This window comes from Xenopus laevis, chromosome 6L, assembly GCF_017654675.1.
Source record: "Xenopus laevis strain J_2021 chromosome 6L, Xenopus_laevis_v10.1, whole genome shotgun sequence".
Lineage (NCBI taxonomy): Eukaryota > Metazoa > Chordata > Amphibia > Anura > Pipidae > Xenopus > Xenopus laevis.
In genome coordinates this window covers 106,270,101-106,342,189 of record NC_054381.1, presented here as the reverse complement: position 1 = coordinate 106,342,189, position 72,089 = coordinate 106,270,101, and the positions used below count along the sequence as shown (strand labels likewise).

The window sequence follows — 72,089 nt, the reverse complement described above, 5'->3', positions numbered from 1 at the left end:
TGAAATTCACTGTTTAAGGGCATAAAATCTTATTTTTCAGAGCAAGTGGTGGTACATATAATGAAGAAAGGAAGACCTGGAAGGTACTTTATTTTAAAGGTGACTGTCACAGTTATAAACCTGTACCAAAAATAATTCACACCTTATGATTATTTGATTACTGTATTAAAAATATTCATTAAATTATGTGCATATTTTCAGATTTATTAGTGTACTCTCTCACCTTAAGGGTAATGGCACACAGGGAGTTTTTGGGTGATTTCAACATCATATTTTTTTTTCATATATTTTAGTAAACATAGTACTTGAAACCCTATGCAATGTTTCTAAATAGAATTCTATTGTATGAGCAAGTCGCACAACGTAAGTTGGCCATACGCAGGCCAATAAAAGCTGCCGACCTGGACAAACGAGCAGATCTTTACATGTACATCCAGCTTTCTAAAGTGCAAAGCAAATTAGCATTATATGTTCTAAAATAGTGTGCAAGTGGCGTTAATCAGAGCGTTACCATGTGGTTCAGTGGGTGCAATTTAGTTATGTGAGGGCCAAACATGCTACTGTGGCATTAGTCTCAAGGCAGGTAATAATTCCAGGGTTAATTCCCCGGCATCTGTGTACCTTTGTAACTTGAACTCAATTCTTTAGAGCATTGGTGTAATATGTCATTACACTTGTGAATAGTGCTCAAAGGGGTTGTTCACCTTTGAGTTAACTTTTAGTATGATGTAGAAAGCAATATTCTGAGACAATTTGCAATTGGTTTTGATTTTTTGTTATTTGTGGTTTTTCAGTTATTTATCTTTTTATTCAGCAGCTCTCCAGTTTGCAATTTCAACAGTCAGGTTGCTAGGGCCCAATTACTCTAGCAACCAGGCACAGATTGGAATAAGAGACTGGAATAAGACAGGCCTGAAGAAAAGATAAGTAATTAAAAGCAATAACAATACATTTGTAGCCTTAGAGAGCATTTGTTTTTAAGATCAGTGACTCCCTTTTAAAAACTGGAAAGAGTCAGAGGAAGAAGGCAAATAATCCAAAAACTATAAAAAAAACAAAAATGAAGGCCAATTGAAGTTGCTTAGAATTAACCATTCTATAGCATACTAAAAATTAACAAAGGTGAACCACCCCTTTAAGCCACTAACAGGCCTATGTACTGTAAGTCTTTGGATAAAAAAGCAGAAAGAAAGTAGTTAACCAATTAAGTAATAACCTTTTCTATAAGGCATGCTCCCACAGGCAAATATGATTTTGAGACCAAGTAGTCAAAAGAGCCAAGTGGCTAAATGTCTGCCAGGAACTGAGGACTTCCTAACAAATGATCAGTGACACTAGTAGTAATTGCATTTAAATGCAGCACTTCTGCTGTGTGTGGCTGATAAAAATGGACTGGGAAGCTCACGGGCAGCGCTGCTGAAATGCCAGTGTCAATGAAACATGAATCTTTGCTGTGTATTTGGATTACTACATCATCCCTTTGCTATTCAACTGATAAAGTCAGCTCTGAAGCTTATAAAACACAAACTCCGAGAACCCTCTAACTGAAGGAGAAAAACACATTTTAAAGCATCAAAGATAATCTTTTTATTAAGTAAATATGTAAAATATCATTTGAAGCCAATAATGTATCATGAGGTTTTTTGAATGCAGTGTTGTGTGGTCTTTATTCTCTGCATCCAGCACTGGTGAACACACTGAAATACTTGTTCTTGTCTCTCAGCTCCATTGGCAGTTTGGAAAAAATGTAGGTTCTTGCTGACTAGAATTGTTTCAGCTATTTGATGCCTTACTAACATCCTGTATATGTGGCCAATGCATTTCACAGTGCATTACAGACTGTTAATCAGTTCATCCCCCAGTTAAAGTAGGGATGCACCGAATACCAGATTTGGTTCGGGATTCGGCATGATTCGAGGTTCGATATTCGGCCGAATCTTTCGCACAGGATTCGGGGTTTCGACCAAATCCAAAATAGTGGATTTGGTGCATCCCTAAGTTAAAGGAATACCATTTTACACTTGGGGGTGCCAAACGTTAGGCACCCCTAAGTGATTACTTTTACTTACCTGACACCCGGGCCGGTGCTCCTATCAGCAGAAAACTGCACTGGCCCAGGGTTCTTCCAGTGAGCACCACGGAACCATCCTCTTCCTGCTTCTTCAGTTTTCAAATTTCCCAGGGCAGACACATGTGCAGTAGAACAAAATAGCTGGCTTTTTCTCTACTGTGCATGTGCAGCCGCGAGGAGACTCGAAGAAGCAGGAAGAGGATCAGTCTGTGAAGAACCCCGGGTCGGTGCAGTTTTCTGCTGATAGGAGCACTTGCCTGGGGTGTCAGGTAAGTAAAAGTAATCACTTGGGGGTGCCTAACTTTTGGCACCCCCAAGTGTAAAATGGTATTCCTTCTCCTTTAAGATGCCTACCCTATACACACAAACTAGGGTCACTTTCATCAGAAGCCAAGCAACCTGCCAGGAAAGCTGCATTAAATGGCATTTACCATCAGCCCTGCCCTGCACCATTCCCACTCTACTATGTAGTTAGAAGTTGCAAAAGTTTAGACAGGTGGGCTACAAATAACATAAATGGATTCAAGAATGTGTGTCATTTGACTATTGAGGTATTTGTGCCTACATGCGTGTCTTAACACCTTTACTCTTTGCACTTGCTTTGTACAACCCCAAAGTTGGGACACTATACAATGTAAATAAAGAGAATATGGGATGAAAACTGTTTTTAATGGCAAATAAAAGGTTATTATTTTCTGAAAAATATATACTCATTTTGAATTTGATGCCAGCAACATGTTCCAAAAACAGTTGGGACAGGGGCAGGTTTTCCATTGTGTTGCATTACATCTTTTAACACTCATTTGGGAACAGAGGAGACCAAATGCTCCGCCAAATGTTTTCAATGCGAAACAGGTCAGGGCTGCAGACAGGCCAGTTTAACTTTTGGATTCTTTTACTACAGAGCCATGAAGTTGTTATTTGTGTAGAATGTGGTTTGTTATTGTCTTGCTAAAATAACTAAGGCCACCCCTGAAAAGGTTGTCTGTATGGCAGCGTATGTTGCTCCAAACCCTGTATATGTTGTATATACAACACTGTGAAATATGTTGGCGCTATATAAATACATGTTAATAATAATATATTGTACACTACATTAACTGTGACTAATCATGAACTACCTCAAGCCAAGTGCACTAATGTCATAACATCACAGATGCAGGCTTTTGAACTGCGCTCTTATAACAAACCGGATGGTCCTTCTACTCTTCAGCCCAGAGGACCAGGCATCCAAGACTTCCAAAAAGAATTCCACATTTTGATTGGTCAGACCACAGGACAGTTTTCTTATTCGCTTCAGTCCATCTTAAATGAGCTTAAGTCTAGAAAAGGTGGCAGTGTTTCTGGATCATGTTTATATATGGTTTCTTCTTTGTGTGGTAACGTTTTAACTTGCATTCATGGATGCAGCAATAAAATTGCAGAGACAATGGTTTTCAAAAACAATCCTGAGCCCATGCAGTCATTTGCATTACAAAATTGTGTTTGTTTTTAATGCAGTGTGGCCTGAGGGCCCGAAGATCACAGCCATCCAATATTGGCTTTCCACCTTGTCCCTTCCATACAGAGATTTCTCTGGATTCTTTGAACCTTTTAATGACATCATACTGTAAACTATGAAATCCCAAATTTACTGAAATTTTACAAGAATGGTACTGTTAAATTGTTGCAATACTTGGCCCCCTCGCAGTATTTCAGAGTGCTGTCCTCTTCCCCACATTAACGTCTGAGAAAACCAGCCTCTCTGTGGATGTGCTTGTTTTATAACCAATCATGTTACTGTCCTGTTGCCAATTGGGGAGATGTTCCACCTAGGGATGCACCGAATCCAGGATTCGGTTTGGTATTCGGCCAGGATTTGGCCATTTTCGGCCGAATCCTTGTGCCTGGCCGAGCTGAATGCAAATCATTAAAATCATCTGACTTTTTTCACAAATCAAGGAAGTAAAACATTTTTTTTATCCCCGCACAAAGGATTCGGGGGTTTGGCCAAATCTGAAAAAGTGCATCCCTAGTTCGACCAGATGTTTTTTTCCAGTCTTTTTTTGCCCCTGGCTTTTTTGAAATGTGTTGCTGGCATCAAATTCAAAATGCGCATATTTCTCAGTTTGAACATTTGATATTTTCTCTTTGTACTATTTACAATTATAAATATATGGTTTACATCCTTGAAAAAAATTTATGGTTTATATAATTTGCAAATCATCCCATTCTCTTTTATCCATATTTTACTGTGTCCTACCATTTTTGCAAATGGGGCTGTGAATAAGCCTTAAGGGCTATGTAACAAAAGATAGGCTTTCCCAGCTGTACTAACCTAGGGCAACCAATCAGCAGCATTTACTAGTTTATAAGCAGAGATCTAATAAATTGTGATCGGTTACTGCACCTGAACAAGTGTAGTCCCTTTTATTACATATGGGGGTTTGAGTCTGCTATTTTCAAAATGTGGGAAAGGTTAAAAAAAAAAAAAAAAAAGGAACAAAGAAAGATCTGGGAATATGACTGCACCACAACATTAAACTAAACTCAGTTGTGTTTTAGAAGAACTAAACCCTAAAAATGAATATGGCTAAAAATGCCATATTTTATATACTGAACCAGCATAATCTTTCATCTTCTCAATAACAGCAATGTTCCAGGACTTCAAACTTGTCACAGGGTATTGGCATTTTGGAAAGTGCTCAATGGGCTCTGAGCAGCTGTTGAGAAGCTAAGCTTAGGGGTCGTCACAAATTCAAAAGTATAAAATGAGGTTGGCCTGTAATATAAGATGATGCTACAAGGCTGATTATTAAATTCTGATGCTAATTGCACTGGTTTCTGAGCTGTCATGTAGTAATTATCTGTATTAATTACTAATCAGCCTTATATTGTAACATTTTATTCTATGTGTACTGTATATTTGAGTCAATCCGTTAACTCAGTAAGTGACAGCAGCACAGAGCATGTGTAGTGAATCAGCAGAAAAGAAGATGGGGAGCTACTGGGGCATCTTTGGGGGAATTTTATTATAATACACAAGTTTCAGTGAGTTCATGTGACAGAAATTACATCATTAAGCTCCAATTATAACAAACAACATCACTTAACACCTTTTATAATGATATAATTTACAGGATATTCATGGCTCATGTATTATAAAGATATTATAAGGATATTAAACTAGGTCAGCAATGCACCCTATGCTTCCAGCTCACCTTAGTAAAATAACTTCCCTCACACCCAAAATGCTTTCTATACTCTACTACATATGCTTTACATATGCTCTATCTATAAGGCAGAAGAAACAGAGCTGTTTAAGGCTGAATAAACACTGGTAATATTCTACCCAACAAGCACCAAAGCTTTTCTTGTTAAGAGGATTTTGTTATTCCAAACGAAATAATTTTGAAAAATGCACTAAATATAAAAAACACGTATTCTTATTATTATTATGAAAGGCAGAGGAGGAATATGTGGAGTGTTAAAAGCAGATGACACAATAGGGGATCATTATAATAATTATATTACATGATTCATTTATTTTCACAATAAAAAGAAGCCATGATTCAGTTACTCACAGTCATTAGAACAGAAGTTTCTTCCTACAGCAAAACCATAGAACATTATTGATGCCTTAGCCTCATTTTTTTTTCCTTTTCAGTTTCCTTTCTCTAGTTTCATTGTTGTTAAAAATTGCAAAAATAAAAACTTGAAAAAACAAAACAAAACCATAGAACATTCTGGGAAACCGTATGGTTGTAAAGCACCTTTTATACAGAGACACAGCAGCATCAAACAAAGTTTTTTTTCTTAACGTTGCTATCTGTTATCTTCTATGATGATTGTTCGTCGTGGGTAAGTATCAATTTCAACAAAGATGTATTGAAATTCATATTTTCCACTTGCTGGGTTCTAAAGGAACAAAGGAAAGCATATTTTAGGTGCATGATATAATTGACAAGTAACAAGCCAACAGCTGTTACCGCCTACCTCTTTCACCTCTATGTGCACTGTTCCTTGCTTTCTTGGTTCAGAGCCTTCTATGTAAAACTTCAGCCTCATGCACTTTATGCCATCTTTTACAAACTCCATATGACTAAAGAAAACAACACAAAACTTTAAATCAGCAATAAAAAAGGTGCAGATCACCTTAAAATTAGCTTGATACGTGACAATTTATTATAGGGTTTTTTTTGTGCTTTTACATACATATTTGGATATGTCAGCTAGCATGAACTGCTGGAGCACTACTACCAGGACCCTATTTACAAGAGGTTTTAAGGTTCCCCCACATGTGCAAAACTTTACTCCAGGCACTTTGTTTTCCTCATAAAATCCAAAACCTGAATGATAAACAATAGCTGTGCTATATGTTGACAGTGTTAAAGCACCTAATAAAAAGACGGGAAAGAGACTTAACTGAATGGGTGTACTTCATTAAAAAGAGTCAAATTCCCGATGCTAGATTAACATTCAGGTTTTCTTTCTAAAATCTGTATTTTAAAAACCATGTACATTAAAACAGTATGGCTTTAATCTTTCATTTTTTTAGTTTTGACAAAGCATAAAACTTACCTGACATGCTGTCTTCTACCACGTCTTGTGGTCTCTCCATAACCTTTGATGGGCTCACCAAATGCACCAATAACCTTTAAAAAGTTAAGGAGATGAAGGAGATAAATATCAGCTTGGTTAGTTAATCAACTTTTGCAAGTACCTAACCTGCATAGTCTTGCTTTTGTAGAAAGAATGAGCACAAATGTCATTGCTTCTCAAACACTGCCATAGTGAATGGTGACAAGATCCTGCCATAAGGTCACAAGGTGGTCATAGACGTAACAATTATGATATTTCCTTTAAAAGATCTTTCAGGAAAGACGTGTAGAACTGAATGGTCAGATATACAGGTAGAAACAAAATTCTACTTGTATCTGACAATTCAGCACTAACAATGGGCGATGTTCAGGTGTCTTCAAAAAATTTCCAGCCAGCCCAATTAATGAGCCGTGTGATATCAAAAGCATAAAGGGGGAGAGGGAGAAAGGAGCAAACTTAGAATGCTCAAGCCCTAGCCCTGGAGGTTTATGCTGAAAACAGGAGGTCTGATACAGAAGCCCATTTACACAATAGAAGGAAAAATGTGGACAGAGGACTCAGAGTAGCAGTTACTTTGAGGGTTTACTGGTGTATTTATATAGACCTTTCTGCTAAAGCTTCCTTAATTTTAGCCTTTCTTTCTCCTTTAAGAACAGAACATGTTGCAACCAAGGAGAATTACATGAAAGATATAAAGTGGCTCAACAGAACTGTCAACAGTGATTTATTACAAAATAAAATTTCCAACGTTTCAGTCACTAACGGTGATCTTCTTCAGTGAGAAGCAAAAGGCTTTTGTTTGAAATAAATCACTTTTGACAGCTCCAGTTGATTTCTGTAAATGTAGTTTTCCCTGCACCCCGGCAAGTTGATACACTTATATTGTCTCATAGTATAGAATCCTACAAAAGCAAATACGACTGAACTCTGTCTCATTGACTTGACAGGACATATTTATTGTGTATAGGAATGAAAGAGAATTTTATAGGGAATTGGCTCATTCACTTGTAGATAAATTATATAAAGAATTTCTAAAGTTATGAATCAGGGTTTTGCAGAAAGCAGATACTTCCTAAAGTCCACGTCAATTAAAATAAGTTGTGAGAAGGCTGCCTCTCACAACTGTGTCTAAAAACCTGTGTCATTCTTTTTATCATTGGTGTTCTGTATAAGATGTGAATAATGTCTATCCTGTTCTGCTATGCTGGGAGGTATTTCTGACATTCACATGCTGCATCAGGAATTAGCAATTACTTTAGATGCAGTCTGTATGCCTTTGTGACATATTTAGCAATCAGTAAATACTGATCAGATAAAAAAAGGAGTATTGTGCATACCGGTAAATATTTTCTGTGTGTCAGAACAGCATAAAATACATGACCACACAAGCACCTGCCAAATAGCATTCAGTTTGGCTCCACACACAGAAGGGCACATTGCACAAAAGCATACTACATGAATGGAATCCCTTATCTGGAAACCGGTTATCCAGAAGGCCATCTCCCATAGAGTCTATTTTAAGCAAATAATTCTAATTTTTAAAAATGATTTCCCCTTTCTCTGTACTTGATGGTAACTATGCTTCATGAATTCATATCGGAGGCAATCCTATTGGGTTTATGTGACTTAAAGTATGGAGATGCAAATTACAGAAAGATCCCTTATCCAGAAAACCCCAAGTCCCAAGCATTCTAGATAACAGATCCTATACCTGTACTGGATAATAGGGAAAATACTGGGTTTTCTAACACAGGCTAACTCGTGAATTGTAGGTAGACTAGTGCTTATCTTCTGTCTGGCTTTTTATTTGTACAGGTATGGGACCTGTTACCCTGAATGCTCGGGACTTGGGGTTTTCCAAATAACAGATCTTTCTGTAATTTAAGTCTACTAGAAAATCATTCAAACATTAAATAAACCCAATAGGCTGGTTTTGCTTCCAGTAAGGATTAATTATATCTTAGTTTGGATCAAGTACAAGATACTATTTTATTATTGCAGAGAAAAAGGAAATCATTTTTCAAATGCAGATAGCTATTATAAACAAGAAACACTGAAAACAATAGTTTTTTTGTCATGTACTCTACCTCTGGATGAGATCTGCACTTTTCAAGAGCCTCTCCATATATCTTACTTGGACTTGAAGAAGAAAAAAGTTCTTCAAACACAACATAGAAAAGTCCACCTAGACATACAAAACATAATTGTTCTCTTGTTTCCAAAGAATTTCAGCAGATATTTTAATACAACTCAAAGAAGTAGTTCACTTTTACATAATTTGATAATAGTATGGCAGAAATTATGTTTTTTTAATGGCTTTGAGTTTTTACTGTTTTGTAAAATTAAGGATAAAACAAATTAGTTCTAATTATCTCCCTTTCATATAACTCTCTATGCTAGGTTGGAAATGTTAAAACTTGATACTTCGTTGAGTTACTTTATCTGAAAAAGATTAATTAGGTTTGATTTAAAGGCAAACTACTCCTTTAAGTTTTGGGACCATAATTAGTAGGGACTGAGATATGTATCAACTAATGTATCATATTGTAAAAAGTATAGAAAGTATGCACTGAATCCACTAGTTTAGGATTTGGCCAAATATGTGAAAATTTGTCTGAATACTGAACTGAACCCTCATTTGCATATGCAAATTAGGGAAGTAAGGGTCAAACAGAATCTTGTACACAGCATTTGGTTAAAAATGTTTTCACTACATTGTAATTTTTTTTTTGGATTTGGTTCGGCCAGGCACTTGGATTCGGCCGAATCTAAATCCTGAACCGAATCCTGGATTCGGTGCATCCCTAATAGAAAGTCACTGAGCTGCTACTGAGAAACCTGAGAAAACAAAACCAATTAATTTTTGACACTTTAGTCTCAGGAAAACTGGTAAAAAAATAAAGAAATTATTTGTGTCGACTGAAGAAAGTTTTCGAAAGGTGAACCTTACATTTTTTTTTTGCATATTACATATATGCATTGCAAATTAAAATGTGCACACAAATGTACTACAAGGCAATGCAAAAAATCATTATTAACATATTATTATTAACCTGTAACTCCGATTCCAATCAGTACCACAATAAAATAGGTGAAGTCTCTGCCGGCTTCTTTTACTGAAATTTAAAAGAAAAAGTTATAATTAAGGGATGTCATGTAAACTGAATTTCATCAAACCATATTAAAATAAATAACATAACGGAGTGTTACTTGGCAATCAATAGGTCTGCATGGCTACTATGTATAAAAGTCTTTAAAAGAAAATCACAAATAAAACACACTTCGAACATTAAGAGCTAACCTACTAAACTAGTTACATGGGTTAAAAAATAATGGGACAGAGAAAAATCTCAAGTGTAAACTACATAGAAGCTTTCTCATCTGATGTGACATGTCTGTTGGAAGGGAACTCTGCATCTAACCTACAAAAACTGATCTGATCAAAATATCTTGTGTAGTTGAACTCTAAGAATCGATGCACAAAATCTATAATATTAGAATAATCCATAATATTATTAAGAATAATCCTAAAGTTGAATCCTGAATATGTGCATCCTATTCTGCATACAGCGAAACCTCAATTTTACATCCCCTGATTTTAAGTTTTCCTGCATTTTATATAGTTATTTTGTGGTCTCACCAATGCATAATTCATTTTGCTGGGTGTTTTTCCCTGACATTACATCATGTTTGGATTTTACAGGTATGGGATCCGTTATCGAGAAGCCCATTATCCAGAAAGCTCTGAATTACAGGAAGGCGGTCTCTCATAGACTCCATTTTATCCAAATAATAAAATCCAAATAGTAAAAATTATTTCCTTTTTCTCTGTAATAATAAAACAGTACATTGTACTTGATCCCAACTAAGATATAATTAATCCTTATTGGAAGCAAAACTAGCCTAATGGGTTTATTTAATGTTGACATGATTTTCTCGTAGACTTAGGGGCAGATTTAATCAAATTCGAGGTTAATTTTCGAATTAAAAAAATTCAAATTTCGAGCTATTTTTTGTAAAAGTAATAAAAAATGAAAGCCAGTTGCAGATTGTCTCAGAATATCACTCTCTACATCATACTCAAAGGTAATTTTAAGGTGAACAGGCCATTTAAAATGGGCACATAAAATACACATAGTGAAAGGATGTTAAACAGTTTAGACACGTTGCAGTCTCACTCAAAATACTAATTAGACAATAAAAATTAAAATCTTGGTGGGGGGGTACATCTAGTTCCATCATAAATAATTGCACTGCAAGTGCAGGCAGTGCAGCCTTCCAATTTTTTTCATTTTTGTTAATTCTATTGGGAACCTGTAGCAAGAATGAGCGTGCACCTGTAAGAAAATACTTCAAACATTTTATCTGAAAAGCATATATTACCAATATTGAACTATTCGAAGAAAGGTTTGATTTCAAGTGCTACATTTCTTTGCAATCAACTTCAGAATACTGTAGACTACAGCAATCAGTCCAGGACTTGATTCAAGGCTTCTGACAACAAAAACAATTCACAACAAGGCACCTGAAAGCAACTCTATTAATCATTCTTTTCGTGACGTGCCTACAGTTGAAAAAATGAGCTCTCTAAGGGAATTGTATGGCAAAATGTAAGATTTCTTCCAACAACTAATTCTGAGCAACTCATTTTCTGGATGTGGTTCAAAACAGTGCCCATGGCCCGTGGCACAGCATCTATGGAAATAAAGTAATTCAGCACGCACTCTCTACTTGGAGAATGTCCTACCTAAGAACTTAGCTCTTGAGCCATTCATATCTTTTGCAATGGTGTGTTGGAAATAATGAAAGATACCAAAAGTTTTTATAAATTCACAAAACAGCAGATACAGTAATATTTTTTTTTTTATATATGAGCTTCCCAAAAGGTTTTGCTGGTCTTGTTTGGGTAGGGTGCAAAGAACTGGTAAGGGCCCATGATTATTTGTACATCAAAATATTCCTATTAGACTAGTCTGAAAACTATTAGGGGTGGTCCACCTTTAAGTTAACTTTTCATATGTTATAGAATGAATAATTCTAAGCAACTTTTCAATCGACATTTTCATTTTATATATTTTTTTCAATTATTTGCCTTCTTCTTCTGACTCTCCCCAGCTTTCAAATGGGGTCAATGGCCCCATATAAAAAACAAATATTCTGTAAGGCTACAAATGTATTGTTATTGCTACTTTTTATTCCTCCTCTTTCTAGTCAGGCCCTCTCCTACTCATATTTCTAGTCTCTTATTCAAATGAATGCATAGTTGCAAATTGTAACAGATTATTGATCTCTACGTCATACTAAGAGTTAATTTAGAGGTGAACAACACCTTTAAAGGGGGGGTACTTTATTTATTATAATATACAAATTTCAGTGAGTCGTGACAGAAATGACATCAGAACTCACCGTTTATAACTGATAGAATCAGAACTCACCGTTTATAAGGATATAATTTACAAGATATTCATAGCTTTTGTGTATTATATCTACATATCTGTATCTGAGGGGTCCACACGAAGGTAGTTATTTATTAAGGTTCAAGTTGTGTTTTCCATGAAAATTCAAGTTTGAGGTATTTTATTTGGTCAAACGTCACATTTTCTGGTATAAAAATAAGCTAATTTTTTTCAAGATTTATTATACCCCTGAGAAAAAGCTCGAATCTGAAAATACACAATCTAAAACTGGTCGAGGTCATGAAGAAGCCAATGGCAGAGGTCTGTTAAACCATTTTAAGGTGTTAATAGTTGGAGTTTTTTTCAGAGGGGTTTGCCAGAAAACATCATCAATTTGAGTTTAAAATTGCAAACTGGAGAGCTGCTGAATAAAAAGCAAAATAACATAAAAACCATAAATAATAAAAAATCATAACCAATTGCAAATTGTCTCAGAATATCACTCTCTACATTATAGTTAATTTAAAGGTGAATAACCACTTAAATTATGGAGATCCAAGTTACAGAGAGATCAGTTATCAGGAAAACCCCAGTTCCCGAGCTTTCTGGATAACAGGTCCCATAGCTGCATTTCCAATGTGTCAAATACCTTTGTGAGAAGCATTTTGTGGCGGTGCCCCATCACTTGTGCTTTGCACAGACACTCGCTTGTCCTTCACCTGTAGCGAGGTACAGCCCGTGCTTATGGGCCGCTCAGCACAGAACAGGGACCGGCTTGTTGGAGCGGCAAAGGCCCCTTTGTGGAGAAGAGCCAGACATGAGAGGTTTCTATAATAAGATACAGTCAGTGATCGAGAAGGTGACCCCAGCGCCCTATAACTGCACAGGACCGGTCTCCACAGGAAACGAGGCAACATCATTGCACCTCTCGTTCTAACACATACATCACAGTCCGTGCATTATTACTGCTGTGTATATTTATCATCCACTGGCTAAATAACGTTGCCCCTCACTCAAAACCCAGTGTAAATAAGTTGCCACCTATAGCCAGCCCTACTGTGCACATGGAATTGACAGGCCTCGCCACTTCCTTGGTCACGCCCCTTGGCACACAGCTCTCCAATCAATAGAAAGGAAGCCGCGGTTGCTTGTGGGATTCGGAGTTCTACGAGGAGAACTTCCCCATATTTCCTCAAGCGCCTCTAACAGAGGAAGGACTACAAGTCCCTGAATGCATTTCGCCTGAAACAGCCGCGCACACCCGTTGTCCTGTAGCAGGAGCCTAATGAATAAAAAGTACTGCTTTTTATCCATTTCAAAAGTCTACCAATGTATATATATTTTTAACTACAGCAGAAGGCGTAAAACTGTGAATAAAGCTTATTTTGTGACGTAGATCAATGAATTGCCTCATGAGCATCGTTATGATGTTGGTCGGATGCTAAAATTATTTATTCGCTTTATTGCTGACCCCTCCCCCGGCTTTTTCTCTTGTCACGTGACCGACGTTCGGTTTCCAAGAGTAACCAGAAGCCGTAGTAGACAGAGGGACAGACTTTTGCTCTCTTTCCACACGCGCGGGACTATGTTACATAGTTAAAGGGACCGCTACTCTGGTAAATGTCTCATTTCTATTAGGGTGGTCGTGTGAAACTGCAGTTTATTTGGCAAGCCTGTGGAGATGCTGCAAGGATAATCATGCGGATTAGCGCAGATTAAAGGCGAACCAAACCATGTCTGTACCTATAACTAGGAACATGTAGGAGTTTAATGTTTTGTTAAAAGTAAAATGTCAAGAGAAGTAACTAATTGGTGTTGTATTACATTCAGAGACGGGGCAATTCAGGCGGGGCGCCCAACACAGTGGCACGTCGCGTCCCGCGCAAAGGAGGACGCGCGTGCGCAAACGAGGCAACACAAGGACGCACCTGTTCTTATTCTTCCTTGAACTTCCATAAAAATATTGATGTAAAAACATATTTTAATTTCTTATGATTTGATTCTAAAAAAAAAAAATCTTGCTGTCAGTGATCATATCAGTTTTTCTACCATAACCCCTTTCAAATCATGCTGCAACATTAAGATGTCTTATGGACCTGTCAGGAGAGGGCTGCGCCATGAGTTTAGCACTCATTGAACTGGATTTTCTTTTACCTGCCCAATAGATATTTGTACTTATTCTGGCCCAGTATAGGTCTTACAGGCCGCCTGAAACGCTCCATACATGGGCCAAAAGGAAAAGAGCGTGTCAGCTGCTTTTATCTGCCTTAAAGGTGCAACATACTCTTGCTAATAAAATCCCGACCCTACATAGACCCCCCTCCCTGCTCCCCCCCAGCCTACGTGGTACCTTTGCTAAATGCCCCAAAATCTTATTTACCCCTCTGTGCAGATTCTGTCAAGCGGAGTTCATGGGCGCCATCTTCAGCCGCTTCGGTAATCTTCGGGTCTTCTTCCAGTGCTTCAGCAATTTCCATGACTTTTGGCACATGCGTAGTTGTCGTGAAACAGAAAATTGCTCCAACTGCGCATGTGCCCATACGGCACTTACTTCCCAAAGATTACTGAAGAGAAGAAGATGACTGCCCTGAACTCCGCTGGACAGAATCTGCACCGAGGAGTAGCCATGGGGGGGGAGAGTTGTAGGGGGCCCCGAGGGTAAGGGGGGCCTGGCCACGCCACACTTACTTAAATTGCCGGGCCCCCCACCTTTCTGAGAGCTGCTGACTTCGGGAATGCAGGCACGTTTAAGGGGCCCTGGCCACCAATTTTCTTATAATGTGGGGGGGGGGGCCCTGGCCACCAATTTTCTTATAATATGGGGGGGGCCTGGCCACCAATATTGGCCACCAATTTTTTTTTTCTCATGTGGGGTCCTAGCCACCAATATTTTTTAATGAGGGGGCCCGGCCACAAATGTTTTTTTATGGGGGGCCCTGACCACAAATATCTTTTTATTTTTTATTAACATGTGGGAACCCTGGGGACCAATATTTTTTTACTGAGGGGTGGGGAGGGAGGACCTGCGGTGGGCGCAGCCCAGGGGGCCCAGGAAATGTTGTCGTATGGGGCCCTGTGATTTCTGATGTCGGTCCTGAGTTTTCATAAGGATTATTGCAGAGAGTTTACAGAATCTGCTAACAATAGTAATATATATATATATATGTACACACACATATATAAATATATATATATATATTCACTCCCCATGTTCACAGCACTCACGTTTAAAGTTCTTTGTTCGCCTGGGTGCGTGTGTCCAATCCTGTATACAATCCTCCAAAGTAGATACAGCACTCTGAGGTCTTACAAATGTATAAATACTTTATTAAAGAAAAAACTAACGTTTCGGCTGTATTACAACCTTTGTAATACAGCCTTTCATACTTTGACAAAGGCTGTAAAACGTTAAGTTTTTTCTTGAATAAAGTATTTATACATTGTAAGACCTGAGATTGCTGTATCTACTTTGGAGGATTAAAAAAAAAAAAAAAAATATATATATATATATATATATATATATATATATATATCTCAAGCCCGGACTGGCAATCTTTGGGTTCTGGCAAATGCCAGAGGGGCTGCTATAAGGTCCCATAGAAAGTCACTGATGTGGGCTGATGGGGGCTGTTTGGGCCTCTGTGTACCTGAAATGCCAGGGCCTATTTTAATTCTCAGTCCAGACCTGATATATATATATATATATATATATATATATATATATATATATATATATATATATAACATTTTTATTTTTTTATGGATAGGGTTCAATACACCTAAGGGAGTAACCGTAGTTTAAAAGAAAATAATCTGCAAACATTCTAAAGTCATTGTTTAACTTTAAAGGGGTTGTTCGCCTTTGAGTTAAAGGAGAAGGAAAGCTACGGAGGCATTTTATTGCCAATAGATTAGCTGCAATAGTGCAAGCTAGAATGCTATATTTATTCTGTAGAATATTTTACCATACCATACCATACCGAGTAAAAAGCTCTAGAAGCTCTCTATGTTTGTTTAGGATAGCAGCTACAGTATTAGCTTGGTGTGACATCACTTCCTTCCTGAGTCTCTCCCTGCTCACTTATAGCTCTGGGCTCAGATTACAGCAGAGAAGGGGGGGGGAAGAGGAGCAAACTGAGCATGCTCCCGCCCGGGGCAAGGAGTTTTAAGCTGAAGGCAGGAAGTCTGATACAGAAGCCCATATGTACACAATAGAAGGAAAGAAATGCAGTGTTTCTTTTGACAGAGGACTCAGAGCAGTACAACTTTGAGGGTTTACTGGTATATTTAGATGGACCTCTCTGACAAGGCTTACTTAGTTTTAACCTTTCCTTCACCTTTAAATTTTAGTTTGATTGTAGAGATTGATATTCTGAGACAATTTGCTATTGGTTTTCATTTTTATTATCTGTGCAAGACTGGAATAGGAGAAGGCCTGAATAGAAAGAAGAGTAATAAAAAGTAGCAATAACAGTACATTTGTAGCCTCATAAAGCATGTTTTTTAGATAGGGTCAGTGACCCCCATATGAAAACTGGCAATCGTCAGAAGAATAAGGCAATCAAAAAAAACGATAAAAAATAAAATAAAATAATGAAGACCAGTTAAAAAGTTGCCTATAACTGACTATTCTATAACATACAAAAGGTTTATTAAAAGGTGAACCACCTCTTTATCTCAAATGGGGGTCAATGACCCATCTAAAAGGTGCTGTAAGGCTACACCTTTATTGTTATTGCAACTTTTTATTACTCATCTTTTTATTCAGTTCTTCTCTTATTTATATTCCAGTCTCCTATGTAAATCAGTGCATGGTTGCTAGGGTAATTTGCATCCTAGCAACCAGATTGCTTGAACTGCAGACTGAAGAGCTGCTGAAAAAAAGGCTAAAATGTGTAGAACATGGGCACACTCCACATAATGCTTCTGCAGACAATCTTTTGAAGAAAACTTCTTTTATTTATGAGATCCCAGCAAACGTTTCGGGGACGTGCCCCTTCTGCAGAAGCATTATGTGGAGTGTGCCCATGTTCTACACATTTTGGAATTTGAGGAGGCTTTTTGTTTGCAGCAGGGCCTACGTGGAGCACCACCTGTGAGTAATTAAACAGTTTTGCATACGAAACAAGTAATTACAGGGAATGAGTTTACAAGTTTGGATACATTGAAAAAAAGGCTAATAAAACCACAAATAATCAAAAAATAAAACCAATTGCAAATTGTGTCAGAATATCACAGTCTACATCAGAGTAAAAGTTAACAGTTAAGTTAAAGGTGAACAACCCTTTAAAGGAATTGTTCAGTGTAAAAATTATACATATTATCCATATACAGGGAGATCACCAAACGAGCGGATCTCTACCCGATATGCCCACATTGAGGTGGGCGATATCGGGCTAGGCCCACGATTAGATAAGACTGGCTATATGTGTGGTCGGATCGCAGGACTGATACGGCCACGATCCAATGGGATTTTTTACCCTACCCGATCGGCATCTTTCAGCCAGATATCGATCTGGGATGCCCGTCCGCCAATAAGTTGCCGACTCGGTCTGTCTGCAGCTTTTATCAATGTACAAATAAAATAGTCAGCACAGCTTTTCTTTTGGTGTTGTGGTGCACGTTCCCCAGTGGCCACTGTCCACTGGCACATGAAACAGCAGTAGAATAGAACAGCACCACTCAAACTTTTCCAGATAAAAATGCCTTTATTGCAGATCGCTGGGCATCACAGCAACGTTTCAGGCCTTAAATGGCTTGAAAAAGGCCATTTAAGGCCTGAAATGTTGCTATGATGCTCAAAGATCTGAAATAAAGGCATTTTTATCTGGAAAAGTTTGAGTGGTGCTGCAGCTTTTATCCGCACGTATATAGGGGCCTTAAGAGTACTTTTTGCCTATCAAACGTGGTGCATTCTCTTATATTGTTGTAAATTCACCAGCCAAGCAAGAGCCATGTAGGCCATTCTTTGGCATTTGAGATCTGAGAAACTACTTTGCCTGCTAATCTTTTGGATCAGATCAGTTTGGCCAAAAAGTATTATTCAAGAAATGTGTCTTTACTGATTCCAATAGAAGCAATGGCATCCCAATTCCCTTTCGTTTTCTCATTGATCATTCATGATGAAATGCCATGTCTAGACTTTTATGGCGATTAGGCCTGGAATGCGATTTAAAGGAGAAGAAAAGGTTAAAACTAAGTAAGCTTTATTAGAAAGGTCTATGTTAATACATCCATAAACACTCACAGTGCTGCTGCTCTGAGTCCTCTGTTAAAAAAAACACCGCATTCCTTTCCTCCTATTCTTTACACATGGGCTTCGGTATCAGATTTCCTTCTCTCAGCTCAAACCTTGGGCAGAAACCTGCACAGCTTCTTCCTCTCACCCTCCCTTCTCCCTCCCTGTAATCTGAGCGGAGAGGGAATCCAGTAACAAAAGGCACAGGGGGACAGGAAAGACACGGGCAGGGAAGTGATGTCACACCAAACTGATATGACAGCTGCTATCTTAAAGGAACAGTAACATCAAAAAATTAAATTGTTTTAGTAATACAAATATAATGCAGTGTTGCCCTGCATTGGTAAAAAAAGGTAAAAAAAGGAGAAAAAGCTTAGGTTATACAGCAGATAGCAGATTGGTAAAAAAAGGTAAAAAAAGGAGAAAAAGCTTAGGTTATACAGCAGATAGCAGATAAGCTCTGTAGAACATAATGGTATTATCTGTTATCCACTATTTAACCTGTGCCAGATAGCCTTTCTTCAATTTCCGACATTGCTACACAGCAGTCGTGTTTCTGAAGCAAACAAATCAGTTTTACCAGTGCAGCGCAACACTACATGATATTTTCATAACCTTTCCTTGTTTAGATGTGCTGTGTGCAGTAATGTCTGTATCTCATGTTATGTGTCCAGAAGTAAGCTCTAGCAATCAACAATTAATATAAATAAAAATGTACATTTTTGTCTTGTCATTGTAGGTGAATCCTGGTAAGAGAAATAGATTTTGGCGTTATGGCAACAGGAAGTGGGTTGTTTAACAAGCAGCAGCCTGAAGTACCGTATATACCCGAGTATAAGCCGAGTTTTTCAGCATCCAAAATGTGCTGAAAAAGTCTACCTCGGCTTATACTCGGGTCAGCGGTACCTGACCCGAGTAGCTGAGATTGCAGTCACTTTTAATCATTGGTTATATGAAAGAATAACAGTGACTGCAATATCACACAGCACCCTCTGTTGGTTATATGAAAGAATAACAGTGACTGCAATATCACACAGCGCCATCTGTTGGTTATATGGAAGAATAACAGTGACTGCAATATCACACAGCGCCCTCTGTTGGTTATATGAAAGAATAACAGTGACTGTAATATCACACAGCGCCCTCTGTTGTTTATACGAAAGATTAACAGTGATGGCAATATCAAACAGCACCCTCTGCACATGGTAGTGGGACAGTGGGACAATGCACACAGTAATCCGTTTGGCAATTCTCTGTCACCATCAACTTTGCAAAGAAGTCCAGTTGATCGCTGGGGGGGTCGCTTTGGCAGAATGTGCGCTGCTGGGAGACAGGGCTGTAGTTGTGTCTAGGCTTATACTAGAGTCAATAAGTTTTCCCAGTTTTCGTAGGTAAAATTAGGTACCTCGGCTTATACTCGGGTCGGCTTATACTCGAGTATATACGGTAGCTATTCCTGTGTTTCCTTGATTTCCACAAGGTCTGACTCATTCAAAAGCAAAACAACAAAAGAGGTTAGAAACAGATAAAAAATTCCATACTTTTAGACTAATAACAGAAATGCTGATAGTAAAATAAGGCACACGTTATACTTCCATATGTTTGATCAAAGTACAGCAAACACCAGTCAAGTAAAATGTTATATTTGCAAAAACCTCTGAGGATTATAGTAACATGATACATCTATGCTAATATATGCTGCTCTGGTACTGTATGCCATTTTCTGTCAAAATAAATATTGACAGCATTATGATTATTTAGTGTGTGGATTGTGAGTAAAGAAAAAGCCTGTTTCTTTGATTTTTTGTTTATTATCTAGACAAAAATACAGTATTAAAGGAGTGTGCCTTTAAAATAACTTTTAGTATAACGTAAAGAGTGATATTCTGAGACAATTTGCAATTGGTTTTTATTTATTTTTTTATTATTTATGTTTTTTGGGTTATGTAGCTTTTTATTCAACAACTCTCCAGTTTGTAGTTTCAGCAATCTGGTTGCTAGGGTCTAAATTACCCCAGCTACTATGCATTGATTTGAATAAGAAACTAGAATATGTATAGCAGAAGGCCTGAATAGAAGGATGTTTAATAAAAAGTAGCAATAACAAAACTTTGTAGCCTTACACAGCATTTGTTTTTAGATGGGCCCCCATTTGATGGAAAGAGTCAGAAAAAGAGGGTAATTCATATATATATGTTGTGCTGTGAGTTATTGCTTTGAGTTTTCTGAAAATTAGAAAGCAAGAAAAATGCAAAAATTTCATTAACATCACTAATGCAATGCTGCAGAAATTTAGGTTACCAATAAGCAGTGTAGACAGGGAGAGACACCCAGACACAACCAATAATAAACATTTGTTAAATGAACAGTTCAGTGTAAAAATAAAAACTAGGTTTATAGATAGACTGTGCAAAATGTTTCTAATATAGTTAGCCAAAAATGTAATGTATAAATGCTGGAGTGACTAGATGTCTAACATAACAGAACACAACGTCCTGATTTTCAGCTCTCTAACTCTCAGTTAGAGCCACTTGAAGGGGGGCCACATGGGATATAACTATTCAGTGAGTTTTTGATCCTTAGCATGCAGCTCAGATTAAAAAGCAAACAATTATGACCCATGTGCCCCCCTAAAGTCTCTGATTGGTTACTGTCTGTTAACCAATCAGTGGAAACCAAGAGAGAGCTGCAAAGCAGGAATTAGTGTTCTGGCTATTATGTTAGACATCCAGCCACTCCAGCATTTATACATTACAACTATATTATAAATATTTTTTATTTGCACAGCCTATCTATTTAACCAGTTTTTATTTTTACACTGAACTGTTCTTTTAAACAGAGGCCTTCTTATGTACACTGCAAGATTTCACAATACATAGGTAGAAATCCAGTTAATACATAAATATTACATGTGCTACAAACTCCAAGAATTTGTCAAGAAATATATATTATATCAAGGCATTAAATGTTATTTATTTTTTAACTCTTTGAAAGTGGGTAAAAGGTGAAAACAAGGCACTTGTATATTGTAAAGCCATTATATGGTTAATAAGGTACCTCCTATTGTAAAATATAGCTATATTATAACCGAGGAGTAGTATTATCATGTAAAGGCACAAGACTGATGCACAAGAGCTTTTATACTGTTCATAGAATTCTGAGATAAGATCCAAGCCAAGCTTTTGCTTCATGTATATGTATATTACTGCACGTATATTACTGCACATCAACTGAGCAAATGGCATTAAAATATATAATTCAAATATATATGTTAGTCTAGATAGTTAGAAGCTTGTGAAAGCATGCAGGTAGGGTTGCCCGATTTTGACCCAGACAGCCAGTATTTTGAAGGGCTGCCCGGATCAAAACTTCCTGGCCGGTCAAGATTCCCCATGATTGACACTGAGATAAGGCCGATCTACGCGTCGTAGCCCTGCCCCTTGACATAACGCCCCTCCACATCACTGCTCGTCCCTTCCACGTCACAGCCCTGCCCCCTGCTCGGTCTCCACCGGGGGAAAAGGTGGCAACCCTAATGCAGTGTCCCTACAGTATTTTGAAACAATAATTGCCTACACCTGGTGTGTTAGACATTTTTCATTCAAGTGAGTGGCACACTCCAGTAAAGATTTTTTTTTCTTTCTATGGATCTAGAAAGTGTAAATCTTGATACATGAAAGAAATGAGCTTGCTTACTTTGGTTGCCAAATGGAAACTCACTGACCATGACCACTCAAAAGCAAGGTAGAAAATTTAGCAGTTCAAATCTTCCACCCAGAGTTGTTGTCCACATGCATTGTCTGATGCGATGCGAAGTTAAGAGATTTCCTCCATGCCTATTTTGTATCTTAAAGGACCAGTAACATCAAAAATTTTTACAAAAAAATTCGTTACAATACAACGAAAAAAAACATCAAGACCAATTAAAATTTAAAATAGCAAATCCTTTATTAAGATATAACTTACAGAAACTCCACTTCCTGTCTTCTACAGAAACGGCGAAAGGGCGACCATCCATGCTGCTGTGCTTGATTGCTCTTCTCTGGCTCTTCACTGACAGCGTGTCGATCTCCTTCAGCTCTTCAGAAGGCCGCAGCGGTGTTATTATGCCTGTCCCCACTGTAACATAGCAGACCACCAGCATACCAGGGTAACCCAGAACCCCTTGCCCCTGCATTATTTTAACCCTCCTGGCACCGAGAATATTCCTTCTGCATGCTGCTGTGGGCTGTTGGGGAGACGCGCAATCAATGTATGGACCAGTAAAGGGAGCAGCGTTTCTTCAGAGTCGGAAGGTGAACCAGCTGCCCGGCATGTTTGAATGGCAGACCCCTGTCCAATGCTATCCGGCTCTCTCCGCACATCCCCAAGTCGAACTGCTGCCTTTGCGATGGCAATCACCTAGCAGCCTAGTCCCCTCTGCAGCTCCCGCCTCTCGTTTCCGGGTTCCTCCCGAGCGGTTACATCAGTAACAAAACCGGAGTGATTCCGGCACCAAAAGGAGAGCGTTGCACACAATAAGGAAGCCCGAGAGGGGCAAAAGGTTGAGGATCGTATAACCTCCACTCTGGAGGATTCAAGAAACGAGTGGCGGGAGTCTTGGCGCTGCTAGGTGATTGGAGCCATCGTGAAGGCAGCAGTTCGCCTTGGGGATGCGTTCACAAACGCGCCGGCCAGCTGGTTCACTTTCCGAAGGCAGGCTCTGCAGAGATGCAGCTCTTGCGCGTCTCCCCAGCAGCCCACAGCAGCAGGCAGAAGGAATCCTCCCGGTGCCAGGAGGGTTGAAATAATGCAGGGGCAGGGGGTTCTGGGTTACCCTGGTATGCTGGCGGTCTGCCATGTTACAGTGGGGACAGGCATAATAACACCGCTGCGGCCTTCTGAAGAGCTGGAGGAGATCGACACGCTGTCAGTGAAGAGCCAGAGAAGAGCAATCAAGCACAGCAGCATGGATGGTCGCCCTTTCGCCGTTTCTGTAGAAGACAGGAAGTGGAGTTTCTGTAAGTTATATCTTAATAAAGGATTTGCTATTTTAAATTTTAATTGGTCTTGATGTTTTTTTTCGTTGTATTGTAACGAATTTTTTTGTAAAAATTTTTGATGTTACTGGTCCTTTAAGTAAGTAGGGGACCATGTTTGTCCATACTGACGTCAGTAGCTGCTGACTTGTACAAGAGAGGCAGAGTTACTAGCCCAGGTCTGGGAATTTGGATCCTCATTGCCAGCAAAATTTCAATATTTATATATAATTCATACAAAATGCTATAAAATGGTAGCACATTGCAGTAAACTAGTGTCATTCTTGATCATGGCATGGCATGTTCATTACTTTCAATCATACACTGGATTAAATGCTATAAAATATTTGTCTATATTGACACATATTGAACAGTTAACTGCTTTTTGAACTAAATTGTTTACTTTCATTTTGCAGCAAAGATATTTCAACAATTTCTGTTCAAAGAAAAACCATTAAAGAGTTAAATAACACAAAATCTCATCACAGCGATAAATCATATATTGAAATGTAAGTAAACTGTATTGGAAAGTTTTAACAATTCTTTTTAATGAAGTTAGTGTAAATAATCCTTTTTAAAAACTAGCAGATGTAGATCACAATGTTAAATATCAAAAGCCCTAAAATACCGGCATATTTGCTAACTGTCAAATAGCAGATTGTATATGCCGTTATAAAACTCATTTTGGAGTAAACTATGGAGATTTTGAATGCATACTGTTTATAGTTTGTGACTATTAATATATTATGCCTTTCTCCATATGTCTTAATAAATTTTGGATGCTTCTGTTAATAATAATAATATATTAATCTAACATTTGTTTCTAGAAGCACCAAGGAACTAGCCCACATGATATAACTATCTGATCTAAATCAGATTAAAATAGGGTTTATCCATGTCACTAAAGGCTAAATTGCCAATGACCCTAATTTCACACTACCAATACAACCCACATAGTGGGTGCGGTGCTTCTGGGATCCACTACAATTATAAAGCATAAAAATACCCCACAAAGGAAGAAAAAAAACCCCAATTATGGCTCAATTGTGTATGAGAAAATTTTAAACTTTTCACTTCTTTATTAACATCACAAAATAACACTATATCTAAAATGTGAATTGTGGCTTCAGTATACATAAAGTGACATTTGTATAAGCATAATGCTCATGGCTCCCTATGGTAGCACACTCCTCACCTATACTCAGGTACCAAGCTTAACTCCACAAATGTGTGTTCTCAAAAGTGTTAAGGCACTCTATTTTTTTATAAATAATTATGCAACATATAAACATTATTATGAAGCAGATCAAAGGAACAGTTCAGTGTAAAAATAAAAACAGAGTAAATAGGCTGTGCAAAATAAAAACAATTCTAATATAGTTAGTTAGCTAAAAATGTAATCTACAAAGGCTGGAGTGACTGGCTGTATAACAGAACAGAACACAACTTCCTGCTTTTAAGCTCTCTAAATCTGAGTCAGTCAAGGACTTGAAGGGGGTCCACATGGGACATAACTTTTCAGTGAGTTTGCAATTGATCCTTTTCATTCCGCTCAGATTCGAATGCAATAGTTATGGCCCATGTGGCCCCCCACTCAAGTCACTGATTGGTTACTGCTTAGTAACCAGGGTAGTCAGTCAGTGGAAACCAAGAGAGTTGAAAAGCAGATAGTAAGTAGTGTTCTGTTATGTTAGACATCCAGTCACTCCACCCTTTATACATTACATTTTTGACTAACTATATTAGAAACATTTTTTATTTTGCACAGCCTATCTATTAACCCAGTTTTTATTATTTTACTGAACAATTACACATGAACTGTGTGGTCCCTTACACCTGTAAAGAGAGGCCAAGAGAGTAATGGGTAAGATCTTTTTTTATTACTACAGGCTTAGGCAAGACATACTGTAGTCTCACTTCTTTTGAATAGCTTATGCAAATATCTATTGCATGACATTAATTACAGTGACAATTCTTAAAATAATATGCACGTTTTAAAAACTGTAACATGTTATTTATATCTTTTCATCCCCTCTAGCATCCCTCCTGAATTATGGCTCAAGATATTTTCACATTTAGACCCTGTCTCTCTGCTTTCAGTTGGAAGTGTCAATAGATATTTCTACAAGCTGTCCAAGGACAAGTAAGAGCACGCGAAGATGTAAAACATTTATAAAAAATATATTGTATAGTTTATAACATTTTCCCTTGTTATGCAACTTTATGAACAAAAGTGACTTTCTTGAAATTATTTACAAAAGTGTGCATTATATGTCAGATATAAAGATAATAGTGTAACTGCAGTTCCCAGGGTTCCCCTTTGGTTCAGTATTCCTGTTTCTCCTCGGGTAGAAAATCACAATATCACATTCTGTATGAGTCAGCAGTAGATAGCTAGGAGAAATAAGAATGCAGCATAAAAGGAATCTAAGTGTAGTGGGTTGTTGGTAGTTGTAGTTCCACACTCTCTCAAAACCTCATTAGGGGGTTCTAGATTACTTCTTACATCCACCACGTGTTTGCTTAAAGTTGGGTACTTACAAACGTTTAAGACTTTAAATTCATTCAACAGAATAGTCAGGATGAGGTACTCAGTGCTTACTCCATGGTGTCAGAAGATGTAGAGCTGCAAATAATAGTATAAAACCTTTTATTATGTATGCATGTAAAAAAACAAGAATTTCACTCACATTTGAGAAGTTTTAAAAGGCGCATCAAATCTCCACTTTCCCTCTAAAGTCCGTGTTACTATGCAAGTTGGTGTATTGGTTTTGACTACGACCCACCTTGCTTCCACACGCTGTAACACTCCTGGGGCGCTTAGAGATGACGTCACCACCTTTGCCTTATGCGTTTCGTCGCTTTGGGACTTTGTCAGAGGCTTCGTATGGGCATTTTGTGTTCCCCTACCTCTTAAAGGGCTCTGTTGCCATGGGAACACGTTACTCTCGCTTTTGCTAATTCCTGTCTTATTTCAGCTATCGCGCGTCTCTGCACTGAACCGCTGCTTTATATTTACACAAAGAATTCTACATTGTTCGCTACTACATCAAGCTCAAATCATAAATAAAATTATACATTTCGAGTTCCTTTAGGGTGAACTCATACAGACTGTGATATGTCGGACTATGCTGCTTTTGGTATACCTAGTGTTGGCAATATATTTTTTGTTCTTAAAATATTTTTAATCTATAACTTTATATGTTTACAAGCCATTTTCTACTACTTTGCACAAGGTACAGAATTATCAATGATGCCCTTAGAACCCAAAAAGCACCTTACACCACCAGAGGATGCCTGAATAAATTGAAAAAGCAGGTGGTGTTTGGCTTTCACTTGATTATGAAAACGATTGTGCCTCTATGTAATGTTTGGATTAAAATGCTGCCTGGTTGCCAGGGTAGGGAGGTATGTAGAATGTTTTGCTCTTTTCTTTGGAAGGTATGTTGTATGTACATGTGCAGCATCAAAAAAACAAAATGGTACATTACAGTCGTACAGTCTTAAAGTAATTGCATTACATTACGTTGCAGTTTTAAAGTAATTATTTGAAAGTATTAAGCTTGGTGTGGCAGGGTAGGGCTTTTAGTATAATGTAGAGTGTGATATTCTGAGACAATTTGCAATTGGTTTTCACTTTTTATTATTTGTTGTTTTTGAGCAATTTAGCTTTTTATTCAGGAGCTCTCCAGTTTGCAGTTTCAGAAATCTGATTGCTAGGCTCCAAATTACCCTAGCAACCATGCATTGCTATGAATAAGAGACTGGAATATGTATAGGAGAGGTCTGAATAGAAAGCTGAGTAATAAAAAAGTAGCAAAAACAACAGATATGTAGACTTAATAAGCATTTGTTTGTAGATGGGGTCAGTGACCCCCATTTGAAAGCTGGAAAGAGTTAGAAGGAGAAGGCAGATAATTCAAAAACTACAAAAAATAAATAATGAAGACCAATTGAAAAGTTGTTTAGAACTGACCATTCTGTAACATACTAAAAGTTAACTTAAAGGTGAACCGCCCCTTTAACACATCTCTGAATTCCAGAGTTGATGAAAACCTGACAAGTATAGAGTCAGGGTTCACCAATAATTAACAGCAGACAACTGTTTTTGAAGTGATATTATTTATATTTATTCATTGGATGCCCTTTAACTCTAACCTCTGTTTGTTTGTGTTATATGGAATTCTTTGGACCTTAAATTTAATAACAACATTAGTCCATGTTAAATTTCACTGGAGCTTGTTCTGTTTTGTAATTTGCATTTTAATTTGGTATGCAGTGTACTCCTCTTACACTCCTATGAGATCTTACAGCTGGAAACCTAAGACTGTGGCTGCAGTCCAGTTAAAACTTAGCGCTGCTGACTTAAAAGATAAGGAGCCTGGATACTGGAAGAATATATTTATGAGTGAAATGATCACAAACAGAAAAAGAAGAATATACCAGATTCTCAATTCTGTGAAAAGTTATGCCGGTGATCCATCAAATATAGAGAAAGCAGTCAAGTAAGTAACTTTATGTATATGTTGTTTGACTGTACAATAAAACTAGTGTGTTTCATATTCTTATGCAGGAATAAAGGAATTTCTTAAAGTCTCAGTGCTACTGGATGCACCGAATCCAGGATTCTGTTAAGCATTCAGCCTTTTTCAGTAGGATGTGGCCGATTCCTTGTGCCTGTCCATTTGCATATGCAAATTAGGGGTGGGAACGGAAATCACGTGACTTTTCAAGGAAGTAAAAAAAAAATTATTTTCACTTTTTCCTTTCCAGCCCCCAATTTGCAACATGCAAGTTAAGATTCAGTCTGGTATTTGACCGATCTTTCACAAAGGATTCGGCCGAGTGCCAAATAGTGGATTCGGTGCATATGTATACAAAAGTAAAAAAACGACCTGAAATTAACATTAATTCAGATGGTCAAATGTACTAAAGTTGTACAAGATCCTGGAATGACCATGTATATTTGCCTGACATGCTTATGCCACAACGGATTGAGTCAGTGGCCTTTTAAGTAATGTCATCTGTATTTACTAATAATAGATAGTTTTACAAAAAAAATGTTATAACAAATCAAACAACTAATATAGAGAAATCACATGTGGCGAAATCTAAAGACTGCTACAAACTTAAAAATCTCTAGCTCTAGATACCAGTATTAAATGTGTGTTTTTTTCCCACCTCTGTTGTTTAACTATGTACCTTTATTATTCTTTACCAGATTGTCTGGCCTGACGTGGGCAGTTACCTTTAAAGATACAAGTGGAAAGGAAACTGTAATGAAACAAACGGATATCTTGTTTAGTCACACATCTTTATCTGTTGTTTGGTGTGGTTTGGTATGGCCTTGTATAAAATCAGGTACAGGTTCATGGAGTCACACCAATGATATTTGATAAATTCATATGTCCTTCCAAAAATTGGTATGCTATACAAAATGGTTTGCAATACAATGCTTTCCTTTTTCCAACAATTTTTACTTGCTGCTCTTGGTATATCGTTTTTAAGTTATGTTGCCCTGTAACATCCACTGTTTGCATAAAACATTTTCTTGATATTACTTTTAAACAATCGTATATGAATGTAGTAAGATTGTATGTTGCAATGTAAGATGAACTAAAATGCATTCATAATATGTTATTCTAAGAAGTAAAAAATTCAAACTTTGACACATTAACTGAATTTTTTTACAAGACATGTAACTGGATTTTTATAAAACATGTCATTTTATATTAAGTAATGCAGAGGATTTTACATCTCAGATTGAAGTCAATATGTTGTAGTATGTTTCATAAGAAGAGTTTAAGCCTTGCATTTTAGAAATAAAATAATAACAATTCTAAGATGTAAGGTTTGAAATCTTCTTTAAAACATACTATTTTTTTTACTATATAAAGTAAAAAAAATAACAGGTGTGATAAAAAGTACACTATCTGTGCACAGATAATCCCCCTGTCATAACAGACTCCTGCTAACAAAAGTTATAGCAAAGGGTGAATGTGGATTGGCTTTGTAGTGGCAATCTAAGAAGGAAAGAAGGAAATTGAAGTTGTCGCCTGTCTAGTCCTTGCAAGGTAGATAATAGGATTACCAGTATACAAACCCCCTTTATTCATCCTTGGTTCTGGCTGTTTAGTAATCTAATGAGCTTCCCTATAAGGACCAACCATAGAGTAGCTTCAGTTATCCTATTTGTCCTGCTTAAGAAATAACAAAAAAAGAAAACTGATTTTTATGATTAAAATAATATATATAAATTCCCATATCTATGTAATATGAGGCACTAAGTTTGCCCAGGAACAGTAACCCATAGCAACCAATAAAGATTAATTATTTTGAACACGTGATCAGTAAAAAGAATTTTCTAGAATTGTAGAGTATTTCAGACTTTTTGCTAAACTGTAAAGAAGCATTACACGTTTTTTCTTTATGTGATGAATTAGGCCCAATAGACTCTCCCTCATTGCGGAATATGACTTAGGAAGCTTCATGGAATCCTGTGAGTACATTGGTCAAGACAGATATGTAAAGCTTTTGCATCTTAAAACAGGTCTTCTGATTGCCCTGTGGAAGGTACAGTTGATGTTCTCCTATAATTTTTTATAACGCTAATTACTTTTATGAAACTACAATAACAGTTTGTATAACATAAAGTTTTGTAAAAGTTGTAATTATATCAAGTTCAAACCAGTATCAAACTTTGGCTGATTTTGTCTGCAGACTCATTTGTCAGCAGCTTATTGGTTCTGTATGGGACCAAAATTATACCCACCATTGGCCAGATATCGAACATGCTTATTTCAAATGACATTGAGAAATGTATAGTTTATGGTCCTTTCCTTATGAGATTGAACAGGCCTCAAATGTGAACTGATCTTTGGCTAATAACCTGGTGACCTTGATCAATGGATCCAGGCCCGTATTTGTGGAGATTCCACCAAGGCCCGGGCCTAGGGCAGAAGGATTTTAGGGGGCAGCATGCTGCCCAACCACATCCACATTGGTTCAGAAACACTGTAGATACAATAGTTTTTCTCCTGTGTGCCAATCCCCATTCCTTCGTTCCTGATGATGAAATTTGTGTGAATAAAAGGGAGGGGACAGGGGTGACGAACGACAGTGGGCGTAGGGGTGCCCTCTATGTAAATCCGGCCCTGAATGGATGTTACAAACATATTGGCTGTAGGTTGCAATGCTCGTAATTCTAATCATTCTGTGTAAACAAGATGTGATATATTCAAATTGCAATCACTGACTTCTTCTTTGACGGCAGTAAGATGCAACATTGGCCACAGCTTCTTTATAATTCCTGTTCCTGATATTGTTAAACTGCACCGAGGTCTAGATTTATTAACAGAAATCAGGAAAGTTTTGAGTTGGACTCCTACAAGACCCTAGTGTTCATTTCTGAGTTTTTGTATTGACTTTACTTGATGATACCACCCCATTCATATACAATATTGATATCCACAGTGAACTGATTGAGGCTGTTTTGCCTGCATGCCTAAACAATGTACCCACGTCATGTGGATTCATGGATTTTGTCCTCACATAGTGTTTTTGCCAAAGATTCAATGCCATTTCCATTGACAATTGTTTTTTTGTCAAAGCTCAGCACATTTAAGAGTCACCATCATTGTGTTCTTCTGCCAAATGTGCCATTTTAGTATAGTTTAATTCTTGACATAACACTTTCATGTTTTTTAAGGTACCTTTTTTATAGGTATATCTGCATATTAAAATTAAAACACCGCACATGTAAGATTAAAGGGTTGTTCACCTTTAAATTAACCATTAGTATGATGTAGAGAGTGATATTTTGAGACAATTTGCAATTGGTTTTCATTTTTTTATTATTTGTGTTTTTTTTTGTTATTTTGCCTTTTATTCAGCAGCTCTCCAGTTTGCAATTTCAGAAATCTGATTGCTACGGTCCAAATTACGCTAGCAACCATCTACTGATATGAATAAAAGACTGGAATATGAATAGGAGAGGCCTGAATAGAAAGATGAGTAATAAAAAGTAGCAATAACAATACATTTGTAGCCTTACAGAGCATTTGTTTTTTAGGTCCGGTCAGCGACCTCCATTTGATATCTGGAAAGAGTCAGTAGAAAAAAGGAAAATTATTCAAAAACTATACAAAATAAAAAAATGATCAATTGAAAAATTGCTTAGAATTGGCCATGCTGTAACATACTAAAAGTTCATTTAAAGGTTAACCACCCCTTTAACTGTGTGTGTAAGGTAGCCATGTTTATTTGTGATTTCTGAATAATAAGGGGATTTTACAAATACGTTTTAGCTCTAATTTTTATCCAATACTCACCATAATCTTGTAAAATTATAGTCTATAGTGAAATGCAAACAATAAAATGTTGGAGTAACAAAAGCTGGTGTGTATGTAGAATTTGGAAGTTTAAAAACCGAGTGTTTATTATATGATTTTTCTCCCCTTCTGTGTAGAAGAGCTTTGAAATTCCATTTGTGATTGCAACGCTACATTATCACCAACTTATTGAATTTAGCACACTAGGATCAGCTGATTAGTAAGTTCATACTGAAAGATTTCTGACTACCAAAGGGCTAAACTCAATGGGAGATTTTGTAGGATGGTGTTGGATCAACAGAAGTCAGATTTGGTCAAGTGGGTTAAAATACAATGGGACCGATACAAAAGTCTGATGTGTAAACTACATGTAAAATTTTCAAACGATTGTCTGATGCGAATGGTGTATGCTGCATCTTCATCTGACACAATACAATCTGATGGTGTCTGACTCTCTTTTTTTTTTCCCCCATTGAAATGCATTGAATGCTGGATGTAGATGAAGGAACAAACAACACCATCTGACTCTGGGCCCGATCAAAATTCAGTGAGAAAAGTTATCACATTTATCACGTGAAACCTCAATTGAAGTATATGGGAACTGGAACTGAATTTCATGTGACAACCGTTTTTCTCACTGAATTGAATAATCCCGTATCTGATCCCACTTTACATTCTAGTTACAGGGTCATCAGATTTTGTAGGATTCTACAAATCTCATGCTGTTGCTTGGCAAGATCAGATAACATCTGATCCACAAAATCTGATCAACGTCTACTCATGGAGTTTAGCCCAAAATAGTACTATCTTAAAGCAATTTAGACATTTTGTAATTTATGAGATCATAGATTTTATTGATGTTTACATTTTTAACCTTGTGGACAGTTTTGTTGAGCAGCATTAAGCAATGCCAACCTTAATGTGTATTGTAGGCACTGAATTATTTTTTTGGAAAATACTAAATGTATTTGTTCAACGTTGATGAATTTTATGTATGTCCACAAATCAAATATAAACCTACTTAATTTATCAACATTAAAGTATGGGGAAAAGCAAATTCACTGAGGGTAGCAGTTTTTAGGCACCCCCAGTGAATTTAATTGCTGAATTTTTTCCCTAGACCATTACTTATTTTAAGAAAAAACATAAGGTTTAGATATTTAATTCACTGGGGGGGGGGGTCTGGTCGGCTACAAATTGGCACCCCCCAGGGAATTCACTGTTCTTGACTTAATATCTTCTGTATTATTTCTACATACATGTATTAGTTGCTTGTGACACTGGTTATTTTTGTAAGTTTTTAAGTACCATTCTGTTTTCTTTAAAGCATGTACAAGTTTCCTCCACATGTCCCTGTCCTAGATGATATTGACCCCAACTATGGTCTACATGGCTACCAATTACACATTGACATGCACAGTGGACGAAGGACCTACCTATGTGGAACGTATCGTAGTTTGTTTTGCAGAAAAGGTAATGAAAAGTAAAATCTTTTTGCTGAATTAAGTTGTGATTGTGATCAGTGCTGGTTTAAGTGAAGAAATATTTTCAGCAGCTAGATAAGTTACTGTAGCTTTCCAGGGGCTTCTGTACCTCACAACAGAAAGGCAATTTAGCACTCATATAAAGCACAATTCGTTGTAACCATTAACTATCTATGTGGCAAAGATTTTGTTGTACTAAGAGTATTAAGGCTGTCAAGCTCTTGACCTAAACAGGTCTTTTTGACTACATGGCTGAGTAGTTAATTGTTTTATTCTAAATTAATTAATTGTCATTTAAGTTAGACTAAAGCTATTACATGGCTTATTGAGGCACTGGCTGAGAGGATGAAACTATACCACCCAATTTTTTTAAAAGTAGATGAGTGACTTGTAGTTAAGAAGTGCTTGTGTACTGCATCCCCAACCCTCAAGGAATAAAGAGAAACAGCGGTGACAGCCCTGCCCCTTATTACACTTGCTTATCTATCGAGGGGTCGCACCCAAAACTAGGAAAATATCTGGCAAACATGGGAAGACTCCCACACATAAGGTACTAGAGACTCACACTCACTCATAACTGTTGTACTTAAAGGAGAAGAAAAGTGTTCTTGCACTTGGGGGTGCCAAATGTTAGGCACCCCCAAGTGAATGTATTTACTTACCTGAAACCCCGGGCCGGTGCTCCTATCAGCAGAAAACGGCACCGGCCCAGGGTTCTTCCTGTGAGCACCACTTCCGTCTTCCTCTTTCTTCACGTGGCTGCTCATGCAGTAGAGCGAAAAGCTGAACCTTAACTAAAAAGTCAGCTATTTCGTTCTACTGCGCATGCGTCTGCCACGGGAAATTTGAAGAAAGAAGAAGCCGGAAGAGGATCGCTCCGTGGTGCCAGCTGGAAGAAACCCGGGCTGGTGCAGTTTTCTGCTGATAGGAGCACCGGCCCAGGGTTTCAGGTACTGTAAGTAAATACAAAGATTTTCCTTCTCCTTCAAATGACCTAAGCATGTGGTTGAATTTACTGTGAATGTGACTTTACTGTGATTTGTATTCACATTGCTCTTCTTCTTGCTTGTTTGTTTAAATAAAGCCTTTAAAAAAGTGTGTTGATACTGATGACTGGAAAATGTATTAGTCAAGGTCAGTAATACAAATATGCATTTCAAGAAAACATGTTTTTACCAATATGCATCACCGCCACCTTGTAGCAGACAAACCCCCCTAAACATTAATTGTCCTTTTTCAATACATATCTTCAAACCCCCTGTTGCCCCTGAAATGCATGTAATAAATCTGCGGCACCATTTGGGATTGGTATCTAAAACTTCTGTTGTTGTAGGGATTATAGGTACTCTGTCCCATGCTGTCACCCTACACACCCCTTGAGATTCTACACATTGATCACAACCCAGAAGTATTAACATTCCTCATTCTCTTCCTTAAAAAAAAATGTAAAAAAAATTCGTTAGTACACAACGAAAAAAAACACCAACACAAATTATACTTTAAAAAAGCATTTATTATTAAGAAATAACTTACATAAACTCTGCTTCCTGTCTTGTACAGAAACGGCGAAAAGGCGACCATCCATTGAGCGGCACTTGATTTCTCCTCCCTGGCTCTCTGCTGCTGGACCGTATCTTCCTGGCCCAGTCTCCCCTCTTGCTATCTGCCCGGGAACAACTGCCGGCGAATTGCTTTGTTTGAATTCCATTTCCGACGCATTCCATTTCCCTGCGCACCGGCACCGTGTCTTCCACCGTGTGTATAATATCTGTGCACAACTCAATGCGTGTTCCGGTGCGCAGGGAAATGGAATGCGTCGGAAATGGAATTCAAACAAAGCAATTCGCCGGCAGTTGTTCCTGGGCAGCCAGCAAGAGGGGAGACTGGGCCAGGAAGATACGGTGCCGGTGCGCAGGGGCAGCAGTAAGAGATCAACCGGCTCAAGAGGCGAAGGGCAGCAGCAGCATCCAGAGCCGGCTTTTAATGTCTGGACCTTCCCGTCCTGTACCCATAGATCTGGGATAATTAGCGAATGCAGAAGGCACCTCGGGGATGTTGGTAATTGCACCGCGGCTGGAACCGATGAGCAAGGCACCGCAGATCTGCAGAAAGTTCATGCTGGAAGCGCTGCTGTATTACAGAAAGCACAGAATGTGGCAGCTAAAAGATCCAGCAGCAGAGAGCCAGGGAGGAGAAATCAAGTGCCGCTCAATGGATGGTTGCCCTTTCGCCGTTTTTGTACAAGACAGGAAGCAGAGTTTCTGTAAGTTATTTCTTAATAAAGACTTTGCTTTTTTAAAGTATAATTTGTGTTGGTGTTTTTTTCATTGTGTACTAACGAATTTTTAAAAATTTTTTTTTGATGTTACTGGTCCTTTTAGCAGAGGGATCCAGGTTATCCTGCTACATGGGTTATCTGAAAGCATGGCATCACTTCTCCAACTCCTGCTTGAACAGCCACTCTGACAAGAATTAGCAAAATGAGTGCTTGTGTGACTCCTCGAGAGAGAATTATGCATACAGTACTTTAGGAATTAGGTATTTAGAAAGGATTAGTCATTACATGTCGTTATTTCCAGTTTTCTGTGTTTAGGCTGCAGGATCCTGAACTGTTAAGGATTATGTGACAATGACAAATTCTGTTACATGTGTTAATGAACAACATTGTCTCTATGTTCCCTTAGATTTTAAACTAAGGCAGGTGACTAGCTGGCTTATATATTTTTAGGGTCTGAATCAAAGTATTAGTAGTAGTTCAAGCACTGCATCATTCCTTGTTGTCTTCTACCCACTGAAAATAGAACAATGTGCTGCATTTGGTAAAAATGCATTCCTCCTTGTCATCTTACAGAGTACATCAAAGATGGCTTTCTAAGACTTTCTGTTATAGCATTAACGAACAGCAAACAACATGCTCCTCTTGTTGGAAATATAGGCTTTCCGTGGAAGACACAGACATTTGAAGGTAACATACAGGTAAATGGAACAAGAAGTGAATAGTTATAGTTTGTGTATTATTATACAGCAGGCAGATACAGCAGATTGTTTTTAAACAATGGTATTTTGAAAATTTTAAAGGAGTTTATTTAAGGTTTTCTTTTTACAAACAATAAACTATTAACAAAAGCGTAACGGTTGTGCACAAATACATTTGTGAGTACATTGGTCCATACATTAGTCAAATGAACCTGGGTAGACTATTGATCTATTGTGGGGAGTCAGGGAAAATTCTACATTTTTGTAGGTAGAATTTCTAAAACATGTTAGAAGGAAAGTATCTGTAGAAAACATAATTTGCATGACACAAAAATTAGGTGGTCAATATTTCCAAGTACCCTGCATTTGCTGTATAGGCAGGCACTTGACCAATACTCTCATGTTACTGAAAATTGTGTTCTCTGTGATTTTTCGATTTCAAAGCAAAAAAACTCAAAATAATTCTTTACCCCTGCAGCTGTAAAAGAAGCATTCCAAATAAAGTACCGTAATGCAAATGTATACATTTGCAAAAGGGTACCAAAGAATATTGGTTATCTTTGGGAGTATTTAAAACTAGAGGTGCACAAGCATCATTCAACTAACCTGAACAAGCTGGAGTAAATCTATGTGGAAAAATGGCCCAGAATAATTTCTGAACAATGTTGAAATGTGATCATACACAAAAAGATGAATACCAGATATTTTAGAATATTAAAATGTTATAGATGAGTACTTAGGCAAACGGCATCATTGTATTCACAATTTATTGATTTTAAAGAACATACAGAAAGGTGTGATACAAAGGAAATGTCTTACATATTGCAGATAAGTGCATTTATAAGCTAAACGCTTGTGAGTACCCACCCTTAAGCACACCTAAGGTGATCCATAAAGAGTAAAATGAACACCGTATGGTAATAGCGGGCAATTGTACTGTAATAATCTTAAAACTCACTACACTTACGATAGATTGTCTTCTATGCTATATTCTTATTCCCTGAGCTTCTTTTAGCTCTGACTCGTACGGAATCTTATTTCCATTTAGCAGGTGGTTATTTTAAATCAGGCAAAGTACCTTTCCCTATCAAGGTTACGACGTGAGGTATTTGTATAGAACAGTATTTGCAAGAGAAAAATAGAGGAATGCATTATGACTTAGAGATTTTTAGAGAATTTTCTGGTGCAGAACAATTACATCCCTTTCTGCAAATGATAAATGTAACTTCCACCAAATCTCTGTTTGCTACTTAATATACATTATTGATTGTATGTTTTATGTTCTATATTTGTGAGGATTTATAGTGATTTGAACTCCCAAGTAGGTGAACCTATTTACTATGAGCAGATAGTGATTTATTGGGTGCCTGTGTTCCTTTTGCTGTTTTATATCAAATATACTGGACTTAGACCAATTTATCTGAAGGCCAGGGTACTGTCCCATCTCATCTGTCACCATTAAAGCTTGTTTCAGAGACAAGGATGAGGATTGAGGATGTTTGAGTGTCATGTCACCTACTAAGAAACCCCTTTTCTGGTGTCTAAGAAATGTTTGTCACTAAAAAGAACTTTTAAAAAAGGTAATAGGATTATATCACATTTTTTAAATAAAACTATTGCAGAGAACAAAAGTTTTACATAAGTTTTTCGTAAAATGACTGCTCTTTTAGGGTTAATACTACAGAGAAAAGGGAAATAATTTTTAATAATTTGAAAAAAATTGAGTATATGTGAGATGGCCCTCCTGAAATTCTGAGCTTTCTGGATAACAGATCCCATCCTGTATAATCATGTTATACAAGTTTGGTATCAGTTCTTAGGGCCTGATAATTTTTCTGGATCATCTTCTATAATTTATAACACCAAATTAAATGCTATTAAAACATTTAACTATTAAACAAAATAGTCACTAGAGGTTTGTAAATCGAAGGGATTTTTTTTAACGCAATCATGCTTTTTTATGAAGAGCTAGGTTATTAAAGGGAAAATTCAAACTGAATAGTGGCATTCTCGTTTTATTGCAGAAGAAAACTCACATGCCAGTAAATATCACATTATTCCAAATAGGTTTATTTATTCAAACTTATTCATAACTGGGAAAATAAAGTTGCTTGAAATCTTCAGAGACATTTCCTATTGACTTGCCAGTTTTTCTAACGTCTCTTGGTTTTTTTTTCTTTTTCATAAATCCTAACTATTTGAGGTTTCAGAATATACTAAAGCATATATTCGCCAACTTATGTCTAATTACCAAAACCAAATCCTTAAACAATGAAGAATTAATAGTTTTAATAGGTCTCTGTGGGAAATAGCAATGCTGTACTTTGTCCTTTCTGGATACAGGATTTACATGAAATAGATATAATACCTACATTGTCATGTCTAATACACAACAGAGCAAACTGTCTATTTAGAAGTCTAACTCAGGATTTGCTAAATATGAATGTACCATATAATTACTATACAGGTAAGGAATCCATTATCCAGAAAGCTCTGAATTAAAGAAAGGTCGTCTCCCATAGACTCTATTTTATCTAAATAATCCAAATTTTAAAATTGATTTCCATTTTCTCTGTAATCATAAAACAGTACCTTGTACTTGATACAAACTAAGATATAATTAATCTTTATTGGAAGTAAAACCAGCCTATTGGGGTTTTGGGGTTATTTAACGTGTATATAATTTTTTAGTGGATTTGAAGATACAAATTATGGAAAGATCTGTTATCCAGAAAACCCTAGATCCCCAGCATTCTGGATAACAGGCCCCATACTTTGTATATGATAATCACAGATACAAAGCAACCATGGGGAAATATACAATACAAGCCTAGGTATTTAATCTACAGCAGTGTTATAGAGCATTGAGGGGAGTTATTTTTAAAGGAGAATGCAACCATAAAAATTAAAATAACTAGAAAATTATTTTATATAACTTGTTGTACTAATGCAGAAAACATCTACCTTTAAAGTTGTTCACAGTTGCTCCTCATCTTCTGAATGTCAGTGACACTGCAAATGCAGGGGGGCGTGTTTATTGGCATATATCTTCACTGCTAAAAGGCTGTGGTGCAATTGGGCAGCTACAGAAGTCCAAAACATTTAGAAAAGACTAAAATTTAGAAGGCGCACACCCATTTCAAGAGGAAACTTCGGGCGACTTCGGAAAAACAAAGCTCCGCGAGTGCCATCCCGCTGGTGATTTTTCATTCTAGCCGGTGAAGAAGAGGAGATTTGTTGCCCTAACCCTAAGGGGCAAATTTACTTAAGGTTGAATATCAAGGATGCCGAATTGAAATCCTTTGAATATCGAAGTCGAAGGATTTACCGCAATTTGTTCGATCAAACGAATCGTTCGATTCGAAGGATTTTAATTCATCGATTGAATGATTTTTCTTCGAGCAAAAAATACTTAGAAAGCCTATGGGGACCTTCCCCATAGGCTAACATTGACTTCGGTAGGTTTTAGGTGGCGAACTAGGGGGAAGTTTTTTTTTTAAAGAGACAGTACTTCGACTGTCGAATAGTCGAACGATTTTTAGTTCGAATCGTTCGATTCAAAGTCGTAGTAGAAGGTCGAAGTAGCCCATTCGATGGTCGAAAGTAGCCAAAAAAAATATTCAAAGTTTTTTTTCCTCTATTCCTTCACTCAAGCTAAGTAAATGGGCCCCTATGTGTCCGCTTTCTAAATGTTTTGGCAAATGGCCCTATGCGTTTTGACCACATGGATGGTCTTCATCAGGAGCAAAGTACATCAAATGCAAAACAGGATTTGTATTTGATGTACTTTGCCCCGGATGAAGAACACCCATGTGGTCGAAACACGTAGGGCCATTTGCCAAAACATTTAGAAAGCTGACACTTAGAGACCCATTTATCATATGTTTCTAAGTCTGAATTTATCTCTATCTTCTGTAAAAAAAAACTCGGACCAAATCCACACGGGTTTTTTCGCATTATTTATTAGTACACTTTTCTGAAAATTTTGTTTGCGGAGAAAAAACCCGAAAAAATCATTAAACGAATCGTATGAATTTTTGTGATCTTTGCCCGAAAATGTTTTAATCTTCGGATTATTGCATGAAACCCAGCGCAGATCAAAAAAATCATTGGGACGTCTTCCATTGACTTGACTGTATATGCAACCTAGGCAGGTCTGAGATGCTGGATTTTCGGATTCTGACTTTTTCCATCTTCAGGGTATAATAAATCCTGAAAAATTTTTGGTTTTTTTTTCACTAAAAAATCTGATTTTATAAGAAAAAAACTTTTTGGGTTTCTGCCATGCGGAGTTTAGTAAATAACACCCTTGCTGCCATATCTGTTTCTCTGTACAAATTAATTTTGTGATATGTAAGCCAGATGAAAACATAAACTGTGCTCACTCTATATGTCAAAATGTCATATTAGACAACTGTAGCTGTGAATAACTATTTTACATTAAAATTAATCTGCAATGCTCTTTCCTCCACAGAACAGCTTTATCATGGATGCATTGGTTTTGGATGAAACAGAAAAGCCATTTTGGTGTTTCAGTGCGCCAGTTAGCTTACACACTTCCAAAGTTTCAGAAACACTTTATGACTTTATGGGAGAAAGCATTTTTATTAGATATCAAGACTCCATAGGAAGAATGAACATTGAACTAGTGTTGGTGAAAGAATCGGAGCAATATTACATAGTCAACATGGTCCTATTCTTAAGTACAGAAAAAGTAAACAGCTGGTTTGGAACAAGCTACTAAGTAAGGAGCACTTTATATTATGGTAAGTTAATTCATTTTTCATTATCAATTTTCAATTTAGAGTCACAGAACTTATTTAAAGGGTTGTTCACCTTTAAGTTAACTTTATTATGATGTAAGGAGTGAGACAATTTGCAATTGGTTTTCAGTTTTTATGATTTGTGGTTTAAGGTATTTAGCTTTATTCAGCAGCTTTTCAGTTTGCCATTTCTAGTTGCTATGGTCCAAATTACCCTAGCAACCAATCATTGATTTGAATATGAGACTGGAATGAATAGGATAGGACCTGAATAGAAAGATGAGTAATAAAAAGTAACAATATCAATAAATGTGTAGCCTTACAGAGCATTTGTTTTTAGATGGGGTCAGTGAACCCCTTTTGAAAGATTGAAAGAGTCAGAAGAGAAATGCAAATAATTAAAATATACTGTAAAAATAAATAAGTAATGAAGACCAATTGAAAAGTTGCTTAGAATTTGCCATTCTATAACATACTGAAAGGTGTACCCCTTTGCCTTCTGTAGTCATATATTTTTATGATCTAGATGTATTAAATCCAAAGTATTTTCATTTCTTTGTTTTATATATATATATATATATATATATATATATATATATATAAAAATAATGAGTGCAGAGGGCTCTTGTACTCTGTGCGATCTTCATTTCCTGCTCTTCATAATCCTCAACAAGGATTGCACCCAGGCATTATTGACGTCATTATCGTGAGTGCCGGATATATATATATATATATATATATATATATATATATATATATATATATATATATATATATATATATATATATATATAAAATTCAGGCATATATATCATCATTAGGGCCTGTCTTGCAACAGATGAGATTACACAGAGCAGAGAAATGCTTATTAAACTGTCCAGTTACTGATCTATGTGAAAATGAATGTTTCCTTAAAACAGAAGGAAAGGGTTAATCAATGGGGGGGGTCTTATTTATTATGCTCCCCCAGTTATTATAATTACTTACCTCAGTCGCTGAGGTTGATTACTTACACTGGCCCAGGGTACCATGCTAGTGAGCACAATGCTACCATCTTGTTTCTACCAGACTGACCTCCCCTGGCGGGACATATAGTGGAAAGGGGGGGGGGCAGGACTAATTCTAGTTAGGATTACATTTGGGGAGAGTGTCTACAATGTATTTGCTTTCCAAATTGTACCTAAAAGCTGAGCTTGAAGGTCAGTAAGGATGAGATTTAGTTTGACTTATTTTCTGTCCTAGATCTGTTCTTGGAACTGTTGGTAAAATTACTGATGCACCAATATTTTCCTATATCTGTAACCTTTTTATGCAGTAAATGGGCCCTGACCACAGGTTTTTTTTTCGAATGGGAAATAGAAATGTAAAAGACTAACGAATCAGAATTAATGGTTTTTAAGCACTTTGTCGTCTACGCCCTCTCAACAATTTTGAGTTTCATGCAGGAGTCAGTCAGATTTTGATTGACACATTAAATGCATTAGTATGTTCTTCTTTTGCAGTATATTAGAGCTAACTGTTTCAGAATAACTGACTCTGCGAGGCACATTTATCGAATTCATGCAAGTTTTTTTTTAAACCCTCTTAAATTCGATTGAATTCAAAATTCGATTGGGGGAAATTTATTTAAAAAATCGAATTGTTAAAACTTAGACGAATTTCATTGATCCGAGAACTCGAATTCGATTGGAATTATACAAAACTCCAAAAAAAAACTTGAATGTCAGGAAGGCTACAAACATCTCCAAATTGATCCCTGGACCTCTCCCATTGATGTATACATGAAATCGGCAGGTTTTAGGTGGCGATTAGTCGAATTTGGAAAAAAAGTGTCTTGTTTGAATAACCCCCCCTTAATGTAATGTTATTCCAATTTAGTTAGCTACACATATCACTAGTATTTTTTTTATGTAATTGTTTGTTACTAAGCTGGGTCAAGCTGTGAAAACAGTGATTCCTGTGGAAGCTTTCTTTGAATGCCGAATGTGTTGATGAAGAGTGAATATCCTTGTAAAAAAGGATTTGTATCTCTGGAACTTTATATTTCTGGGGCTATGTCTCCTTGATGTTCTCTCATAGGGAGATGACTCTGTAAGTTGGATTTTTCAGTATTATACTGCAAACATCAGTGCCGCTTAGTCCTGGAAAAAAATGTAAGTCATTCAATTCAACTGGATTTTCGTTGGAAAATCCTCTTGGATTCACTGAGTGTCTGGCAATGGAAAGATTTACTGTATCTAGCAATATTGCTTCAAGAATATCCCTGCTATTATTGCCCTAAAGCTTTCAAAATGCAAGTTGGAGTTGTAGTCCAGCAACGTTTGGGTAAGCCATGGTAGAGCAACTCTAGAAGGGCCTGAATGCAGATGCATCAATCTTAGATTTCTAGATTCTTGCCACAACAATTAAGCTGCTGCCTCAGACAGGGACTAGAAATTGTGCTATTTCCTTTCTTTTTCCCCTGGGTAAATAAAGGTTTATTTTCTGTAGGAAATAAATATGAATGTAAGCACTTAATTGAAATTGTGTTCTACTAGGTGCAGATTGTGTGCCTGCAAGTATAAAAGCACAGGGGGATTAGACAAGTAATAGACCTAGTAATAGGCCTATTTTCTGAAAGGTGCGTTTTGCTTGGGAGACTCAGGCTCTCACTTATTAAATATAAAGGGAAACTTTCATATGGTTTTTGATTTCGACACATTAGTTTCTATAGGAATACTGGCACCTGATCAATGTCTCATTTTTTTTATTTTTTACTTTAGCTACTCTGTACTGATACGTGTGTGTGTGTGTGTGTGTGTGTGTGTGTGTGTGTATGTATGTATGTATGTATATATATATATATATATATATATATATATATATATATATATATATATATATATATATATATGCTCAAAATATATTAACTTGGCCAAGCACCCAGGAACTGAAAGTCGGAGAGAGAGTGCAGGTACCTTCTTGTATTACTATATATATTCATGTGACTTCAATTACAAGATCATAGTAATTAAACTTTTTGTCCATTATAATCTATCTGCCTAAGGTGTGTGATACATAGACTGCGCAGAACAGGCAGTCAGAAAATACATGTAGCAGTAGGAGGTGGCCTCTGCTCATAAACAAAGAAATTTTATTTTTTGCTTAGAATTAGGGTCTTCCACTTCTCCAAGCAATTCTCCACTGATAAGTGATTGCCATAAAAGTGAATAGGAGGTGATTCTGAGCATTTTGTCCCTGCCTCCCAAGCTGCTAATCATTGTGAGCTACATTGGAAGCCTCCATTAGTGAACCACCTTTTAAGGCATTCTGTGTGTGCAATGACATTATTTCTGAAATTTATTTTTTACATTTTGTACATTTATATATTTTGCTATTGAGTTTCATTTTTTTTATTTACCTATTTTGGCATTCAGACACAAAGCACAGGTATTTTAATTAAACGCCTACTTTTTTTTTTTTTAGGTTTCGTGGACTTGAAACTTCAACTCACTTTCAACTGACACAGAGGTGAAGGAAACTCAGATGGCGACAGATGATTACAAGTAAAGAATCCATAAAACACTATATGGTTAATGTTATTTTCTGGTGTTCCCTTTTTCCTTTTTAAATTCTCCTTGTTTGTTAGAAAATGTTTTGGCTAGAGAGAAAAATGATCATAAGCCATTGTTTGAAGATGTACTAAGACATATAAACAAACAGGATTTTCAAAATGCCCTTTAAAAACTCCCATTTTTTTTCTCCTTCAAAATCACATGGTTCTTCCAATCTGTATGCCAGCATATGCAGTTTGTTCCCTGTGCTGGTTCATGGTAGAATTGGGGATTCTTCACTATTAGGCGTCGCCCTGCTGGGTTCATCCCTACCTCATCCCCTTACCTTTTGTAAATCAGAAGATTATTGGTGGGGAATCAATATATCCCGTATGTTGTACATGTACCATTATTTTATTAAGTACTTTCATAGTTTATTCAGTGTTTTCAATCTTTCTTTATTAAATGTCATCTTTTTCGAGATGTGGTTTTTTTTTGTTTGAAAACCACTGAAACATGTTTTTTTTTCTTTTTAGTTAGCGAAAAAAGTGGGTAAGACCATATACAAGTATTCAACCAAATGCCCCATTCCTTGCAGATTTCTGTCCAAGCTCAAGGCTGAATGTACAATGTAATGTAAACTGCATGCAATATTATTTGGTTCTGCTGGCAATCTCTCACAATCCCTCAACTTTGTGATTTATTACCTCTATTGGGCACAGATTTTACCTGATGAAAAGTAGCAATCATTTTCTTTTTTCAAAGAGATTTTGTCCTTTCACTAAAAATTATCTCTTTATAGTAAGGTAACTACTATAGTTGTTTTTGTTGCATGCCATACATGTAATTCTTTCAATGTATAACTACAATTGCTTGCTTTGTTCTGTTATGAATAACTTGTCCACAGAATAAATAACACTGTAAGATACATACTAGATCTGTATCTATTTTCCTTAGTGCCTGTGGATGTATAGATAACGTATTATAAAAAAGAAGGTACAATACTAATGATCTGATCATTGGAACCTGGGCCAATCCAGTTTATCTGGGAACCAGTAGATCTTGTTTAGATGGCCATTTTTACACTTAAAATATTTATTATTCTGAATTGACAGTTTATAATACAAATACTGTTAAGTCTGGGTATGTGGCTTCTGGAAAAGGAGTACAGAGCCCAGGCAATTTTCTCCAGTGCATTTTATATTTTACAAAAGGAGGGATAGATAGATAGATGATAGATAGATAGATAGATAGATAACGATATACCTGTGTATATATATATATAGTGAATAACGTACCCCTATTGTGAAATATAAGGATATTATAAGAAATGATATCACTGAGCATCAATTGTAACTAGTGATTTATAATCTATAAGCACTATTTATAAGGGTATAATTGAAAGGATTGCCATGGCACTTGCAAATTGTATATACATAGTTTTTCAGAAATAAAACTTAATTTAAGTATATTTGGGTATAGAAACTATCAAACTTGCCTCTTGGGTTCTGTGTGTTTCAGTGAGGGGGAGACCTTGTATACACGCCTAAGTTAGGGGAGGGTGGTGTATGCTGTGACACGACTGCGTTCAGTGGAGGGGCTGATGAGGCCAGCCAGGTTGCCTTGCTGGTCTGGCCCGGCACTGGGCATTGGCCCTTAAAGTGAAACTGACACTGAAATATGAATGTATATTAAAAATTGCCTATAGGTCATGTTGATTAATTTTCAAGGATAGAGCTGCTTTTGTAAGTAATTGTTACTTGAAGTTTCCATACCTGATAGTTTTGCCAACCTGACTGTAACTTCCCACCCTGTCAGTTATAGCTTCTAATGCTAATGGACTACTGCTGCACAAATATGGTAGCGCCCTCATCGACGAACATGGGGGATCAGATGGGTAATGTTAAAGCTTTGGGCAAATACTTTTATAGCAAAGTTATTAATAGCTTGCAAAGACAATGTTATGATACAGGTAAACAAGGTTCAATTTCTGGTGTCCGTATCACTTTAAATGCAAGGACTGGATTAGACTGGATCATATATATTTATTCATACACCTGGACACATCTCCCTTAGGGCCATATAAGTTCCATTCTGACATCATAACAGTGACCAGTAAACTAGCTGAGATGTAAACAAGATACTGGACACATCTCCATGGAGACCAGATAAGTTCCATTATGACATCATAATAGTGACCAGTAAACTAGCTGAGATGCAGCTGGGACATTTCAGTTAGTTCACCCTGACCCAGAGAGCAGGAGGACTAACACTTTCTAGAACAAGATCTTTTATTCCTACATTCAACTGAACTATTTATTATGGAAGGTAGGACCAATTTGTACCTGTGTTCATGAATGTTAAGAGGGTAACAGCTTCCATGACGGTTTATACTAAGGCTAAAGAAGGCTGCAATTCTTTAAATGGAAGCCCATGAGACCTATTGTTCTTGGAGCTAGGAGTTGCTGACTGCCAGAGGTAGGGGATGGGGTCTCTCTAGTTGGTTGTTTTCTATGAGAGTGGAGGAGATAAAAGCTTATAAGGTGAGGTAGAGGGGGAAGGAGCCAGATAACCTTTAATGCTGCAGGACAGAGAAAGCACCAGAGGGTAGGGGCTATGCCCAGGCTAACAGGCTGTGATGGGGAGCTCTGAGAAGAGAGAAACCAGGGAGAGCAGGGCAAAGGGCTCTGGGCTCCTCCTTGGTGGATACTCTTAAAAAATTACGTGATGTTAACTGGGCCGCGTTTGGTGCAGGGGACTTAGACAGAACCTTGCACTTGATCCAAACTAAGATATAACTAATCCTTTTTGGAAGCAAAACCAGCCTATTGAGTTTATTCAATATTTACATGATTTTCTAGAGACTTAATGTAAGAAGATCCAAATTACTGAAAGAACCATTATCCGGAAAACTCCAGTTTCTGAGCATTCTGGATATATTCTATTGTATTTATTTATATAGTAATTGCACCAAAAAATTACAGTTATTATAAAACATACAGTGATGATTAATATGTAAGTGCCAGGAATTTTATACATAGTTGAAATGAGGATTCAGTCCCCAAAGAGATGTAATGTATTAGTAATGCTACAAAATGGGTAAAATTATTGGTGCTGCTCAGACATTTCAGTTAGCCCAGTCAGTCTGAGTGCAGGAGAGCTGACACTTTTTTTAGAGATATTCTATTTCTAGTTTGGATAACATGGTGTATCACTGAAGGTAGGACCAATATTACCTCCTAATAAAGAGGACAATTTGATGAGCAGATTTATTAAAATAATTATTATTATGTTGAAGTCAAGGTTAGGTGTTAAGGTGGCTGCCTTTTTGCTTTTCTAGATGTTCCTTATCATTTCAATAGAGTGAATGCTGTGACAATGGTTTCAAATTTGTGTAAAAATGTTATCATCCAAGTTGGGATTTTGCCACATGATGAACCTCAGTGGGGAATTGGAAACCACTGATTTAGATAAATAAATTACAGCAGTGAAATTGTACCATGTCTTTACCCTCAGTTTAAGTCATTATTAATTAAATGTTATCATTTATCCCTCCAGATTATAACTATAACAATTATAACTATTCTACTGACTTCAATGCAAGTTGCAACTGTTATTATTGTAACGCTGCAAGAGAACAAGTTGGCAATGGCATGCAACAATATCTGCCAGCAGGAGAACCACTAAACCAACATAACAATTGTAACAATTATAACTACTCTACTGACTTTGATGCAAGTTGCAATTGTTGTTGCTGTAACGCTGCAAGAGAACAAGTTGGCTATGGCATGCAACAATTTCTGCCAGCAGGAGAACCACTAAACCAACAGCAAATGCCACAGGCTCTTCCCATGGTCTCCTATGTGTATGACAACTATGGAATGGCTTATCCTGTGGTTAACCAGGCATACCCTGCACCAGCCATGTCTCTTCAAGATGAACATTTTATGCAAACACCTGGTATACCTGAGCAAAATTATAATGCAGAGAATGCCGAGTTACAGAACCCATCTGTGAGTTCCATTACAGAGAGTGGCCAACCAGAATCTTATCAAGAATTTGTGGAAAAGCAAACTCCACCAAAGCCTGATATATCTGCTACTTCAGGTACCTCTATGCCCTTATCTACAGAGGAGCCTATTATGCAGAGCCCTAAATTGTCTGATGATACAAAGGCCAATGCAGTGAGTGAGAAGAAAACTAAAAAGGGCACAAAAAGAAAACCTAAGCCGGCCAGCAGTGTTTCTGAGGAAACAAAAAAAAAAAAGAGAAAAATGGATGATCCCACTGATGATACAAATGCTAATGCAGTGAGTGAGAAGAAGACTAAAAAGGGCACACAAAAAAAGCCTAGGCCGGTCAGCAGTGTTTCTGAGGAAACAAAAGAGAGAAAGAGAGAAAATGATAATTCCACTGACCAACCATTTGCCAAAAAGCATTGCAGCAAACTTCAGCAAAATATGCTTGATTCAATTAATGCATTTCATGCTCTTGGCAAAAAAACTATTGTCACAAGTCAACGGCACCAGATCAGAGAACCTGAAGAACAAGCACAACATCAGCGTTCAAAGCCGTCTTCACCAAAGTGTGGGCAAGTTAAAGCCCACAGCAACCTACCAAAGGGAAAATGTGTAGGTGTGAAGAAAAGATCAGCTCCAAGGTTGATCCCAATAGCCCAATATGAGACACCAATACAGAAATCACTTCCTCGGATTAAAGACAGTTGGGAAGAACTCCTTGAGCAGTTGGAGTTTTCTATTCCACTTCCACCAGAGGAGAGTGAAGCTCTTAAAAGAAAAGCCCAAAAGGAGAGAGAAGAGGCCTGCCAGTATACTGCAAAGGGAAGAGTGCAGTACTTTAAACAGTGGCAGCGCGACAAGGACATCTCCCTGCACTATGGATACCTGCCATATCTAGTGCATGAATGAAGAGCGATCCAGTCTTATTTTTTTATACAATTATTTTATGTCGAATTGTATTGCAGTACTTACTCTTTCTATATAGCTTTATTTTTTTAAAAATGTGTTTATAAATACATGAATAAATATATATTTTTTAAAAAAATATTATTTTGTAATGCTTTCTGACTTAAATGAACATTTCATAAAATTGTTACATCTATTCTGCTTGTATTATATGAAACTTTAAATGTAAAGTACTCCAAAGAACAACTTAATCAAATTGTATTTCATATTTGTTGACTCTGCTGGATGTGCCAGGAGTTACCTGGTTTTGTACTAGTCCCCCGCACTCCGACCATTATATGCCTTTCCATTTTCTCCTTTTCAGTAAGATGTGTGCATGTACAGTGACGTCTGAGTAAGATGTTTGTGCTCCTCTCAATCTCCCTGTAATTACATACATAACTGTTATCATAGACATAATAACAAATAAAAAAATACAAAAGTATTGTAGAAGTGATTCCTATATTGGCTAACAATACAAACACATTGTTAGCTTTCGGCGCACAAAAGCCTCATTATTAAAATACCTGATGCAGGTGCCTAAACCATATTAATAACACTCAATCTATCATCCGTTTTTATTTGTCCTTGGCTTGAGACCTGGTGGTAATAAATGCAGTAGCAAAAATAAATGTGTAATAAAGTATAAAATTATTTCATAGGACCTGACCTGAAACATTTTGTTCCAAATTAAAACTACAAAAAAATTATCCCCACGTGCAGAATGTGTTAAGTGATTGTGATCTCAATGTCAAAAATAGAGAAGGTTCAGGCTTACTATGCTCCTGAATTCTCCCAGTGATTTGCCTTTCCTCTGTGATACTATGGCCAATTTTCTTTTTTTTTTTCTTATCCCCCTTTCTTCCTGGACGTGTATATTCAGATCCACTAGTTGTACCATCTGACAGGCCTGACTCTATCTGACACATTTCCCTTATGGGCCCCTCTGTGATTATTAATCAAATAACGGAGCTATGGCATGTCGATTGGTAATTGGCCGATTGCGCTGTCAATCTTAGGGAATTCTGCCTGGTTTTCCAAATTAGGAAAATCAGTCAGGCAGTTTTGACCTGGACAGCCCTCCCAAAATCTGGCCTGTCTGGTTCAAAACTGGACATTTGGCAACCCTAAGTGTAGTCTAGTCAACCAGTTTAACCAATGTTAAGAATTTGAAATCGGCAGTTTGGCACGCACTCAGCAGAACTCCAGGCAGCGTTAAAATTCACTTTACTTTATTACACAAATATATATCATCCTAAATAGTTTCGTGTGCTAACACATATATCATCCTAACTAGTTTTGTGTGCTAACACACGTGTGTTAGTACACAAAACACGTTAGGACGATATATGTTTGTGTAATAAAGTAAAGTGAATTTTAACGCTGCCTGGAGTTCTGCTGAGTGCGTGCCAAACTGCCGATTTCAAGTTTTGATGTCTCCCCTATGCTGAGGGTTCGGGGCACAGCACCCGGGCCACCGAACAGGAGCGGTGAGTGACCCACATTTTTCTGCATTGGAAGGTTATAAGCAGAGGGTTCGGGGCAAGTGCACCCTTACCAATTTAGAATTGCGGTGAGAAAGTTTTTGAGAACAAAATACCGACTGCTGCAAAGAAAAGACTTCAAATAAATTGGATTAAACATACGGTGGGGGGTTGGAGCGTTCCTGCTTCCTTTCTCTAGTTTAATGTTAAGAATTTCTTGCAAAATGATCACATTCATTGTACAGCTCTGCGGCTCCGTAAAAGCGCTTTACAAATAAAGTTATACATACATTCATGCACAGATCTCTAAGGAGGAAGAGACCATCCCAAAATTCTATCAAACCTTAATCAGTCTGGAAAAAATAGTCCCCCCTATCAGCATAGTTAAGGGGGCGACACCCAACTTGGAAGTGACCGGAGGCACCATCGCTCTCTCATTTATCTTAAATGATCCTCTTTGAGCCCACTGGGCAATGCAGCATCCCACTGTGTGTAAGGTCCAGATGTCATTTCTGAATATTTCTGCCTTTGTTGTTGTTTTTTATCATAATTTTTAATTAATGAAATATTTTGTATTAAAGGGCATATAAAGCTAAAAAAATAAAATCCAATTTTTACTTTCTAAGAATACTGACTGTGTGCAGTGAAATTCTGGCTTCATTTACTGCCGTGTATAGGAATTGTCAGACAGTCCCTAACTGCTCTGCAGGGAAACAATCATACTTCTGAACAGCAGGGGGAGCCCCCGCCTTACTTCCCAGCCATGCAGAACTCAAGCAACTTTGTTTGTTTCCCTGTAAAGCAATTGGAGACTGTGCTGAAGAATCATATACAGGGGCAGACTACCGCCAGACGGCTCCCATATCAGTTGCGTGATTTAGGCACCCACATGCGGCTCATCAGCGGATCTGTGGACATCATAGGGTTAGATACACAATAGCGCCCCACTAGGGTGACATGTCAGCTGTCTACCTCAGGGTCTTTCGAAATTTTACGGTCCACGTTTGCAGCGTGTCTCCAGCTTACTTTAGAATGTATAGAGAGTGAGGTGGCTTACATGTGCAGCAAACACTGGGGCGTCCCTTATAGTAGGGCCAAAGATTCCCTTGTTCTCCGCCGGTGTGGGTGATGGGTAGATACTTGTAAAGGGAGGGTTCCTTTTACCACTGCAAGGCAGGTGTACTTGAATGGCCAATCTTCTCCAAATTATGAATGGCTCAGCGGCAAACAATAGTGGATTGGAAAGATTGTCGTATGTATGTATATATATATATATATATATATATATATATATATATATATATATATATATATATATATAATCTTAATCTTGCTTTTACCTCTGCTATGATTTAGAGTAATCACATCTGCCCAGTTTTGCTCCTCCACAAAATTCACGAAACACCAAAAAAATGAGCAAAGGCTTCGGAGTCAATGGGCATAATTTACTATGTTTTTTCTCGCATTAAATGCATTGACAATTCAGAGTTTTTTCTCTGCACTTTTTTGTGCATCAAACAAATTGTAGTCAATGGGCATTTTTTCCTCCAGTGCAATAAAAAATTTGAATTTTTTTATTAAAAAATAATTTCCCGAAACTCCGATTGGGCTCCTCTTCAGAAAAGGCGACACAGCGATGATCCATCATGTGGCCCTCGATTTCTCCTGTCTGGCTATCTCCTATAAGGAAGGCAGGGAGGAGAAATCGAGCGCCGCACAATGTGTTGCCGGATCGCCTTTTCTGAAGAGCGCAAGCGGAGTTTCTGTAAGTTATTTCTTAATAAAGACTTATGTAATAAAAGGCACTGTTTGCCCATAAGCAGTAACCACTAGCAACCAATAAGATGATTGCTTTTGAACAGGTGACCAGTAAATGCTACCTGCTGATTGGTTGCTATGGGTTGCTGCTCCTGGGCAAACTTACTGTCATTTATTACATAACCCCTTTAGTGATTTAAACATTTAATATATCTGTGTTTTTCTACAGTAACACATTTTTTAATACAAAAAATTGATGTTACTGGTCCTTTAAAGGAGACATATAGGATAACCCCCCCCCCAATCTTGTAGGCAATAAAGAATACTGTATGGTCCTGCTTTTAATTTGTCTAAAAATTGATATTATCCATAAAAATGTTCCCTTTTCCTGAGAGTCGTAGAGGCTATAATACCTGCCAAATCCACCAGGCTAGAGTCGTGTATCCTATGATTCTATGCAATGAAGACAGTGGCAATGCACTGGATGGGTAATTCTCCACCCTCGCTTAGTGTGGAAGCTTGGTTAACAATGTTGTCCCACTTTTTAAACTTACGTATGACATTATAGGTTCACTCACCAAATTTGACAGGGTCTGGGGGCCATAGTGTGATATTGATCCAATTTCAGAAGTAGGGTAGACTGTGTATACCCCTACATAAGGCAAATATGGTATTTCCCGATCCAGCCTGGAGCAAACGGCGACGTAAATATTAGAGCACAAAGGGAGGAACTCCACAATGAAATGCATGTGACGCGTCGGATGTTGTGCGCTGCGTTTTCATCCTACAGTCGGATAAATGTAGTTCTTACCTGCGATTTTTACTCCTTCACTTCCTGTTTCTTCAGAACATCAGACACGTCGCATGCGTTTAGTGGCATTACAGCATGTCTGCACCAGCCGCATCGAGGAGTTCCTCACAAAGACTACTTCTTGCTGTGTCAAATTAACCCCCCCCCCAAGGCTTTTAGTGTTACACTATTCTATGGGGCAGATTTATCAAAGGTTGTGGTGAATTTTCAAATGAAAATTTTTAATTTGGAGGTATTTTTTGTGTACTTCAACTAGGGAATAGTCCAAATTCGAATTTGAAAAAAATTCGAAAAGTCGAATATAGAAACTTATCATGTACTGTCTCTTTAAAAATTTGACTTCAACCATTCGCCATCTAAAGCCTGCCGAATTGCTGTTTTAGCCTATGGGGGACCTCATAGAACCTATTTGGAGTCAATTGGTGGACTTCGAATCAAATTCGATCGAATTCGCTATTCCTTTGATTCGTACGATTCAAATTCAGCCAAATACAGACCTATTCGACCAAAAAAAACCTTCGACTTTATTTCGGTTGGTCTTTTTGAATTCGAATTTCGAAGTTTTTTCAATTCAAAATTCGATCCTTGATAAATATGCCCCTATGTGTCGACTTGAAATTCATACTTGACTCCATGTTATGCATATGGGTTGTTTTGTTGTGTTTTGTTTGTTTTATGTGTTTAAAACAATACCACCTACCTTTAAATAAAATGTCCCATTTATTGGAGAACCCTATAGATCTGCTATGGCCCCTGTCTGTGTTTCAAATGAGGAGTGGGCAGGTCCTAATGGTCCCTGTCAGAAGCACAGTAAGAGGGGGACAGCCAATCACAGCCCTACAGACCCACACACACTTGTAAAAAAACCACCTGATTAACAATGAAAGTGGAATAAAATCTTTTTTCAGTGATATAATTTCTCTAAAGAGCTGTTGTATCCCCTTACTCATGAAACCAGCTTTACTCAAACAAAATCTGTTTGTGAGTCCCTGGCCCTCTAGAACCCTGTCCATTGCCTACAGCCCTACAATTGAAAAGTCATTCTGGGGGTGCATGTGACTTCAAGGGTGAGGGGCAGAGCCATTCACTGGGAGATGCCAAGCTAGTTAATAGGCATTAGGATGGCTTCAATTCTGTATGTTAATAGCTGCTGTAGCAGAAGAGGGGTACTGCAGCTCTTTATGCAACAGATCATCTAGCTACAGGGCTGGAACTAGGGGTAGGCAGAGTAGACACATGCCTAGGGCGCAAGGCTTGGGGGGCGCCTGACACATACCTTCATCTACTGCCTACCCCAGTCCGGTCTGGAGTCCTGTTCTTTTTGCACATGTATGTGCCTAAGTTAGGGGAGGGTGGCGTGTGCTGTGACACGACTGCGCTCAGTGGAAGGGGCGACGAGGCCAGCCAGGTTACCTGGCCCTGTGCATTGGCCCTTAAAATGAAACTGATACTGAAATATGAATGTATATTAAAAATTGCCTATAGGTCATGTTGATTGTTTTTCATGGATAGAGCTACTTTTGTAGGTAATTGTTACTTGTAGTTCCCAAACCTGATAGTTTTGCCAACCTGACTGTAACTTCCCACCCTGTCAGTTATAGCTTCTAATGCTAATGGACTACTGCTGCACAAATATGGTAGCGCCCTCATCGACGAACATGGGGGATCAGATGGGTAATGTTAAAGCTTTGGGCAAATACTTTTATAGCAAAATTATACATAGCTTGCAAAGACAATGTTATGATAGGTAAAAAAAGGTTTAATTTCTGATGTCAGTATAACTTTAAATGCGAGGACTGGATTGGACTGGATCATATATATTTATTCATACACCTGGACACATCTCCCTTAGTTCCATTATGACATAATAACAGTGACCAGTAAACTAGCTGAGATGTAAACAAGATGCTGGACACATCTCCATGGAGACCACATAAGTTCCATTATGACATCATAATAGTGACCAGTAAACTAGCTGAGATGCAGCTGGGACATTTCAGTTAGTTCACCCTGACCCAGAGAGCAGGAGGACTAACACTTTCTAGAACGAGATCTTTTATTCCTACATTCAACTGAACTATTTATTATGGAAGGTAGGACCAATTTGTACCTGTGTTCATGAATGTTAAGAGGGTAACAGAGGGTGGGGTCTTTCTAGTTGGTTCTTTTCAACCCCCTCCCCTTGGCTCAAGGCAGGTATGAGAGGGGAGGAGATTAAAGTTTATAAGCTGAGGTAGAGGGGGAAGGGGCCAGATAACAGAGGCAGGACAGAGAAAGCGCCAGAGGGTAGAGGCTATGCCCAGGCTAACAGGCTGTGATCATACGGTTAGGCTTGTGCGGAAGCCTGGGGTATGGACCACCATGGGGCGCGCTGAGAAGAGAGAAACCAGGGAGAGCAGGGCAAAGGGCTCTGGGCTCCTCCTTGGTGGATACTCTTATACAAATTACATTTGATGTCACCTGGGCCGCATTTGGTGCAGGGGACTTAATATTCTAACCCCTAAATGTAATAAAATGCACTAAGTTTGCCCAGGAGCAGTAACATATAGCAACCAATAAGATGGTTGCTTTTAAACAGGTGACCAGTAAATGCTACTTTCTGATTGGTTACTATTGGTTACTGCCCATGCGCAAAGTTAGTGACGTTTATTAGATATCTCCTAAAATGTTTAATAAAGCTGTGACCTCTGGTCCCTCTTGTTTTCCACACGTTTTGTTGTTCAGTTTGGTTATTTAATCAGTAGGATTCATTGGTTAGATGGAAATAATTGTGTTGCAGTGACAACAGATAGCGGCATAGAACATTTAGGGCTCATGTCACATGGACTTGGGGATTGGCTTTTCTCTTTTGTACAAGCAGATCCGCTCTCATCAGCTCCATCTTTTCTACATAGAGACACTGCGTCAGCCTGTGTACAGATACACTCATTTCAGTGTAAAAATATATATTTTTGCATTTATGTGCCAACATCTGCTCCATATGTCTCTGCCTGTGTTTTTTATGCAGATGGAGAACAGCAGCTCCTAAACCTGTGTGACATTAAACTAACAGTACAGGTGTGGGATCCGTTTTCTGGAAATCCATTATCCAGAAAGCTCGTAATCATGGAAAGGCCATCTCCCATCGACTATTTTATCCAAATGATCCGATTTTTTTAAAAAATGATTTCCTTTTTCTCTGTAATAATAGACAGAACCTTGTACTTGATTCAAACTAAGATATGACGAATCCTTATTGGAAGCAAAACCAGCCTATTGAGTTTATTTAATGTTTAATGATTTTCTAGTAGACTTAATGTAAGAAGATCCAAATTAATGAAAGATCCATTATCCGGGAAACTCCAGGTTCTGAGCATTCAGGATATATACTATTGTATTTATTTATATAGTAATTGCACCAAAAATTATACAGTTATTATAAAACATACAGTGAAGATTAATATGTAAGTGCCAGGAATTTTATACATAGTTGAAATGAGGCTTCAGTCCCCAAAGAGATGTAATGTATTAGTAATGCTACAAAATGGGTAAAATTATTCAACACTGCTGAGATGGTGCTACTCAGACAATTCAGTAAGTCCAGTCAGTCTGAGTGCAGGAGAGCTGACACTTTTTTAGAGATATTTTATTTCTAGTTTGGATAACACGGTGTATTACTGAAGGTAGGACCAATATTACCTCCTAATAAAGAGGACAATTTGACGAGCAGATATATTATAACGATTATTATTATGTTAAAGTCAAGGTTAGGTGTTAGGGTGGCTGCCTTTTTGCTTTTCTAGATGTTCCTTATCATTTCAATAGAGTGAATGCTGTGACAATGGTTTCAAATGTGTGTAAAAATGTTATTATCCAAGTTGGGATTTTGCCACATGATGAACCTCAGTGGGGAATTGGAAACCACTGATTTAGATAAATTACAGCAGTGAAATTGTACCATGTCTTTACCCTCAGATTAAGTCATTATTAATTAAATGTTATCTTGTATCCCTCCAGATTATAACTATAACAATTATAACTATTCTACTGACTTCAATGCAAGTTGCAACTGTTATTATTGTAACGCTGCAAGAGAACAAGTTGGCTATGGCATGCAACAATATCTGCCAGCAGGAGAACCACTAAACCAACATAACAATTGTAACAATTACAACTACTCTACTGACTTCGATGCAAGTTGCAATTGTTGTTGTTGTAATGCTGCAAGAGAACAAGTTGGCTATGGCATGCAACAATTTCTGCCAGCAGGAGAACCACTAAACCAACAGCAAATGCCACAGGCTCTTCCCATGGTCTCCTATGTGTATGACAACTATGGAATGGCTTATCCTGTGGTTAACCAGGCATACCCTGCACCAGCCATGTCTCTTCAAGATGAACATTTTATGCAAACACCTGGTATACCTGAGCAAAATTATAATGCAGAGAATGCCGAGTTACAGAACCCATCTGTGAGTTCCATTACAGAGAGTGGCCAACCTGAATCTCATCAAGAATTTGTGGAAAAGCAAACTCCACCAAAGCCTGATATATCTGCTACTTCAGGTACCTCTATGCCCTTATCTACAGAGGAGCCTATTATGCAGAGCCCTAAACTGTCTGATGATACAAAGGCCAATGCAGTGAGTGAAAAGAAAACTAAAAAGGCCACAAAAAGAAAACCTAAGCCGGCCAGCAGTGTTTCTGAGGAAACAAAAAAGAAAAAGAGAAAAACGGATGATCCCACTGATGATACAAATGGCAATGCAGTGAGTGAGAAGAAGACTAAAAAGGACACACAAAAAAAGCCTAGGCCGGTCAGCAGTGTTTCTGAGGAAACAAAAGAGAGAGAGAGAAAAACTGATGATCCCACTGATGATGCAAATGCCAATGCAGTGAGTGAGAAGATGACTAAAAAGGGCACCAAAAGAAAACCTAAGCCGGTCAGCAGTGTTTCTGAGGAAACAAAAGAGAGAGAGAGAAAAAATGATGATTCCACTGACCAAACATTTGCCAAAAAGCATTGCAGCAAACTTCAGCAAAATATGCTTGATTCAATTAATGCATTTCATGCTCTTGGCAAAAAAACTATTGTCACAAGTCAACGGCAACAGATCAGTGAACCTAAAGAACAAGCACAACATCCGCGTTCAAAGCCGTCTTCACCAAAGTGTGGTCAAGTTAAAGCCCACAGCAACCTACCAAAGGGAAAATGTGTAGGTGTGAAGAAAAGATCAGCTCCAAGGTTGATCCCAATAGCCCAATATGAGACACCAATACAGAAATCACCTCCTCGGATTAAAGACAGTTGGGAAGAACTCCTTGAGCAGTTGGAGTTTTCTATTCCACTTCCACCAGAGGAGAGTGAAGCTCTTAAAAGAAAAGCCCAACAGGAGAGAGAAGAGGCCTGCCAGTATACTGCAAAGGGAAGAGTGCAGTACTTTAAACAGTGGCAGCGCGACAAGGACATCTCCCTGCACTATGGATACCTGCCATATCTAGTGCATGAATGAAGAGCGATCCAGTCTTATTTTTTTATACAATTATTTTATGTCGAATTGTATTGCTGTACTTACCCTTTCTATATAGCTTTATTTTTTTAAAAATGTGTTTATAAATACATGAATAAATATATATTTTTTAAAAAAATATTATTTTGTAATGCTTTCTGACTTAAATGAACATTTCATAAAATTGTTACATCTGTTCTGCTTGTATTATATGAAACTTTAAATGTAAAGTACTCCAAAGAACAACTTAATCAAATTTTATTACATATTTGTTGACTCTGCTGGATGTGCCAGGAGTTACCTGGTTTTGTACTAGTCCCCCGCACTCCAACCATTATATGCCTTTCCATTTTCTCCTTTTCAGTAAGATGTGTGCATGTACAGTGACGCCTGAGTAAGATGTTTGTGCTCCTCTCAATCTCCCTGTAATTACATACATAACTGTTATCATAGATATAATAACAAATAAAAAAATACAAAAGTATTGTAGAAGTGATTCCTATATTGGCTAACAATACAAACACATTGTTAGCTTTCGGCGCACAAAAGCCTCATTATTAAAATACCTGATGCAGGTGCCTAAACCATATTAATAACACTCAATCTATCATCCGTATTTATTTGTCCTTGGATTGAGACCTGGTGGTAATAATGCAGTAGCAAAAATAAATGTGTAATAAAGTATAAAATTATTTCATAGGACCTGACCTGAAACATTTTGTTCCAAATTAAAACTACAAAAAAATTATCCCCACGTGCAGACTGTGTTAAGTGACTGTGATATCAATGTCAAAAATAGAGAAGGTGCAGGCTTACTATGCTCCTGAATTCTCCCAGTGATTTGCCTTTCCTCTGTGATACTATGGCCAATTTTCTTTTTTTTTTTTTTACCCCCCTTTCTTCCTGGACGTGTATATTCAGATCCACTAGTTGTACCATCTGACAGGCCTGACTCTATCTGACACATTTCCCTTATGGGCCCCTCTGTGACTCTTACCCTGTATTAATCAAATAATCAAATAACGGAGCTATGGCATGGCGATTGGTGAATTGTCAGACAGTCCCTAATTACTCTGCAGGGAAACAATCATACTTATGAACAGCAGGGGGAGCCCCCGCCTTACTTTCCAGCCATGAAGAACTCAAGCAACTTTGTTTGTTTCCCTGTAAAGCAGTCAGAGACTGTGCTGAGAAATCATATACACACCTACAGACGGCTCACTGGCGGCCATCATGGGTCGATGCGGTAAGTGATCCCTTACAGGGGCAGACTACCGCCAGACGGCTCCCATATCAGTTGTGTGATTTAGGCACCCACAGGCGGCTCATCAGCGGATCTGCGGACATCATAGGGCTAGATACACGGTAGCGCCCCACTAGGGTGACATGTCAGCTGTCTACCTCAGGGTCTCTCGAAATTTTACGCTCCACGTGTGCAGCGTAGAAAGCCAATATACTGCAGCACACTGCAATTTGTGTAAAATTCAGAAGTGTACTTTATTGGCTCAGATATGAGCAGACATGTGGCAACGTTTCGGGCCTCGCAGGACCCTTTCTCAAGCCTGTGAAATCACATACTATTCTGTGTTAAATAAGGTAAAATGTGGGTGGGGAAACAGTGAGGGTATTGGGCGGGAACAACAGTATTCATTGGTGATCCTTAATTGCATTACAATTATCACAATGCGTTCAGTGGGGTAAATAGATGTTACTGGGCCCCACAGCAAATTAATTTTAGGGCCCCCAACATATCCAGTGTTTGTCCTGTTTTACCAATATATGTTGAAATTGCTCATCATGGGGCCCAATGTACCTCCTGGGCCCCCCTGCAGCCGCAGGGTCTGCTTCCTCTGTAGTTACGCCCCTGAGTGCGTTCCAATCCATTTAATTTAAAATAGCTCAACCAGTGTGTCAGAATCCCATCTTGATTCCTGATAGTGTTCATATCTGTGAAAGTGTCCAAAGAAGTTACAAAGTTTCTTTCCAATAAGTGTCCATGTGAATCTGTAACAATCTCAAGTGATGAAAAGCAAGTGCTTAAAAAAGAAAGAAACTAAGTATATCATTTAAATCGGAGGATCTGAGACGTTTTAACATTACCTTATATGCACATTGTGTTCTGTATTTCATTCTGTGACCGCTTAATCTGTGCAGAAGGTAGTTTCAGCACTAAGAATGTTCCGATATCTAATCATTGTTCAATAACCTTGAGAAAAAAAATATATATTTTAATTAATAGTTCTTAGTACATTTGTATACTTCATAACAGTAACAGTAAGATCTATATCACATTGTCTGTTCTCCTACTGGTATATAAACATAGCCGGAGTATAGTCTTTATTTAAACCCCTGGGCCAGACCGTGTCTAATCTATGAATCCATTGCATTTCAAGTTTATGCAATAATGCTAGTCTGTTCCCTCCTCTCCTAGGTGTCTCAGCCGAATCAATCACCTGAAATCTCAGTTGACTCACTGAGTGTCCTGCCTGTTTAAAATGTGCAGGAACGGGTAATCTAGTTAATCCTTTTCGTATGGTTGACTTATGTTTGGATATTCTGACCACACGGGCACTTAAGTAGATAAATAACAAATGTTGAATTACAAGTGTAATATTGTCTAATTGTATATTTCTTTCCAGAGTGTGGATGATAGAAATTTTCCCCTTTTACCACTGAAAATCATTGTGTACAATGTAAACATGGGAAAGTCCCAAATTTAGGTTTATTAAGGAAGCGTGTGCGATCCCTCTTCATGCCCCCTATGTCCGCCTTAATTAATCTGTCTTTTAGATTTTTTGCTCTTCTATAAGCCATCATTGGTCGTGTCTGGAAATTGGGAACATCTGGTAAACAGGACTGTTATAAGTGCCAATGATTTTGTATAATTTGTCCAACTTGTCTGCTGGCTGTACTGAAATTACTTACAAATACCATTCTATTGTCATCTTGCTTGAGTTTCCCTTGTTTTGTCATGTATTTTTTGTATACTTCTCTCTAAAGTGTCCCTACTGTATCCCCTCTGATTGAAACATAATAACATATCCTCCATTTGCTCATCACACTCCTTAGGGTCACTTGTTATCCGTTTGACTCTCGCCAACTGTGATACTGGAAGAGAGTTTTTTAAGGTTTCTGGGTGAAAACTTTCAAAATGTAGGAGATTATTCATATCTGTCTTTTTCCTAAAGAGGCTTGTCTTAAGTATTTCACCCACCCTAGTAATATTCACATCTAGAAAATGTATTGTTGTATTATTCGAATCGACTGTGAATTTTACATTGCTGTCAATCTGGTTTAGAAAACTGTGGAAGAGGGACAAACTTTCTTGTGTACCATCCCAAATTAGTAACAGATCATCGATGTATCGTAAATGTAATAGACAATGTGATTTACAAAGATGATTCTCGTAAATAATCATGTCCTCTATAAATGACATAAATAGGTTGGCATACGTGGGGGCCACATTACTTCCCATCGCCGTACCTCTCTGTTGTATATAGAAAGTGTCCCCAAATAGAAAGTAGTTTTGATGTAACACTATTTCTAACAGCGAAAGTAAAAATGACTTTTGTTCGGTGGTGTAGTCTGTAGTATCCAGATAATGTTCAACTGCTCTCAGACCCAAATCATGTGTTATGGATGTGTATAATGACATCAAAACTGACTAGTAATATATCATGTGCGGGCAATGTTATATCTCTCAGTAATGTGAGCAAATGGGTAGTGTCTTTGACATACGATCTTGTATTCTGCACTAGTGGTTGTAACATTTTGTCTAAGTAAACAGCCAGAGGGGACAACACTGAATCTGTACCTGCGACAATAGGGCGGCCCGGTGGTTTTTGCATGTTCTTATGTATTTTTGGTAAGGTGTAAAACACCGGTGTAATTGGATCATCTTTGATTAGGAAGAGCTTTAGATCATTGGCTATCACCCCTTTCTCTGCAGCTGTATATACTGTATCCATAATGCACTGTTGAATGGATATCAGCGGGTCAGCTTCCATTTTTTTATATACATTTGTGTCAGATAATTGCATCTCTATCTCCTCCATATAAAATTGTCTATTCATTACCACCAGGGCACCTCCTTTGTCAGCAGGTTTAACAATCAATTTGTCATTTTGTATCAGTTCTTGTATACATTTATTCTCTTTATACGTTAAATTAGGTTTGACCCCCCATCATTGGATTACGTTTAATTTTCTGTTTCAATTTGTCAACATCTCTACTCACCAATTTGCTATAAGCTTCAACAACATTATCTGTACTAGGTGGTACAAAATTGCTTTTGTTACGTAAACCCACTGTTTTGTGTGCGGGCAATGTTATATCTCTCAGTAATGTGAGCAAATGGGTAGTGTCTTTGACATACGATCTTGTATTCTGCACTAGTGGTTGTAACATTTTGTCTAAGTAAACAGCCAGAGGGGACAACACTGAATCTGTACCTGCGACAATAGGGCGGCCTGGTGGTTTTTGCATGTTCTTATGTATTTTTGGTAAGGTGTAAAACACCGGTGTAATTGGATCATCTTTGATTAGGAAGAGCTAATGCAGCGTGTCTCCGGCTTACTTTAGAATGTATAGCGAGTGAGGTGGCTTACATGTGCAGCAAACACTGGGGCGTCCCTTATCGTAGGGCCAAAGATTCCCTTGTTCTCCGCCGGTGTGGGTGATGGGTAGATACTTGTAAAGGGAGGGTTCCTTTTACCACTGCAAGGCAGGTGTACATGAATGGCCAATCTTCTCCAAATCATGAATGGCTCAGCAGCAAAGAATAGGAAAGCTTCTCATCGGCCATTTTAGTGAGTACTAACCGACTCATTCATAAAGAAGGCAATGAATGTCGGTTAAGGGAATGTCCATGACATTGTTTCACGTTGCTTCTTCCATCGCTAGTTATGATTCATATATATATATATATATATATATAATCTTAATCTTGTTTTTACCTCTGCTATGATTTAGAATAATCACATCTGCTCCACAAAATTCACGAAACACCAGAAAAATGAGTAAAGGCTTCAGAGTCAATAGGTATAATTTCCTATGTTTTTTCTCACATTAAATGCATTGACAATTGGGAGTTTTTTCTCTGCACTTTTTCGTGCATCAAACAAATTGTAGTCAATGGGCATTTTTTTCTTCCAGTGCAATAAAAAATTAGGATTTTTTTATTAAGAAACTCCGATTGCGCTCCTCTTCAGAAAAGGCAACACAGTGACGATCATGTGGCGCTCGATTTCTCCTGTCTGGCTATCTCCTATAAGGAAGGCAGGGAGGAGAAATCGAGCGCCGCACAATGTATTGCCGGATCGCCTTTTCTGAAGAGGAGCGCAAGCGGAGTTTCTGTAAGTTATTTCTTAATAAAGACTTATGTAATAAAAGGCACTGTTTGCCCATAAGCAGTAACCACTAGCAACCAATAAGATGATTGCTTTTGAACAGGTGACCAGTAAATGCTACCTGCTGATTGGTTGCTATGGGTTGCTGCTCCTGGGCAAACTTACTGTCATTTATTACATAACCCCTTTAGTGATTTAAACATTTAATATATCTGTGTTTTTCTACAGTAACGCATTTTTTAATACAAAAAATTGATGTTACTGGTCCTTTAAAGGAGACATATAGGATAACCCCCCCCCCCCCAATCTTGTAGGCAATAACGAATACCGTATGGTCCTGCTTTTAATTTGTCTAAAAATGTATATTATCCATAAAAATGTTCCCTTTTCCTGAGAGTCGTAGAGGCTATAATACCTGCCAAATCCACCAGGCTAGAGTCGTGTATCCTATGATTCTATGCAATGAAGACAGTGGCAATGCACTGGATGAGTAATTCTCCACCCTCCCTTAGTGTGGAAGCTTGGTTAACAATGTTGTCCCACTTTTTAAACTGACGTATGACATTATAGGTTCACTCACCAAATTTGAGAGGGTCTGGGGGCCATAGTGTGATATTGATCCAGTTTCAGAAGTAGGGTAGACTGTGTATACCCCTACATAAGGCAAATATGGTATTTCCTGATCCAGCCTGGAGCAAACGGCGACATAAATATTAGAGCACAAAGGGAGGAACTCCACAATGAAACGCATGTGACACGTCGGATGTTGTGCGCTGCGTTTTCATCCTACAGTCGGATAAATGTAGTTCTTACCTGCGATTTTTACTCCTTCACTTCCTGTTTCTTCAGAACATCAGACACGTCGCATGCGTTTAGTGGCATGACGGCGTGTCTGCACCAGCCGCATCGAGGAGTTCCTCCCAAAGACTACTTCTTGCTGTGTCAAATTAACCCCCCCAAGGCTTTTAGTGTTACACTATTCTATGGGGCAGATTTATCAAAGGTCGAGGTGAATTTTCAAATGAAAATTTTTTTAATTTGGAGGTATTTTTTGTGTACTTCGACTAGGGAATAGTCCAAATTCGAATTTGAAAAAAAATCGAAAAGTCGAAAACTTATCATGTACTGTCTCTTTAAAAATTTGACTTCGACCATTCGCCATCTAAAGCCTGCCGAATCACTGTTTTAGCCTATGGGGGACCTCATAGAACCTATTTGGAGTCAATTGGTGGGCTTTGAATCAAAATTGATCGAATGTGCTATTCCTTTGATTCGTACAATTCAAATTCAGCCAAATACGGACCTATTCGACCAAAAAAAAACTTTGACTTTATTTCGGTTGGTCTTTTTGAATTCAAATTTCGAAGTTTTTTCAATTCAAAATTCGATCCTTGATAAATATGCCCCTATGTGTCGACTTGTAATTTATACTTGACTCCATTTTAAGCATATGGGTTGTTTTGTTTGTTTTATGTGTTTAAAACAATACCACTTACCTTAAAATAAAATGTCCCATTTATTGGAGAACCCTATAGATCTGCTATGGCCCCTGTATGTGTTTCAAATGAGGAGTGGGCAGGTCCTAATGGTCCCTGCCAGAAGCACAGTAAGAGCGGGACAGCCACACACCTCCTTGTAAAATAACCATAATTTTTCAGTGATATAATTTCTCTAAAGAGCTGTTGTATCCCCTTACTCATGAAACCAGCTTTACTCAAACAAAAGCTGTTTGTGAGTCCCTGGCCCTCTAGAACCCTGTCCATTGCCTACAGCCCTACAATGGAAAAGTCATTCTGGGGGTGCATGTGACTTCAAGGGTGAGGGGCAGAGCCATTCACTGGAAGATGCCAAGCTAGTTAATAGGCATTAGGATGGCTTCAATTCTGTATGTAAATAGCTGCTGTAGCAGAAGAGGGGTACTGCAGCTCTTTATGCAACAGATCATCTAGCTACAGGGCTGGAACTAGGGGTAGGCAGAGTAGACACATGCCTAGGGCGCAAGGCTTGGGGGGCGCCTGACACGTACCTTCATCTACTGCCTACCCCAGTCCGGTCTGGAGTCCTGTTCTTTTTGCACATGTATGTGCCTATGTAAGGGGAGGGTGGCGTGTGCTGTGACACGACTGCGCTCAGTGGAGGGGGCGATGAGGCCAGACAGGTTGCCCGGCCCTGTGCATTGGCTCTTAAAATGAAACTGATACTGAAATATGAATGAACATTAAAAATTGCCTATAGGTCATGTTGATTGTTTTTCACGGATAGAGCTGCTTTTGTAAGTAATTGTTACTTGTAGTTCCCAAACCTGCCAACCTGACTGTAACTTCCCACCCTGTCAGTTATAGCTTCTAATGCTAATGGACTACTGCTGCACAAATATGGTAGCGCCCTCATCGACGAACATGGGGGATCAGATGGGTAATGTTAAAGCTTTGGGCAAATACTTTTATAGCAAAATTATAAATAGCTTGCAAAGACAATGTTATGATGGAGGTAAAAAAGGTTTAATTTCTGGTGTCAGTATAACTTTAAATGCGAGGACTGGATTGGATTGGATTAGACTGGATCATATATATTTATTCATACAGCTGGACACGTCTCCCTTAGTTCCATTATGACATCATAACAGTGACCAGTAAACTAGCTGAGATGTAAACAAGATGCTGGACACATCTCCATGGAGACCACATAAGTTCCATTATGACATCATAATAGTGACCAGTAAACTAGCTGAGATGCAGCTGGGACATTTCAGTTAGTTCACCCTGACCCAGAGAGCAGGAGGACTAACACTGTCTAGAACGAGATTTTTTATTCCTACATTCAACTGAACTATATCTGAACTATTTATTATGGAAGGTAGGACCAATTTGTACCTGTGTTCATGAATGTTAAGAGGGTAACAGAGGGTGGGGTCTTTCTAGTTGGTTCTTTTCAACCCCCTCCCCTTGGCTCAAGGCAGGTATGAGAGGGGAGGAGATTAAAGTTTATAAGCTGAGGTAGAGGGGGAAGGGGCCAGATAACAGAGGCAGGACAGAGAAAGCGCCAGAGGGTAGAGGCTATGCCCAGGCTAACAGGCTGTGATCATACGGCTAGGCTTGTGCGGAAGCCTGGGGTATGGACCACCATGGGGCGCGCTGAGAAGAGAGAAACCAGGGAGAGCAGGGAAAAGGGCTCTGGGCTCCTCCTTGGTGGATACTCTTAAAAAAATTACATTTGATGTCATCTGGGCCGCATTTGGTGCAGGGGACGTAATATTCTAACCCCTAAATGTAATAAAATGCACTAAGTTTGCCCAGGAGCAGTAACACATAGCAACCAATAAGATGGTTGCTTTTAAACAAGTGCCCAGTAAATGCTACTTTCTGATTGGTTACTGCCCATGCGCAAACTTAGTGACGTTTATTAGATATCTCCTAAAATGTTTAATAAAGCTGTGACCTCTGGTCCCTCTTGTTTTCCACACATTTTGTTGTTCAGTTTGGTTATTTAATCAGTAGGATTCATTGGTTAGATGGAAATAATTGTGTTGCAGTGACAACAGATAGCGGCATAGAACATTTAGGGCTCATGTCACATGGACTTGGGGATTGGCTTTTCTCTTTTGTAAAAGCAGATCCGCTCTCATCAGCTCCATCTTTTGTACATAGAGACACTGCGTCAGCCTGTGTACAGATACACTCATTTCAGTGCAAAAATATATACTTTTGCATTTATGTTCCAACATCTGCTCCATATGTCTCTGCCTGTGTTTTTTATGCAGGTGGAGAACAGCAGCTCCTCAACCTGTGTGACATTAAACTAACAGTACAGGTGTGGGATCCGTTTTCTGGAAATCCATTATCCAGAAAGCTCTTAATCATGGAAAGGCCATCTCCCATCGACTCTATTTTATCCAAATGATCCAATTTTTTAAAAAAATGGTTTCTTTTTCTTCTGTAATAATAGACAGAACCTTGTACTTGATTCAAACTAAGATATAAGGAATCCTTATTGGAAGCAAGACCAGCCTATTGAGTTTATTTAATGTTTAATGATTTTCTAGTAGACTTAATGTAAGAAGATCCAAATTACTGAAAGATCCATTATCCGGAAAACTCCAGGTTCTGAGCATTCAGGATATATTCTATTGTATTTATTTATATAGTAATTGCACCAAAAATTATACAGTTATTATAAAACATACAGTGACGATTAATATGTAAGTGCCAGGAATTTTATACATAGTTGAAATGAGGCTTCAGTCCCCAAAGAGATGTAATGTATTAGTAATGCTACAAAATGGGTAAAATTATTGGTGCTACTCAGACATTTCAGTTAGCCCAGTCAGTCTGAGTGCAGGAGAGCTAACACTTTTTTAGAGATATTTTATTTCTAGTTTGGATAACACGGTGTATCACTGAAGGTAGGACCAATATTACCTCCTAATAAAGAGGACAATTTGACGAGCAGATTTATTATAATGATTATTATTATGTTGAAGTCAAGGTTAGGTGTTAGGGTGGCTGCCTTTTTGCTTTTCTAGATGTTCCTTATCATTTCAATAGAGTGAATGCTGTGACAATGGTTTCAAATTTGTGTAAAAATGTTATTATCCAAGTTGGGATTTTGCCACATGATGAACCTCAGTGGGGAATTGGAAACCACTGATTTAGATAAATTACATCAGTGAAATTGTACCATGTCTTTACCCTAAGATTAAGTCATTATTAATTAAATGTTATCGTGTATCCCTCCAGATTATAACTATAACCATTATATCTATTCTACTGACTTCAATGCAAGTTGCGACTGTTATTATTGTAACGCTGCAAGAGAACAAGTTGGCTATGGCATGCAACAATATCTGCCAGCAGGAGAACCACTAAACCAACATAGCAATTGTAACAATTATAACTACTCTACTGACTTTGATGCAAGTTGCAATTGTTGTTGTTGTAATGCTGCAAGAGAACAAGTTGGCTATGGCATGCAACAATTTCTGCCAGCAGGAGAACCACTAAACCAACAGCAAATGCCACAGACTCTTCCCATGGTCTCCTATGTGTATGACAACTATGGAATGGCTTATCCTGTGGTTAACCAGGCATACCCTGCACCAGCCATGTCTCTTCAAGATGAACATTTTATGCAAACACCTGGTATACCTGAGCAAAATTATAATGCACAGAATGCCGAGTTACAGAACCCATCTGTAAGTTCCATTACAGAGAGTGGCCAACCAGAATCTTATCAAGAATTTGTGGAAAAGCAAACTCCACCAAAGCCTGATATATCTGCTACTTCAGTTACCTCTATGCCCTTATCTACAGAGGAGCCTATTATGCAGAGCCCTAAACTGTCTGATGATACAAAGGCCAATGCAGTGAGTGAGACGAAAACTAAAAAGGGCACAAAAAGAAAACCTAAGCCGGCCAGCAGTGTTTCTGAGGAAACAAAAAAGAAAAAGAGAAAAACTGATGATCCCACTGATGATACAAATGGCAATGCAGTGTGTGAGAAGAAGACTAATAAGGGCACCAAAAGAAAACCTAAGCCGGTCAGCAGTGTTTCTGAGGAAACAAAAGAGAGAAAGAGAAAAAATGATGATCCCACTGACCAACCATTTGCCAAAAAGCATTGCAGCAAACTTCAGCAAAATATGCTTGATTCAATTAATGCATTTCATGCTCTTGGCAAAAAAACTATTGTCACAAGTCAACGGCAACAGATCAGAGAACCTGAAGAACAAGCACAACATCCGCGTTCAAAGCCGTCTTCACCAAAGTGTGGTCAAGTTAAAGCCCACAGCAACCTACCAAAGGGAAAATGTGTAGGTGTGAAGAAAAGATCAGCTCCAAGGTTGATCCCAATAGCCCAATATGAGACACCAATACAGAAATCACCTCCTCGGATTAAAGACAGTTGGGAAGAACTCCTTGAGCAGTTGGAGTTTTCTATTCCACTTCCACCAGAGGAGAGTGAAGCTCTTAAAAGAAAAGCCCAACAGGAGAGAGAAGAGGCCTGCCAGTATACTGCAAAGGGAAGAGTGCAGTACTTTAAACAGTGGCAGCGCGACAAGGACATCTCCCTGCACTATGGATACCTGCCATATCTAGTGCATGAATGAAGAGCGATCCAGTCTTATTTTTTTATACAATTATTTTATGTAGAATTGTATTGCTGTTCTTTCCCTTTCTATATAGCTTTATTTTTTTAAAAATGTGTTTATAAATACATGAATAAATATATATTTTTTAAAAAAAATATTGTTTTGTAATGCTTTCTGACTTAAATGAACATTTCATAAAATTGTTACATCTATTCTGCTTGTATTACTGTATATGAAACTTTAAATGTAAAGTACTCCAAAGAACAACTTAATCAAATTGTATTACATATTTGTTGACTCTGCTGGATGTGCCAGGAGTTACCTGGTTTTGTACTAGTCCCCCGCACTCCGACCATTATATGCCTTTCCATTTTCTCCTTTTCAGTAAGATGTGTGCATGTACAGTGACGTCTGAGTAAGATGTTTGTGCTCCTCTCAATCTCCCTGTAATTACATACATAACTGTTATCATAGACATAATAACAAATAAAAAAATACAAAAGTATTGTAGAAGTGATTCCTATATTGGCTAACAATACAAACACATTGTAAGCTTTTGGTGCACAAAAGCCTCATTATTAAAATACCTGATGCAGGTGCCTAAACCAAATTAATAACACTCAATCTATCATCCGTTTTTATTTGTCCTTGGCTTGAGACCTGGTGGTAATAAATGCAGTAGCAAAAATAAATGTGTAATAAAGTATAAAATAATTTCATAGGACCTGACCTGAAACATTTTGTTCCAAATTAAACTACAAAAAAATTATCCCCACGTGCAGACTGTGTTAAGTGACTCTGATCTCAATGTCAAAAATAGAGAAGGTTCAGGCTTACTATGCTCCTGAATTCTCCCTGTGATTTGCCTTCCCTCTGTGATACTATGGCCAATTTTCTTTTTTTTTTTCTTATCCCCCTTTCTTCCTGGACGTGTATATTCAGATCCACTAGTTGTACCATCTGACAGGCCTGACTCTATCTGACACATTTCCCTTATGGGCCCCTCTGTGACTCTTACCCTGTATTAATCAAATAATCAAATAACGGAGCTATGGCATGTCGATTGGTAATTGGCCGATTGCGCTGTCAATCTTAGGGAATTCTGCCTGGTTTCCCAAATTAGGAATATCAGTCAGGCAGTTTTGACCTGGACAGCCCTCCCAAAATCTGGCCTGTCTGGTTCAAAACCGGACAGGTGGCGACCCTAAGTGTAGTCTAGTCAACCAGTTTAACCAATGTTAAGAATTTGAAATCGGCAGTTTGGCACACACTCAGCAGAACTCCAGGCAGCGTTAAAATTCACTTTACTTTATTACACAAACATATATCATCCTAAATAGTTTCGTGTGCTAACACATATATCATCCTAACTAGTTTTGTGTGCTAACACACGTGTGTTAGTACACGAAACACGTTAGGACGATATATGTTTGTGTAATAAAGTAAAGTGAATTTTAACGCTGCCTGGAGTTCTGCTGAGTGCGTGCCAAACTGCAGATTTCAAGTTTTGATGTCTACTCTATGCTGAGGGTTCGGGGCACAGCACCCGGGCCACCAAACAGGAGCGGTGAGTGACCCACATTTTTCTGCATTGGAAGGTTATAAGCAGAGGGTTCGGGGCAAGTGCACCCTTACCAATTTAGAATTGCGGTGAGCAAGTTTTTGAGAACAAAATACCGACCGCTGCAAAGAAAAGACTTCAAATAAATTGGATTAAACATACGGTGGGGGGTTGGAGCGTTCCTGCTTCCTTTCTC

The 72,089-nt window shown here is 38.0% G+C and overlaps 1 protein-coding gene and 1 pseudogene across 2 annotated transcripts; one reads left to right on the top strand and one right to left on the bottom strand.

The window, feature by feature from the left end:
- Window positions 1-5,063: 5,063 nt before the first annotated feature.
- On the bottom strand, window positions 5,064-13,182 carry timm21.L (translocase of inner mitochondrial membrane 21 homolog L homeolog). Of its 2 annotated transcripts, none has more exons than XM_041565532.1 (6): window positions 12,698-13,182; window positions 9,706-9,768; window positions 8,740-8,837; window positions 6,632-6,705; window positions 6,056-6,152; window positions 5,064-5,968 (listed from the first exon to the last, which is right to left on the bottom strand). In XM_041565532.1, the coding sequence occupies exons 1-6, from the start codon at window positions 12,966-12,968 to the stop codon at window positions 5,876-5,878; spliced, it is 696 nt and encodes a 231-aa protein (XP_041421466.1). In that variant the 5' UTR covers window positions 12,969-13,182; the 3' UTR covers window positions 5,064-5,875.
- A 5,877-nt stretch (window positions 13,183-19,059) lies between these two features.
- Window positions 19,060-45,221, top strand: LOC108718540 (annotated as a pseudogene).
- The last annotated feature ends 26,868 nt before the right edge of the window (window positions 45,222-72,089 follow it).

What these genes read in the sequence shown, in the direction of transcription:
- timm21.L (XM_041565532.1), bottom strand. Translation starts at nt 12,968, where the DNA reads ATGATGTTGCCTCGTTTCCTGTGGAGACCGGTCCTGTGCAGTTATAGG. An exon ending in AGTGCAGATCTCATCCAGAG is followed by an intron (nt 6,706 to 8,739) that starts GTAGAGTACATG and finishes AACTTTTTAAAG; the next exon opens with GTTATTGGTGCATTTGGTGA. An exon ending in GGTAGAAGACAGCATGTCAG is followed by an intron (nt 6,153 to 6,631) that starts GTAAGTTTTATG and finishes TGTTTTCTTTAG; the next exon opens with TCATATGGAGTTTGTAAAAG.